General features: G+C 43.1%; 4 protein-coding genes across 7 annotated transcripts; 3 read left to right on the plus strand and 1 right to left on the minus strand.

Moving 5' to 3' along the window:
* Nucleotides 1–476: 476 nt before the first annotated feature.
* On the plus strand, nt 477–12561 carry LOC309527283 (vomeronasal type-2 receptor 26-like; the record flags this gene model as incomplete). The annotated part of the gene is made up of 5 exons (XM_082213984.1): nt 477–785; nt 3170–4003; nt 9829–10056; nt 11224–11350; nt 11560–12561. The coding sequence occupies 5 exons, from the start codon at nt 477–479 to the stop codon at nt 12468–12470; spliced, it is 2409 nt and encodes an 802-aa protein (XP_082070110.1). The 3' UTR covers nt 12471–12561.
* An 812-nt stretch (nt 12562–13373) lies between these two features.
* Nucleotides 13374–19399, plus strand: LOC309527363 (vomeronasal type-2 receptor 26-like). Of its 2 annotated transcripts, XM_082214151.1 has the most exons (4): nt 13374–13708; nt 14579–14873; nt 15917–16750; nt 18974–19399. In XM_082214151.1, the coding sequence occupies exons 1-4, from the start codon at nt 13470–13472 to the stop codon at nt 19208–19210; spliced, it is 1605 nt and encodes a 534-aa protein (XP_082070277.1). In that variant the 5' UTR covers nt 13374–13469; the 3' UTR covers nt 19211–19399. The 2 variants fall into 2 exon arrangements, with proteins under 2 accessions (XP_082070277.1, XP_082070278.1); XM_082214152.1 differs by lacking the exon at nt 13374–13708 and having other exon boundaries at nt 14501–14873.
* A 16556-nt stretch (nt 19400–35955) lies between these two features.
* Nucleotides 35956–38323, minus strand: LOC309526235 (transcription factor IIIB 50 kDa subunit-like; the record flags this gene model as incomplete). Its single annotated transcript, XM_082212149.1, has 5 exons — nt 38119–38323; nt 37873–37932; nt 36878–37196; nt 36064–36228; nt 35956–35965 (listed from the first exon to the last, which is right to left on the minus strand). Exons 1-5 carry the CDS (start codon nt 38270–38272, stop codon nt 35956–35958), a joined length of 708 nt encoding a protein of 235 aa, XP_082068275.1. The 5' UTR covers nt 38273–38323.
* A 2673-nt stretch (nt 38324–40996) lies between these two features.
* On the plus strand, nt 40997–51824 carry LOC309527306 (vomeronasal type-2 receptor 26-like). 3 transcript variants are annotated; one of them, XM_082214044.1, is made up of 6 exons: nt 40997–41708; nt 42193–42444; nt 44350–44532; nt 46653–46880; nt 49855–49981; nt 50394–51824. In XM_082214044.1, exons 3-6 carry the CDS (start codon nt 44473–44475, stop codon nt 51308–51310), a joined length of 1332 nt encoding a protein of 443 aa, XP_082070170.1. In that variant the 5' UTR covers nt 40997–41708; nt 42193–42444; nt 44350–44472; the 3' UTR covers nt 51311–51824. The 3 variants fall into 3 exon arrangements, with proteins under 3 accessions (XP_082070170.1, XP_082070169.1, XP_082070171.1); XM_082214043.1 differs by lacking the exons at nt 40997–41708; nt 42193–42444 and adding an exon at nt 43072–43724 and having other exon boundaries at nt 43844–44555; XM_082214045.1 differs by lacking the exons at nt 40997–41708; nt 42193–42444 and adding an exon at nt 43632–43724.
* Nucleotides 51825–71029: the final 19205 nt, after the last annotated feature.

Below are 71029 nucleotides of genomic sequence, written 5' to 3' on the forward strand. Positions count from 1 at the left end.
CCAAGCCTGTAATGCTTTTATGCCAGGGATATGTTGTGCTTTCTAGATCTTGCCCATTGAAGACACAAAATGCATGTGCATTGATTCCCTCCCTTCTTTTTCCATTGGAAAGAAACAAATTGATGGTGAATCATGAAGAGCCAGAGATCATCTGCATCCCAACTTCTTAACTTGGGACATGTAAAGATGGCCTGATCTGCACTCCTCTGAAAGGAGCAGGACTATAGCTATTACCGTAAATTGTCGCAATGTATTTATAAAGTTAACATATAATCACGTTGAATTGAGTCTAGAAATCAACTGGCAGCCAATACAGTTCACCTGCCCTGGGACATTAGGGTGCAAGGTAGGTACTAAATAGGATAAGAACAGCAATAACAATTAGAAGCAGGAATTATATGACTTGTAAAGATCTCTATTTTACTCTTCCTTTTTTAAAAATAAGGAAACAAACAAACAAACTGACATTAGGCTTCATGCTTTGTTGCAGGGCAGCAGATATGGTAGCATACTGGTATCTCCTGTCCTTCATGATTGCCATCCATGAGATTAATCAGGACCCCAGGATCTTACCCAACATCACCCTGGGCTATGACATCTATGACAATTATTTCAATGCAAGGATGACCTATGACGCCACACTAGATCTTCTGTCTCCTGGGAGGGCCAATGTCCCAAACTACCACTGCGGAAGAGAGAAGAAGCCCTTGGTTTTCATTGAAGGGGTCAACTCTGACACCTCACTCCAGATTTCAAATATGCTGGGAACCTACAAAATCCCCCAGGTATGAATACACTTGCTGGGAATCATATGAGGCACATAGCTGTCAACTTTTTCCTTTTTTTAAAGGGAAATTCCCTTATTCCGAATAGGATTCCTCACAATAAAAGGGTGAAGTTGACAGCTATGATGAGGCAGGAGTGCTTTCGTGCTGGTTTCCTACAATCATCTGGCCGGCCACTGTGTGAACGGGATGCTGGGCTAGATGGGGCGTAGGCCTTATCCAGGAGCCTCTTCCTTATGTTGAAGGATTTGTCCTGCTGGGTGAAGATTTTTTCCAGAAAGAGAGTCACCATCAGAGCAGTCTAAGGGGGGAACAAACCTTTCGGAAATACAAACACATCTCAGACGCTACAACAGGAGGTTCACAGGAGCTGCTAAGTACTTTACACTTACAAAGGGGAAACAGGCTTTTTTCCCAGCCGGCACCTTCTAAGAGGAAAAGAAAGGTGTTCATGCTGAGTTCCCGCACCTCTTTTTTTTAAAAAAAATATATGAATAGGAAAACAGCAATTTACACGGGGCAGGAATTGTATCTTGGTGGTTCAGAAATGCAGCCTCTAGAAGCCATCTCAGGGATGGCTTTACACGAGCCTATTTTTGTAACCTGCTCTGGGACTTTAAGATGGAGGATAAATAAATATTGGGCAGAAAAACAAAACTCATGTGAAATTAACACTCAAGTGAGCTAAAACTCAATCAGTGGCGTAGCAAGGTCAGATGGTACCCGGTGCGGACATGTTTTTTGTCCCCCCCCCCATTGAAATTATTAAAAGAAGCAAAAATAAGATACACTTGCAAATGTTATTTTCTGGTTTATTTACCTTGTGAGCATAAGTACTTAAATCTTTATTTTCCTAACTTTCCTAGGGGCCTCTATCTAGGCACCTTCTGTCCCTCCCCTTGCTCAGTGGATGCCATCTTTGCATCCAGGGGCGTCCAGGTAGGGCAGCGTCGGACTCCTCATTGGTCCTTGAAGGTGTGTGGGTGGCAGTGGGTGGGCAAGCATAAGCTAGGAAACATCTGGCTTGGAGAGCCGCCTTCTCCCCCCAGGAATTGCTGGTCGCTGCAAGAGCAGCAGCGGCAGCAGCAGCAGAGTCTCTTAGGTGCTGTAAATATGGTTGGGTGAACTTTGGTAGTCCCGTTGCCCCACGCTCCCGGGTGGGGGAGGCAGTCCACCCCCACTGGCCCCCTTTCTCTGCCAATGTGGAAGGGACCCAGGGGGTCATCTAGTCCAACCCCCCGCAATACAGGAATCTCAACTAAAGCATCCATGGCAGATGACCATCCAACCCCTGCTTAAAAACATCCAAGGAAAGAGAGTCCATCACCTCCCAAAGATGTCTGTTCCACTGTTGAACAACTTTCTGGACATATGAGGTCCCTCTGCTCTGACCCAATCACCCAAATCTCTGACTCATTCTCTGAAAATCACTGGTTTAAGTAGCTTCTCTACCTATATCAGCAGTAGCCCATGTGGTGCCCTACAACTCCCTGACCCATGTGCTCCCATTGGCTCATGGGAGTTGGAGTTGAATATCATCTGGAGGGCATCACTTTGGGAACCCCTGGCCTATATGGTAAAGGAATGTTTCCTCTCAAAGAGCAAACACCTTTGTGAAATGGGTGGGAATTTTAAATCTGGAAAACAGTATAGGAAAAATGGGACAGATTCCCACACTACTAGTCACTGGTTGAGTATTGCCCTAAAACTTCTTAATCCCAGAACAGCCCCAACTGTCAGATGGCAAGGGTGGCTGCTCACGAGTAACCAGGCAGGACTCAGACCTGTCTTTTACAGGTTTTCTTTAGATGCAAACTTTTTACAGTGCAGAACCCCAAAGTTCATGTCTGCTTCAATCGCTAGCAGAATCCGGGAGTGCCTGTTTCCTGGACCTTCTCCAGCATAAAAGCCTCGTTACGCCCAGCCTCTTCCTCCCCTCTTTGCGCCTTAGACTTCTGCGCAGGGTGGGCGACAGGAGTGGTGCTGAGGCTCCCACCAGCACCCTCTGGTCCTTTCACCTCTTCCCCACTGGAGGTGGGGTTTTACTCATCACCGGAAAAGGAACTGCTTCGCAATATTTTCAGAGGCTCCCTGTAACACAACTGCCCCTCTGTTTCCCGCCCCTGTTCTGATGGCTCTTCCCTGACACCAACAAAAGCCATCTCTCTTAAAACAGATTCTGCTGTTTTTCATTACTTGTTCTTATGAATGTGGGTTGTTGCTGTTCTAATTGTGCAACTTTAAAAGGACAGCAGATAAGATCTAGGGTCTAAATCTAGCAATGTTGCTCCATGTTTTCTTAAAGAGTTGTGGAGGAAGCAGGACATCACACCACAATTTCCAGTTGACCAAGAAAACCCTCTATATGTTCCTTTTCTTCCTAGGTCAGTTATGCTCCTGTTCATCATGCCCTTGACAAAAAACAACCTCCTTTGCTCTACCGAATGACCCCAAATGAAGATCCCCCAGCCTCAGGGATTGTCAGGCTACTCCTGCATTTCAGGTGGACTTGGATTGGGCTCATAGCTCCTGACTCTGACAATGGAGAACGGTTTCTGAGCACCCTGGCACCTGCGCTTGCTAAGGGCGGTGTCTGCCTTGCTTTCTCACAAACCATTCCTCGAGACATTCTGTATAAAGGAGATGAGTACACAAAGCTGATGAAGAAGATTTCACTTTCCATGGACAGGAGAATCAATGTGTTTCTTTACTATGGGGACTCTCAGTCCCCCTCAGAAGCTGCAAATACAATAGAAATAGTGAGTGAAACCCTGGAACCCATTACTGGGAAAGTTTGGATCACAATAGCTTTCTCATATGTCAGCTCCAACATGTCTCCCAAAAGTCTTGAGAACAAGCACATTCATGGATATCTATCTTTATTTATCCAGACCAAAAAAAGATCAAAACATGATGGTAATCTGCCAGTTTCCTCCACCTACAGTAATTACCATCCATTTTGGCCTCGGGGCTATAATTGCTCATATTCAAAGCATGTGTTTTCTGTGAAAGGCCAGAAGCAATGCAAAGTAAAGAAGAACCTTTCAGGGTTCCCTCAGGACATCCTTGAAAGGAGCCTGTTTCAGGACACCTACAACATTTACAACACGGTCCGAGCTCTGGCCCATGCCTTAAATGCTGCGTACTCCTCTAGACCCAAGAGGGTGGTGATGATGGGTCAGAACAGGTTGGAAGATGAAAAGGTCCAAGCATCACAGGTATTCATTTTCCTTCTCTAATTATCTGGATGGATTTTGTTCCATTTTAAATAACGGCCGGTTCAATGACAGATTTGTAGGTCCATTACCTTTAATTGACAGAAATTAACCAAGCATTTAAAAAAGGAGATAAATGAGGTTATAAAATACTGTACATCAAAATGATTTAAAAAATAAAAGAATTGTCCAGTAGCACCTTAGAGACCAACTAAGTTTGTTCTTGGTATGAGCTTTGTGTGCATGCACATGGTATCTGAAGAAGTGTGCATGCACACAAAGCTCATACCTACCAAGGTGCAACTAGAGAATATATATATATATATATATATATATTTGCTTTCGTAGATTTTCACGGGTACAGGAATGCAGGTTTTGGTGTCTTCGGGTGTCTTCCCGTGTAAGAGTCGGGGTGTCTGTGCGACGTTTCGACGAGGTCTCACTCGTCATCTTCAGGCTGGTGCTTTCGGCTTCTTGTTACTGGAACAGAGCAGAATCTGGTGTTTGAGTTCCTATAAATACGTTTCGACGAGGTCTCACTCGTCATCTTCAGGCTGGTGCTTTCGGCTTCTTGTTACTGGAACAGAGCAGAATCTGGTGTTTGAGTTCCTATAAATACTGTTGAGGGGTGTGGTGTATGGCCTCCAACGTTCTGGGCAGAGAGGAAGTTCCTAGATTAGTGTGCCTCTTCTTCTTTTGTTCCTTAATTACTTGAGGGATATCTTGAGTGATTTCATGAGTGATATTCTGAATACCACTGGGTGGGTCATTAAGTGTAGATTAGTTGCTAAAGCTTTTGTGTCTTGACCTCTTGAGCTTGTGAAGAGTTTTTCTGAGAAGATGGCTGTGCTGCATTTAGTTGTGCTCTGGCTTGGCTTCGTGTATAGGGGCGAGCTGTGGTTTTGTGCCTTGTGCCAGCTAGATCTGTGTAGGGATTGCAGGGGGGTGCAGCATCCGGAGGTGCCACTATAGTTTGGCTACTGGATGGAGTCTGTAATATGTCTGTGGAGAGGGTCTGGGTTTGGGTCTGGTGTGGTTGATTGGTGACGGCGTTCTGTGTGCCTCTGGTTCTGGTGTCGGTTTTTGTGGGGAGGGCTAATTTCCAGATGTCTGGCAGGCGGGACGTGTCGTCACGCTTGTTCATGTTGTGAGGGTGTTTCTCTATCTCGATGGCTTCCATGATTATTCTCTTGTGGTGATGTTCCATGTTAAAGAGCAATTTGGAATCTGCAAAATTAATTTCGTGTCCTGTTTCTTTCATGTGTTGGAAAAGAGAGGAAGTTTTTTCTTCTTTTTTGACGGCATTCTTGTGTTCTGCGATACGTGCATTTATTCGTCTGTTTGTTTGTCCAATGTACGTGGCTGGGCAGACTTTGCAGGGTATTTCATAGACTCCTTGGTTTTGAGGATATTGGCTATTTTTTGGTTGGTGCAGAAGGCTGTTTTGATATTGTGTTTATGGAGGATTTTGCTGATTTTGTCTGTAGTGCCCTTGATATAAGGAAGGAGGGCCATGCCATTGTTTTCTTCTGTGTCTTGGTTTTTTGGGGGTGTTTCTTTTTGGATTAGCTTCGTAACTCTGTTTTTCTGGTATCCATTGGCGATTAACACATTTGAGAGATTCTGTAACTCAGTTGTCAAGTGGTCTTTGTCAGCCAGGCGTTTGGTTCTGGAGATGAGAGTCTTGGCTACGGAGTTTATTTGTGCAGGGTGGTGGTGTGATTGTGCATGTAAGTAGCGGTTGGTGTGTGTTTTTTTCTGGTAGATAGTGTGTCCTAGGGAGCCATCAGGTTTTTTGTAGATTAGGACGTCAAGAGAGGGGAGTTGGTTGTTGTCTTCTATTTCCATAGTGAATTGTATTTTGGGGTGTAGGCTGTTGAGATGTGTGAGGAAGCTATCTAGTTTTTCTTTCCCGTGTGGCCAAATTACAAAGGTGTCGTCAACATATCTGAGCCAAAGTTTGGGTTTGTGTTCTGACTTGTCTAAAGCATTGGTTTCAAAGTGTTCCATGTACAAATTTGCGATGACCGGTGAGAGGGGTGATCCCATAGGTGCTCCTTCTATCTGTTTGTATCTTTGTCCATTGTGGATGAAGTACGTGTTGGTTAGGCAGTGGTTGGTCAGGTCCAGGATGTATTTGGGGGGGTTGTATTTGTTTTGAATGGCTGTCAAGGCTTCATTAATGGGCACCTGAGTGAAGAGAGATACAACATCGAAGCTCACAAGTAGGTCATCGGGATGTAGGTATTGCTTCTTTATTGTTTCTATGAACTGGAAGGAGTTAGTAACGTGTGAAGCGATGGATTCTGCATAGGGCTGAAGTTGCTTAGCGAGAAATTTAGCGAGATTTTGTAGAGGTGAGCCTATGGAGCTGACTATTGGTCTGAGTGGTGTTCCTTCTTTGTGTATCTTGGGGAGACCGTAGAGTTTGGGGCATCTGGAAGATTTTTCTCTGGGGATGATTCTTAGCTGGATTTCTTCACTGATAGGAGAGGCTTTTATTTTGGATTTGGTGGTTTTTTCCAGATAGGTGGTGGGATCTGTTTTTATAGGTTGGTAGGTAGGGTCTTGGAGTAGATTTGATAGTTTTGCTTGGTAGTCCGATGTGTTCATCACAACAGTGGCGTTGCCTTTGTCTGCTGGGAGAATGATTATGTTGTTGTCTTTCCTCAGGTTGGTGAGTGCTTTCTGTTCTTCTTTGTGTAAATTGCTTCTGGGTGGTTTGCTGGAGCAAAGGATGTTGGTGACTTCAAGTCTGATTTTATTGGCTTCATCTGGGTCGATTTTGGTCAGGCTAGCTTCGACTCCGCATATGATGTTTTCCGTGGGGATGCGTCTGGGGGCGACTGCAAAGTTGAAACCTTTGGAGAGTACTTTGGTTTCAGTTGGGGTGAGGATCCTGTCTGATATGTTATGTACTGTTTGTTTCATGGGTTGTTGTGGAGGGTGGCTGGGTTTCTGGCGTTTCTCTAGTTTGTAGAGTTTGTTGGTGTGTCTGTCTGTCTTATGTGAGGTCTCAGTTTCAGCTCTCCAGACGGCTAGTTGTTTGCATTTGTCCCAGAGTGCAGGGTGGATTTTGTTACATAGTTTGAGGTGAAGAGTGAGCAGATCTTTGTTGGTTTGGTTTAGTAGGTATCTTTTCTTATGTATTTCGTTTCTGATTAGGGATAGTTCAGTTCGTTTCAGGATCCTTTCGGTAGCTGGGGTTTTAGAGTGGAATTTAAGTTGGAAGCATGTGGGAGTTAAGTTGTTGTCTCGGCAGTTGCGTAGGAACAGGAGATCACATAAGATGGTGGCTCTTCGGATTTCTAGTTTCTCGTAGGTTCTTGTCAGCTGGAAGGTTTCCTCCCCGTAGAGGTGAGATATTTGCTTTCGTAGATTTTCACGGGTACAGGAATGCAGGTTTTGGTGTCTTCGGGTGTCTTCCCGTGTAAGAGTCGGGGTGTCTGTGCGACGTTTCGACGAGGTCTCACTCGTCATCTTCAGGCTGGTGCTTTCGGCTTCTTGTTACTGGAACAGAGCAGAATCTGGTGTTTGAGTTCCTATAAATACTGTTGAGGGTGTCTTCGGGTGTCTTCCTGTGTAAGAGTCGGGGTGTCTGTGCGACGTTTCGACGAGGTCTCACTCGTCATCTTCAGGCTGGTGCTTTCGGCTTCTTGTTACTGGAACAGAGCTTGTTACTGGAACACAGCTCGCCCCTATACACGAAGCCAAGCCAGAGCACAACTAAATGCAGCACAGCCATCTTCTCAGAAAAACTCTTCACAAGCTCAAGAGGTCAAGACACGAAAGCTTTAGCAACTAATCTACACTTAATGACCCACCCAGTGGTATTCAGAATATCACTCATGAAATCACTCAAGATATCCCTCAAGTAATTAAGGAACAAAAGAAGAAAAGGCACACTAATCTAGGAACTTCCTCTCTGCCCAGAACGTTGGAGGCTATACACCACACCCCTCAACAGTATTTATAGGAACTCAAACACCAGATTCTGCTCTGTTCCAGTAACAAGAAGCCGAAAGCACCAGCCTGAAGATGACGAGTGAGACCTCGTCGAAACGTCGCACAGACACCCCGACTCTTACACGGGAAGACACCCGAAGACACCAAAACCTGCATATATATATATATATATATATAAAATCTACTACGCCAGACCAACACAGCAACCTACCTGAGTCAAAATGATTGATACAGAATTAATAGACCCTTCAATAGTTACCTTGATCTGCAAGACTATGGACTGCTAGCAATGATCATGTGTCCCTTTCAAAGAGAAGACCAAAGATTCCTTAAAAGGAAATGACATTCATATTACATCTCCATTCATATACATTCCTAGGTATGCCATCATAACAGCAAGATAGCATTCTACTGCATGTAAGAAGTTCAATAAAGTGTATTTCCAAAGTTTCTCCACAAACCCATTCCAAGGCCAAATGGTTCCCTGGTCTAGGAGATGGTGTCTCTAAAGACAAGAGCAACACACCTGCCTTGACCCCCTAGTCTAGCCTGGAGCAGTATCATAAACTCAGGTGGGCAGAGCTAGGTAAGGTGAGACACACCCAGTTTGTTCACCCAAATTATGGACTCAAGGAATTGTAGAATTGGAAGGAACCCTGAAAGTCATCTAGTCCCACATACTGCAATGCAGGAATCTCGAGTAAATCATTCTTGACAGATGGCCATCCAACCTCTGTTGACAAACCTCCAATGAAGGAGAGTCCACTTGAGGTCTTTCAGGATGGGTTCTGTCTGTCTGTCTGTCAAACAGCTCTTAGCATCAGAAGGTTCTTGGTAATGCAAGCCAAATCAGTCCACTCATGTTCAGTCAAATCTTGAAAGAAACCTATTTCTTAGGCTGCTCAACTGATGGAAGAACCCATCCTGAAAGACCTCAAGTTTATTGGGGAAATGATATACCAACGGTACTTAACTACATTAAAATTGGCAAAAAATTATAAATCAAAATCAAATACCTGTTGGAGATGCAAGAAAGAAATAGGAACAATGTTTCACATGTGGTGGGAATGCCGACCTATTCAACAATTTTGGAATGAAATATATGAAGAAATCAAAAAGATGTTAAAATATATTTTGGTAATAAACGGGAGGCATTCCTTTTAGATATAATTACAAAAGACATTCCTGGCAATCAAAGGAAAGTATTCCTTTATGCAGCAACAGCTGCCAGGATTATCATAGCAAAAAACTGGAAAGGGGAAAAAATCCCATCAATAAAACAATGGCAAATTAAACTTTGTGATTTTATAAATTCGGCAAGATTCACAGCATTCTTAAGGGGACAATCGGACCAAAAATTAGCAAAGGAATGGGATTGTGTTAAAGAATATATGAAAAAATATTGTTCTGGAGTAAGTATATCGGTATGTAGCAAATGAAGCATTGCAGGGTTAAAGAAACCGAAAAGCGGTGTGAAATGTGTAAAGACAGAGGTAATTTACATTAGACACAACAATTCAAAAATATTAAAATGTTTGAGGTCTGAAAACAGAGAAAGGAAGTCAATATGTATATATGTACGTAAAGATTAGTATGATGGCGGGGTATGGTTTTTTTAGGTGTGGGTTTTTTCTTTTTTGGTTTCTGTTTGCTTTGATTTGTTTTTGTTGGTTTGTTCATTTTTTAGGATTTTATCTTTGTAATTTTTTTGGTAACTTTGCATTGAAAATATTTTTTTAAAAAAAGAACTATATTGGGAACATTAAATAGAAAAACCCTCCATGGCCACTACGTGCCTAGATAATATGTGAACGACCTGGGCTGAAACAGCCAACTTTCTTAAATCTTCTCTGTCATTCTAGTTTCACCGTTTCCTGAGTGATTTTCAGTTCTACAATGCTTCTATGGGTGGAGCATATTTAGATGACAATGGGGACCTGATAGCTGAATTTGACGTGGTGAACATTGTGATGCTTGCCAATGACTCCCTTCACGTAGGGAAAGTTGGGAGTATGGAGAGAGAGGGATCCGCAGGCGTAAAAGTCACCATTGATCAGGATGCCATCGTGTGGCCCCTTTGGTTTAATAAGGTGGGTTAAATCATTCAGATACATTTGACTATGATCCAAAAAGAAAAAGAAAACAGAGGATATTGGATTGAAAGGGGCTTTTAGTTTTGTAGGAACAGTCACTCCCACTTCAATTCCCAGGTGCATATTTATGAAAGTAATATTTTTTGCCTCAACCTGCATCACTTCACACTTATTTGCTTTGAAATACATTTCCCAATTTATTGCTTAATCCGTCTACAGATTGACTATTGTTTTTTAATATTTTATTGGCAGCCACCCAGTGTGGCTGGGGAAACCCAGGTGGGTGCGGTATAAATAATGAATTATTATTATTATTATTATTATTATTATTATTATTATTATTATTATTATCATTATCATTATTATCATTATTATTATTATTATTCACTCAATTTTGGAGAGGTTCTGTTGGAGGTCTTCACAATCTATTTTTGTTTAAAATTCCCTGAACAATTTAGTAAATGTAAAGTTCAATCCAGTTCAATCCAGTCAAATACAAAACGGGGTGTGGCACTCATCTCTGCTTTCAGCCCAAGGGAGCTGGCATTTGTCTGTAGACAGATTTTCTGGCTCATTTGGCCAGACTGACTAAACCGCTTCTGGCGCAATAGGACACCAGAGCGTACGGAAATGCCGTTTACCTTCGCACAGCAGCAGTATCTATTTATCTACTTGAACTAGTATGCTTTCAAACTGCTAGGTGACAGGAGCTGGGAGTATTGGCTCCAGTATTATTGCAGAGATAGACATACCTGTGGGAAGGATTACTTTAGCAGAGTTAAACAATGCCCAATTATAAGTTTATGCAGTGATCAGCTTGTTGCTGACTTGTCTGAGTTCTACTAATAAAGGAATACACACACGAATCTGATTCATGTAATATAAAACCTTTTTACTCTCAGATTCATTCAGGTTTACAGAAGTGTACCTGAAGGCAGGCTTAGGTTACATAACAATCAAATGAACTACACCAGAGGGAAGTTGGTCCTAAGGTGACTGCAACTCAGCAGTCATCTTTCAAAACTACCAGCAACCGACAAACTGGTTGTCACAGCAACCGGTTAGAACCTGGAGGCCGTTAGTCCTCTGTCGGAAGGTTGCACTTGACTGCACCTTTACATCCCACAAAACCACTAACTCCTGACCATCTTTCTTTACGGGCAGACTATCCCTCAATCCAGATGTGCTGAGAGCTGTCATATTGGGGATGTCAAGGTCATCCGGGAAGGAGAGCCACTTTGCTGCTATGATTGTGCTCCCTGTGAAAAAGGGACCATCTCCACTGTGGAAGGCAAGTGAGAGAAGGAATAGGGCAACTTTTGTAATCTTGTCCAAAACAGTATCATTTTATCCCCCCCCTCAATAAAACCTTTACCCAAGGTTGTGGCATCTGCTTTGCATGCAACAGATTGCCGATTCAAGTCACAGTATCTCCCGCTGGGGCTGGGAATGTCCCTTGCTTGAGACCCTGGGTACTGAAGTCACTCATCTTACTTTCAGATGCAGACCACTGCACCAAATGTCCGGAAGATCAGCACTCAAACAAGGACCGAGATCAATGTGTTCCCAAGATTATCACTTTCCTTTCCTATGAAGACTATTTGGGGATTCTCTTGTCTTTCTTTACCTTGTTATTCTCCTTAATCACAGGCTTGGTGTTAGGAATTTTCATCAAATATTCAAGAACTCCCATAGTCAAAGCCAACAACAGGGACCTTTCCTACATCCTCCTTGTATCCCTCTTGCTCTCCTTTTTGTCCTCCTTGCTCTTCATTGGCCAGCCAAGAAAAGCCACCTGTCTGCTCCAACAAATTGCATTTGTCCTAATCTTCTCAGTTGCTGTCTCTTCTTTGTTGGCCAAAACCATTACCGTTGTGCTGGCTTTTCTGGCCACAAAGCCAGGGAACAGGGTGAAGAAATGGCTGGGGAAGACTCTGGCCAATGCTGTTGTCCTTTCATGTTCCAGTGTCCAAGTTGTCATCTGCACAACCTGGCTGGGGACTTCTCCCCCATTCCGAGACTCCGACATGCACTCCCAACCTGCAGAGATTATCCTGCAATGTAATGTAGGGTCTGCTACCATGTTTTATGGTGCCCTTGGCTACATGGGTTTCCTGGCTGCCATCTGCTTCGTGGTGGCTTTCCTAGCCAGGAAGCTGCCTGGGGCCTTCAATGAAGCCAAGCTGATCACCTTCAGCATGTTGGTCTTCTGCAGTGTTTGGGTGTCCTTTGTTCCCACTTACCTGAGCACCAAGGGGAAATACATGGTAGCCGTGCAGGTCTTCTCTATGTTGGCCTCCAGTGCTGGGCTTCTGGGCTACATCTTCATGCCCAAGTGCTACATTATTTTACTCAGGCCTGGACTGAATACAAAGGAGCATCTGGCGACAAAAAGTAAAGATGCCATCTGATTCTTTGTACATTCTTTTCAATTGTAGGGATCTGTGAACAGAAAGGCAATAACAAAATCCAGCCACTTGCTGTTCTAAAATGAAATATTCAAATGTCAAAAAACTTGGTCAGGAGAGGGTATGAGGTGATGGGGAGAGATACAAATACTCTGAAATAAAATATTTGACTGGCACAGGAGGCTTCAAGTGCATAAAAAAAGTCCATCAGGCAGCAGAGGTTCATCATATCAGGCCCCAAAATGTCTTGAAAAAAAAGTTTGATTCTGGCTTATCTGGTGAACATAGAATCATAGAATTATGGAAGTGTGGAGTTTGAAGAAGGATCCCAAGGGGCATATATTTCAACCCTCTGCAATGCAGGAATCTCAACCAAGCATTCATGACAGATGGTCATCCCTTGTGGTCTCTTCCAACTCTATGATTCTATGATTCTATGATTCTATGATTCTATGATTCTATGATTCTATGATTCTATGATTAAAAACCTCCAAGGAAGGAAAGTCCACAATCTCCCAAGGGGGACTATTCAAACGGCTCTTGTTGTCAGAAACGTTTTCCTGAAGTTTAGTTAGTCTTCTTTCTTTTAACTTGAAGCCATTGGCCCTACCCTCTAGAGCATCAGAAAACAGATTGTGATGTTTTCTTCTAGCTCTGCAGCTGCTGCTCAAGCTCCACAGTGATTCCAGAGATGTATATTCCCTGCATAATTAGCATAATCATAGTGATTTATTCCTTGGCAAAACTCACAAATGTACCCACTTTTGACACAAAGAACAGATATTTCAGAAATGAAAGCTTGAAATGCCTGCTGCGTTTTTAAAGACGTCTTGTACCATCAAGGGCTTTGACTTATCTTCCAGGCAGGCAGGGATTCTGCCAGTGTGAAAGCTTTGTATCCTCCCTTTCCTCACATTTTCTCTGGGGCTTCGGTCTTGTTGGAGACTTTGGGCTTCATCTAATTCGCTTCTTGCTAAGTTGAGAGCAGTGACAACAGATGTAATGACAGGAGGCAGACCCAGAGTGAGGCTCTTATGGATGTTGTTGTTGCTGCTGCCGCTTCCCTGTGCAGCTTCTAGGATGCGGAAAGCAAAATGCCCATTGAACTTGAGAAGGGACCATCCAGATGCAACGAATTATTATGAGCCAGGAGACCACCTCATAAGTGGGGTCATATCTACATTACAGACCGTTCATCCTGAACACGATTTCCTTATCCCCCCTTGCAATTACATTGTAAGGTAAGCTGTACTTTCCCCTTGTAATTTCAGCATAGCAGATAAGATTGTGATTAATGGGTAGGCATCTACATTGGACCTTGTCTAATAGTATTATGCTCAGCTGTGATTGCCCAGGCCTCTAATGCTTATCTGCCAGGGACAAGTCCTGCTTTCTAGAGTTTGCCCATTGAAGACATAAAATGCATAGGCATTGCTTCCCTCCTTACTTTTTTCCACTGGAAAAAAACCAAATTGATGGTGAATCATGAAGAGCCAGAGATCATCTGCGTCCCAACTTCTTGACTTGGGAAATGTGAAGATGGCCTGATGTGCACTCCTCTGAAAGAAGCAGGACTATAGCTATTAAACTGTCACAATGTATTTTTAAAGTTAACATATAATCACGTTGAATTGAGTCTAGATATCAACTTGCAGCCAGTACAGTTCACCTGCCCTGGGACCTTAGGGTGAAAGTTTGGTACTAAATAGGATAGGAACAGCAATAACAATTAGAAGCAGGAATTATATGACTTGTAAAGGTGTCTATTTTACATCTCCTCTACCTTTTTTATAAATAAGGAAGCAAACTCTTATAACCTACCACTCCCCTTGAACTAGTGCTCTGTCCTTTTACAAACTTTTGCTCAATATATTTGAGGGTGGTATTCACTCCCTGCTTCCAGCACTTAAGTGTTCAAATATGCTTCTATCTCTCCTTAACTGGCAAGCAGCCGTTCACCTTCCAACAAACTCACAGATGGCTGATTATGTGATGTGGAAGTTCTATTTTGCTTCATTCTTGTGGCTGCAATTTCTTCCAGGACTTAGAAAGCAGTGACTTGACACTTTTCACTGAACGGAGACTGACATTAGGCTTCATGTTTATTACAGGGAAAGAGGGACAAGAGCATACTGGAATCTCCTGTCCTTCATGATCGCCATCCATGAGATTAACCAGGACCCTGGGATCTTACCCAACATCACCCTGGGCTATGACATCCATGAGAATCATTTCAATGCAAGGATGACCTATGATGCCACGCTAGATCTGCTTTCTCCTGGAAGGGCCAATGTCCCAAACTACCACTGCGGAAAACAGAAGAAGCCCTTGGTTTTCATTGAAGGGGTCAACTCTGACACCTCACTCCAGATTTCAACGATGCTAGGAACCTACAAAATCCCCCAGGTATGAATACACTAGCATGGGCAACATGCAGAGAACAGCCATTTCTTTGAATAGGAAGCAAATTATGAAACTCACTCCCAGAGGAGGCAGTGAAGCTTCTAAGAGAGGATTAAACCAATTTATGAAGGCAAGGGCTATTGATGAATGCTAGGCATGATGACTGTGATCTACCTTCCTAGTTGGAGGCACCAATGCTTCTGGGTGCCAGTTGCTGGTTTCTTACAAGCATCTTGTTGGCCACTGTGAGAACAGGACTAGATGGGCCATTGGCCTGAATCCAGGAGGCTCTTCTTATGTTGAAGGATATGTACTGCTGGGTGAAGAATGCTTGCGAAAGAGAATCACCATCAGAGCTGACTAAGGGGGGGGGGGACATGCCTTTTGGAAAGAGAGATGCCTCTCAGAAGCTACAACAGGAAGCTCACAAAATGTGTACTGTGAGCTACTAAGTACTTTATACTTACAAGGGGGAAACAGACTCTTTGTTCAGCCGGCACCTAATAAGAGGACAAGGGTTCATGGTGAGTTTTGGCACCTCTTTTTCTAGGAAAATAGCAATTTACATGGAGCATGAATCATACTTTGGAGGGACAGAAATGCAGCCTCCAGAAGACATCTCTGGGATGGCTTCACACAAGCCTATTTTGGTAACCTGCCAGGGGACTTTAAGATGGAGGAATAATAAATACTGGGCAGAAAAACAAATCTAAGGAACGAAACTCATGTGAAACTAACACTCAATTGAACTAAAAATTGACCCCTTTCCCCAAACCAAATGTTAAAAGTAGAAAATGCAACACATCTTAACTCTACATAGCTTCAAACATCGTGGGGGGGCATTCTGGGTTGAAATGATGTTGAAGACATGTTATATTGTTGCCTATAATGAATGAATTGATTTATTTCAGTCACTGACCAGAGTGTATTGTTTCCTATAAGTGTCCTACATCTCCTTTCCAGAGTAGCACTGGAGAATATTGCTCTCCCTGACCACAATTTCCAGTTGACCAATAAAACCCTCTATATCTTCCTTTTCTTCCTAGGTCAGTTATGCTTCTGTTCATCATGCGCTTGACAAAACGCAATCTCCTTTGCTGTACCGTATGACCCCAGATGAAGCACCCCCAAGCTTAGGGATTATCAGACTACTCCTGCATTTCAGGTGGACTTGGATCGGGCTCATAGCTGCTGACACTTACAATGGAAAAAGGTTTCTGAGCACCTTCGCACCTGTGCTTGCTAAGGGCGGTGTCTGTGTTGTATTCTCACAAACCATTTTACGAGGCTTCTTTTTTATAGCCAATGCATACAAAAAGCTCCGGCAGAAGATTTCACTTTCCATGGACAGGCGAATCAATGTGTTTCTTTACTATGGGGACTTTCAGTCCCCCTCAGAAACTGCACATACACTAGAAATAGTGGGTGAAACCCTGAAACCCATTACTGGGAAAGTTTGGATAACAATAGCTTTCTCATATGTCAGCTGCGGCATGTCTCCGGAAATACTTGAGAACAAACACATTCATGGATATTTATCTTTATTTTTCCAGACCAAAAAAAGATCAAAACATGATGGTAATCTGCCAGTTTCTTTCCCATATAGTAATTTCCATCCATGTTGGCCTGAAGGCTATAATTGCTCATATTCAAAGCATGTATTTTCTGTGAAAGGCCAGAGGCGATGCAGAGTGAAGGAGAACCTTTCAGGTTTCCCTCAAGAAGCCCTTGAAAGGAGCCTGTTTCAGGACACCTACAGCATTTACAACACGGTCCGAGCTCTGGCCCATGCCTTAAATGCTGCGTACTCCTCTAGACCCAAGAGGGTGGTGATGATGGATCAGAACAGGTTGGAAGATGTAAAAGTCCAAGCATCACAGGTATTCATGTTTCTTCTCTAATGCTCTGGATGGACATTGTTCCATTTTAAATAACGATTTGTTCAATGACAGATTTGTAGGTCCATTTCCTTTAATTAACAGAAATTAAGCAAGAATTAAGCTGGACCATAAAGAAGGCTGATCGCCGAAGAATTGATGCTTTTGAATTATGGTGCTGGAGGAGACTCTTGAGAGTCCCATGGACTGCAAGAAGATCAAACCTATCCATTCTGAAGGAAATCAGCCCTGAGTGCTCACTGGAAGGGCAGATCGTGAAGCTGAGGCTCCAATACTTTGGCCACCTCATGAGAAGAGAAGAGAAGACTCCCTGGAAAAGACCCTGATGTTGGGAAAGATGGAGGGCACAAGGAGAAGGGGACGGCAGAGGACGAGATGGTTGGACAGTGTTCTCGAAGCTACCAGCATGAGTTTGACCAAACTGTGGGAGGCAGTGGAAGACAGGAGTGCCTGGCGTGCTCTGGTCCATGGGGTCACGAAGAGTCCTAAACGACTAAATGACTAAACAACAACAAAGCAAGAATTAAAAAAGGAGATAAATAAGGTTATAAAATGCTGTAGGTGAAAATTGATTCATATAGAACTGATAGACCCTTCTGTATCACATTCATTTTAAATCTCCATTCATATACTTTCCTAGGTATACCATCATAATTATTTTCATCAAAATAATCATCTCACTCTTTCCTAATTATCAAAGACAAACAAAGCATTCCAAAGTTAAAGCAAGATAGAATTCTACTGCATGTAAGAAGTTCAATGACTTTTATTTCCAAAGTTTCTCCACAAACCCTTTCCAAGGTCAAGAGGCTCCCTGGTCAAGGAGATGGTGTCCCTGTAGACAATAGCAACTGTTGGGATACTGCCAGGGAGATAAAGTCCATCAAGGCCCTCAAGCCGGCTCCCGGACGATCCATCGACCTCCTGTAGACACGCAGTATCAGCAATTAGCGACATGAGCTCCAGAACATTCTAGAGCCGATGCACACTCTTTATCAGCAGATAATGCACAGCCGAAAGTTGCACTCAGGAGAGCATTATTTACAAATTTTATTCTGCATTGATCAGAACAAAGAAAGACATGACTGCCTGTGTCAGTGTCTCCAGAACAGAGAGAAACGAAAACAATAGCAAACATAAACATCCTGTGAACAGGACATGCGCAGACTCTGACTCACAAAGCCCGCTCCCTTTTAAGGTGGAACGGAAATATCCTAACAGCAACTCCCCTGCCTTGACCCCCTAGTCTAGTCTCGGGCAGTATCAAAAATTCAGGTGGGCAGAGCTAAGTAAGGTCAGGCCCACCCACCTCCCTCACCCAAATCATAGAATCATGGAACTGGAGAGTTGGAAGGGACCCTGAAAGTCATCTAGCCCCACATACTGCAATGCAGGAATCTCAAGTAAATCATCCTTTGCAGATGTCCATCCAACCTCTCTTGGAAAACCTCCAATGAAGGAGCGTTCACAAGCTACCGAGGGAGACTGTTCTGCAGATCCACCGTCAAGCGACTATTAGCTTCAAAAAACTCTTGGTAACGCAAGCCAAATCAGCCCACTCATAGGCAATCAAATCATGGAACAGCATGTTTTTAATACGGACTGATCTGACATTCAGTAGTAGCAGCGCCAGACCAGGGGGCTCAGTAGATCTGCTACTAGTAACCTCTGGTGGTGTGAGAGGGTGGAACAAGGAACAGAGACCAAACACCAAGGCCTCCACTCCCGATGGTGGCCAGCCCACCCTCCACTCCAACCATGCTCTCCCCTTCCCACCTAGCTACTTTCCCCCCACTGCCTCTCATTCAGAGAGGGAACTCCACCAAACCAAGTTCCCTTTCAACCAGCCTCTCACTCTGGTTAAGGGTCACAAGCCTGCCTCGTGAAATGCCTGGTCTGCGAGTCTAAAGCCTGACTGGTAGCTGCCACAACTGCAGCCAGACCCACAGCTGCAGCCACCGCTTGGAGCAGGACTCTGAGAGGAGCTGCCATACTCTCTCCAACCCCAACTCACAGGATCTTGGATGGAACCTATTTCTTAGGCTACTCAGCTGAAGGAAGAGCTCATTTTGAAAGACCTCAAGTATATGGAGAACATTAAATAGAAAAATACTCCATAGCCACTAGGTGCCTAGATTATATGTGAACCAACTGGGCGGAAATAGCCAACTTTCTTAAATGCTGCCATATTCTCTCTAATTACAGTTCCACCGTTTCCTGAGTGATTTTCAGTTCTATAATGCTTCTATGGGTGGAGTATATTTAGATGAGAGTGGGGACCTGATAGCTGAATTTGATGTGGTGAACATTGTGATGCTTGCCAATGACTCCCTTCACGTAGGGAAAGTTGGGAGTATGGAGAGAGAGGGATCCGCAGACGTAAAAGTCACCATTGATCAGGATGCCATCGTGTGGCCCCTTTGGTTTAATAAGGTGGGTTAAATCATTCGGATACATTTGACTATGATGCAAAAAGAAAAAGAAAACAGAGGATATTGGATTGAAAGGGGCTTTTAGTTTTGTAGGAAGAGTCATCCCTACTTCAACTCCCATGAGCATATTTATGAAGGTAATATTTTTTGCCTCAACTTGCATCACTTCATTCTTGTTTCTATTGAATTACATTTCCCAATTTACTGCTCAGTCATTGAGGTTTGGAGAGGTTCTGCTGGAGGTCTTCACAATCTATTTTTGTTTAAAATTCCCTGAACAATTTAGTAAAGGTAATCCAGTCAAAGGTAATCCAGTCAAATCCAACTATGGGGTGTGGTGATCATCTCTGCTTTCAAGCTGAGGGAGCCCGTATTTGTCTGTAGACAGCTTTTTTCGGGTCATGTGGCCAGAATGACTAAACTGCTTCTGGTGCAAGTGGACACTGTGACGAGTGCCAGAATGCATGGAAAAGCTGTTTACCTTCCTACACCTATTTATCTACTTGCACAAGTAAGCTTTAGACCTGCAAGGTTGGCAGGAGCTGGGACTATTGGCTCCACTATTATTGCATGGATAGAAAGACCGTTAACTCCTGACCATCTTTCTTTATGGGCAGACCGTTCCTCATTCCAGATGTGCTGAGAGCTGTCATATTGGGGATGTCAAGGTCATCCGGGAAGTAGAGCCACTTTGCTGCTATGATTGTGCTCCCTGTGTAAATGGGACAGTCTCCACTGTGGAAGGCAAGTGAGAGAAGTACGGCTTTGAAGGAATAGGGAAACTTCAGTGGGTGTGTTCTAAAAATCATTTTTATTTATTTTCCAATAAAAGCAGCCAATCAACATATCCGCATCATAATCCAATTAAAAACAAGAAACTAAAATAAAAAAGACCAAATTATAGTCCAAATTGTAATTATTAATTTTACCAGGTTCCCCATAGTCTGGACCTCTGAAGCATAACTCCAAATCTTCAGTCCTGCCTCTTCTCATTGTTTTCATATTTCTGCCTTCTGCTTTTAACACTTTAAAGTTCTCCGCCCCTGGCTATGCGATTCTCAGTCATATCAGAAGTCATATGTCCTTTCATTCATCAAATACAGCTTTATTTGTAAAAATATATTTTTTCCAACTGTCTATTTACCAGCGCAGCTTTTCCTGACTTCATTCCAATCTTCCAATCCAGGCTGTTGTCCAAACCTTTCTTTTGAGATTTAGTGATGCAGTGTCTTCCACGTTGTTGAGTTGTTACTATAGATTGTTGGGGAGACTGTTTGCAATATTGCAATGTAAATGAATTGTGTTCCACTGATATAAGTCATTTGGTGATTGATCAGCCTTCTCAGAGACCACACAATCTCCCCACTCTGGGCCCTAGAGGGGAGGGCTGCTAGACATCCATTCGGCCTTCTCTCTCTCTCTCATAGTGAAAAACTTCTGCAAACAGCTGCACTATATGTTATCCCAAATGGTTATTTCAAGATATTACAAAGTCAGCCAGCAAATATTTCCTACTCCCCTCGAAAAAGGGGGGAATTCTCATCTTTCTGTGCTGCATCATATTAACAAACACCATCTTGTTTCTTCTTTTATGTTTATCAAGTCTTTCATGTCTGAGTAAAGCTGCACAGTTGAATACTTAATTATAAATAGAAGCCCATCTGTACTCTTTTTTTAAAAAAATAGGTTTCTTAATGAGGCATAGAAAACCAATTGTAGATGTTAAGAAGAGAAAAAAGACATACCAAATACCTCTGTAATCCAAACGCCATGATGAGAATCTCTTTGAAGCCCGAGCTTAAACACCAGGGACTGTACAGTTCTGCAGGTTTTTTCTTAATCTTCTTCGGTCCAGACTATGTCTGTTTATTGTCCAAATCCAATTATTTTATCAAACAGATATTTCCGGCTATGAGAGTGACATCGGAGAATTCCAGCCGTGTCGTGCTCTGGGACCCAGTGTCCTGCCGCTTGCACCTGGATGCAAACTGACAATCTCGGACAATCTGCGGGTCTACAAGACAGTCCTCCCCCACCCTAGGGAGTCAGCCATGTCTCACCGCCGGAAACAGGAAGCGAGGGACAACTTTTGTGATCCTGTCCAACACAATGCTATTTCTTCATTTTATCCCTGCCCCCCCCATAAAAAATGACCTCTACCCAAGGTTGGCATATCTGATGGGTAGGGTATAAATAAATCATCATCATCATCATCATCATGTGTAGTGATGACAGACTCCCTGTGGTTTGATTTTGAATTGGGTTTTCTCTTAGAATCATTAGAAATAGGACATTAGGACATCTGGTTTCTCTGAAAGTTCTCTTCTGGCGCCCCATGTGGGACCCATGCTTTCCTCCTAGGAAACAGTATGTCTTGGTGCCCACCCCGTTCCACCAGCCTTGCCAGAGGCTTTCCTGGAAAACTTCAGATGTGTCTGCTGGTTGAAAGGCTGTAGTTCAGTAGCACAGAATTTGATTTGCAAGCAAAAGATTGCCAATTCAAGTCATAGTAGCTACGGGTCAGGGCTGGGAATGTCCCTTGCTTGAGACCCTGGGTACTGAAATCACTCATCTTACTTTCAGATGCAAACCATTGCACCGAATGTCCAGAAGATCAGCACTCAAACAAGGACCGAGATCAATGTGTTCCCAAGATTATCACTTTCCTGTCCTATGAAGACTATTTGGGGATTCTCTTGTCTTTCTTTACCTTGTTATTCTTCTTAATCACATGCTTGGTGTTAGGAATTTTCATTAAATACTCAGAAACTCCCATAGTCAAAGCCAACAACAGGGACCTTTCCTACACCCTCCTTGTATCCCTCTTGCTCTCCTTTTTGTCCTCCTTGCTCTTCATTGGCCAGCCAAGAAAAGCCACCTGTCTTCTCCAACAAATTGCATTTGTCCTCATCTTCTCAGTTGTTGTCTCTTCTTTGTTGGCCAAAACCATTACTGTTGTGCTGGCTTTTCTGGCCACAAAGCCAGGGAACAGGGTGAAGAAATGGCTGGGCAAGACTCTGGCCAATGCTGTTGTCCTTTCATGTTCCAGTGTCCAAGTTCTCATCTGCACCACCTGGCTAGGGACCTCTCCCCCATTCCCAGACACTGATATGCACTCCCAACCTGCAGAGATTATCCTGCAATGTAATGTAGGGTCTTCTGCCATGTTTTATGGTGCCCTGGGCTACATGGGCTTCCTGGCTGCCCTCTGCTTCACGGTGGCTTTCCTAGCCAGGAAACTGCCTGGGGGCTTCAATGAGGCCAAGCTGATCACCTTCAGCATGCTGGTCTTCTGCAGTGTTTGGGTGTCCTTTGTGCCCACCTACCAGAGCACCAAGGGGAAATACATGGTAGCCGTGCAGATCTTCTCTATGTTGGCCTCCAGTGCTGGGCTTCTGGGCTGCATCTTCCTTCCCAAGTGCTACATTATTTTACTCAGGCCTGGTCTGAATACAAAGGAGCATCTGACGAGAAAAAGCAAAGATGCCATCTGAATCTTTGTACATTCTTTTCCATTGTAGGGATCTGAGCAGAATGGCAATAATAAAACGCAGCTACTTGCAGGTATAAAATGAAATATTCAAATGTCAAAAAGCTGTGGAGTGATGATGCCCAACATATGAGTCAAGAGAGGATAGGAGGTGACGGGAGAGTTAGTTTAAATCAGTATTGATTTCAAAAGTTTAATACGTCCTGTAAACCACCATAAGACACAGAAGTCAGTTTAGTGCTTAGAAGCTAACCTCCTCTTTCTCAAATGACATTTTATTTTGATAGTGCTATCACGGAACTCCAGCACGATTTGCTCGAACAACCACCATCACTTTCTTAACTATGGATCTTCCTCGCTTCCCAAGGGCAAATGCAGGCAATTTTGCACAATTGGCAGAAAACCTGCACAGCTTAAGCCCTACCCAAGTGAATGAGCTGTTTTCTTAATAATTACTGATTCAGTGGAGCTAGAACAACAGAAATTCCTAATGGACTGGGCTGCTTGTAAGCAACCAGCTTTCAGGTGGAAGTGCTTATTTCCCAGGAACTCAAATCCAAACGAGGTACTTCATAAATATTTATTCATCCAGTATAGCTAATGTAAATATGATTGCTTATATTGGACTAAAACTTAATATCCTAAAAGAGTAAAGAAATCAGGAGTTGAAAAACTACAGAGAAGTGTTCATTTTTTGACTAAACCCTTAAAAATGTGCCCCTTGGAGCTTATTCACAAATAATATCTGGCTCACAACTCCTTCCACAGTCCCATAATTTCAGGCCTTTCACCTGCGGAGCAGCAAAACATGTACAATGTACTAAAAGGTAAAATGTGTTTTTTTAACACTATTGGCTTTGTAGATTATATAAGGCAGTCTCCAAGGTAAGTCAACTCTATCCTTTGTTGTTGTTTAGTCGTTTAGTCGTGTCCGACTCTTCGTGACCCCATGGACCAGAGCAGGCCAGGCACTCCTGTCTTCCACTGCCTCCCACAGTTTGGTCAAACTCATGTTAGTAGCTTTGAGAACACTGTCCCACCATCTCGTCCTCTGCCGTCCCCTTCTCCTTGTGCCCTCCATCTTTCCCAACATCAGGGTCTTTTCCAGGGAGTCTTCTCTTTTCATGAGGTGGCCAAAGTATTGGAGCCTCAGCTTCAGGATCTGTCCTTCCAGTGAGCACTCAGGGCTGATTTCCTTAAGAATGGAGAGGTTTGATCTTCTTGCAGTCCATGGGACTCTCAAGAGTCTCCTCCAGCACCATAATTCAAAAGCATCAATTCTTTGGCGATCAGCCTTCTTTATGGTCCAGCTCTCGCTTCCATGCTCTATTCTAAGACAAGTAAAAATCTCTTTCGGTACAAGCAGCTTTTCCACATTCACTACTTCCAAAGTTTGAGTAAGGAAGCCACTGATTAGGTTAAATTGGTTCCTTCACATCTTTCCAGCTTTCTTATTCACATGAGCTTGAGCTCGAAGAATGTTAGGGGTTTCCTCCATAACTCTGACAAGCAAGTTATCAAGGTAGTCTTCCATCTCGCGCACCTGCTGATCTCGCTTTGCAATCACATCTTTCTGCTTCAAGACCAGCTGTGTGTCAGCTGACCATAAGCGTAGGCGGGATCTGAAGGATCATATTTCTTTAGGAAGGAAGAATGAACAGGTTAAAGTCATTTTGATATCAAGCACTGATGCAAGGATCAGAAGGAAGGTATAGAAACCTTTGGTTTCTTTTTTTAAAAAAGATATTTATTAAAAGTTTTTAAGATATGACAAGAAAAAAGAAAAATAAACATACAAAATAAAAAACAATTAAAAACACACATTAATTTTCAATAACATAACTTCCATACACTTATTTCCTCGGACCTCCTCATACTTCCCTTCTTTGTATTCCAGTTCGATTTGTTAGTTCAGCAAATCCTTACCATTAAACTTTTACCCATTTGTAAAACCTCTTCCCCCCCCTCTCCATATCTCTTAAAACATTACAGCTGGAAACCGCTTAGTTTCTATCCAACATCCTTCTAACATTCATTAATTTTACAATGTTTCTGTAAGTAGTCTTTGAATTTCTTCCAGTCTTCTTTCACCGACTCTTCTCCCTGATCTCGAATTCTGCCAGTCATTTCTGCCAATTCCATGTAGTCAATCACCTTCACCTGCCATTCTTCCAGGGTGGGTAGATCTTGTGTCTTCCAATACTTTGCAATAAGTATTCTTGCTGCTGTTGTTGCATACATAAAAAAAGTTCTATCCTTCTTTGGTACCAATTGGCCAACAATGCCCAGGAGAAAGGCCTCTGGTTTCTTCAGGAAGGTTTTTTCTGTTTTTTTCAGTTCATTATATATCATTTCCCAGAAAGCCTTAATCTTTGGGCACGTCCACCAAAAGTGAAAGAATGTACCTTCCGTTTCTTTACATTTCCAACATTTGTTATCGGGCAAATGATAGATTTTTGCGAGCTTGACTGGGGTCATGTACCACCTGTATATCATTTTCATAATATTCTCTCTTAAGGCATTACTAAACTTCATACCTGTGGTCCATAACTGTTCTCAGTCAGCAAACATAATATTATGTCCAACATCCTGTGCCCATTTAATCATAACAGATTTCACTGTTTCATCCTGAGTATTCCATTTCAACAGCAAATTATACATTCTTGACAAATTCTTAGTTTTGTGTTCTAACAGTTCTGTTTCTAATTTTGACTTTTCCACCTGGAAGCCAATTTTCTTATCCAAATTATATTTTAACAATGTATTTGGTTGGCATGCATACTTATGGTATGATAAGGTCAAAGCTCATAAAGCATTTAAAAATCATATTGTCAGGAAAGCTTTGTTTAATGTTTGGATAAGATATAAGGATTTGTTGGAATATAAAACCGCAAGGTGGCTGTCACCAATGGAAGCAAAAGCTTTGAAAAAGCTCAATATGGAGGCTAAATGGCCGACATATTGGGAAATTTTGGAACAAGACAGAGATAGATTGAAATTGCAGAGTTTTGAGAAATTAAAAAACAAAGTGAGAGACTGGCTTCATTATTATCAGATAATGGAGACATAGAAACCTTTGGTTTCAGGGATTACTGGGGAATCCCAGGAATGATGTCAGAGCAAAGCATCTTAAAAGCTACTGAAGATTCACAAAAAAACTAGAATTTCAGGATTTGCCAGTAAGTACTTTTATGGCATGCAGACAAATGTGCACACAAGGTTTCTGTACACCTGCCTTCAACTATTTCTTCCCAGTAATAAACATGGAAAAGTGAAGATAAGACCCTCCTCATAACATGCGAAAAATACTAAATAAATACAAAGCAGCAGCAGTAGTGGTTGTTTCAGTTAAGTGATAATAATTCAGGTTCTGTGCTCAAACTCCAAACAGATCATTTGCAATATTAGTTGGAGGCACTAAATCACTAAACCTTGCTTATCTGAAAACAAAAATCCCTTTCAGGCCAAAGTCCTTTGGTGAAGATAGCAAGTTTTGAGCCTGGGGAATTCATACCCACTCACAGATCTAAACTTGTGTCAGTAAAAGGCTCAGAAAATTGCCCAGATCGGTAGGATAGCAGGGGCAGGGGGAATTGTACACCTAGAAAACTTGAACACATTTCTGTCTCCAAACGACTATACCCCTTTGCAGTTTGTATAATCCCGCCAATAAATTTACAAGCTTCCTAACTCAAGGCACAGACCACCCAATTAGGTTTTAAAATATAGTATGTCTTAAATTACCTTTATATCGGCTTCATTTTGGTTATCCAAGATCTTTGATGTTATGCTCTGTTTTTTGCAGATGATTTGCTTGTTGTAGTATGCATTGGTTTCACAGGATGAAGTCTGAAAGAAGCACACACAATTAGTTCAGGCAATCCTATAGTACTTTGTACCTGAACAATTTTGTGCAGTTCTCCTTTTGGTCTGAAGGGACGTGGGTGGCACTGTGGGTTAAACCACAGAGCCTAGGACTTTCCGATCAGAAGGTCGGCGGTTCAAATCCCCGCGACGGGGTGAGCTCCCGTTGCTCGGTCCCTGCTCCTGCCAACCTAGCAGTTCGAAAGCACACAGTGTAAGTAGATAAATAGGTACCGCTCCAGCAGGAAGGTAAACGGCGTTTCCGTGTGCTGCTCTGGTTTCACCAGACCTGGAAGCTGTACGCCGGCTCCCTTGACCAATAAAGTGAGATGAGCGCAGCAATCCCAGAGTCGGCCACAACTGGACCTAACAGCCGGGGTCCCTTTACCTTTAGCTTTACTTTTGGGCTTGCATGAAGCACCGCATGCACACATATTTCTGCTTTGGCTTCTAAAAAGAATAAAGTACATTTTCCGCTCCTATGTACCTCTACTAGTGCAAGTTTAGATTTTATATTTACTGTTAAAACAGAAGATTTATTCTGCCCTCTTCTCTACACTTCAAGACTGATTTAGAAGCTCTCAAATGAAAAGTTTTACTTACCTATTTATTTATATCCCTTCAAGGACCCTGAATACACCCCCCCCCATTTTCCTCACTACCACCCTGTGAAGTAGGTTAGACATAGAGATAAGAGACTGGCCCATCACTGAGTGGAATCCTAGTGTGACACTCTTGATGGTTCAAAACATCTGTTCCTCCCCCCACCATAAAATAGGGTTGGTTGCTTGGATATTTGTGTAGTTACCCAGATGTTTAGCAAGTGTAAAAAATAGAGTTTTCAACAAAGTTTATTGCAAAAGTTTGCCTTGATTTCTTTTTTAGTTAAATTACACCCGTGGAACACTTCAGAAATCTAGGTAACACAAAACCTGTGCCACAGTAAACTGCACTGCACTCATGATCACAACTAACACCGCTTTTTAAAAAAGTTAAGCATTTATCCAACTGCTGCTTTCACTTATTTTGGCAGAACATGAAAAATATATTTAGTATTTTAACAGGACAGTGGGTTTAAAAAATAAAGTAAAATTAGAGGTAAAATATGAAGTGCTGGTTCCAGTTTATGATACCTTTATTGTCATGTCACAGCAATGTGAAAATAGAGTCTGATTACTGCCTAAGCAAAACAAACCTTTGCTCAATTTTATTCCTTCATTGACATTGCTACAAGAAATAGATACAGATCAACAGGGAAAGATTTTCACCTGTCCGTAGGAAACAAAATCCCTTACTGCGTTAAAAAGGGGAGGGAAGAATAAAAGCCATGCACAGTATAGCACTTGAGCCTTTATCTTTGCTCCTCGCCCCACCCCCCGCAATTCCTCTCACTGAGCTTAGCAGGATAAGTTCCGTCACTCTGAAGATTCTGATTGGGATGTGTTTCAGAAGGTGAAACCCATGCACGGAGCAGCAGCTTCTTGCCAGAGGGATCCACTTTGGTACCCAAGCCCTCTGCTGTAGCTTTTTTCGTAGGCTCTGCTCTATTACAGCCAGAAGCATCAGATTGGAAAGAACTAATAGAGTGAGAAGAACTGGGCAGAGGGGAAAGATGAACAGGCTTGTTAGGAAACCCAAGCCTTATCAGGAGAAACTGGCCACTCTCCAGGCACCTGGCTTGAATCCCGGTTGACCTCCCTGTCTGCATTCTCCGGCAGGATACAGGCTAGGTCACTCCTCCCTGCTCCCTGCTCCCCCCAGGGAGGGGAAAGAGATAGACAGAAATGTATTTACATGTCTTTATTTCTGTCTTTGCAGCAGTACAGAGAAACGTGTCTGCACTCATCAGACTCCAACAGTAGAGAGAAAAACTCCACCCCTGTACTTCCAGTACAGGTCAGATGACACCCTGAGCTGACATCCGGTGCTCAGCACAGTGAATAGACTGCCCCTTTGTTTCCCTGGTACAGTCCCAAACATTCACATCCTGTTTTGCTTTCCAGCCACCTGCAGCTCGCTCCCTCATTGCTGCTTTTCCGTAACACTCAGGACTATCACCCTGTCTATTTTCTTTTAAGCTGTCAGCATTCTTCTGCTCCAATCCCTTTACCTCATGGCTTGCATTTTCAAGGGCTAGTGCTGAAGGTGCAACCAATGGTTTGTTTAGTTCAAATCCATCATCAGGAGCACTTGTCTTCATGAGAAGCGATACAGTCTGCCTCTCACCGGTCGCCTTTTTATTTGCTGTCAGCTCTCCCCCCTCAATGGAGGACCATAACTCTGAGGAACCATCTCCACTCCTGGACAAATCTCCAGAAACTGCAATCTTTTCAGTTGTTGTTTGTTGTTGTTGTTTAGTCGTTTGGTCGTGTCCGACTCTTCGTGACCCCATGGACCAGAGCATGCCAGGCACTCCTGTCTTCCACTGCCTCCCGCAGTTTGGTCAGACTCATGTTTGTAGCTTCTTTTCAGTACCCTGGGGATAATTACTCAGCTGCTCATCATCCAATCCCACTTCTGGAATAACAGAAAAGGTGGTGGGTTTTTACATTCAGATCTCCAGGGATCAAATTGCCAGGATCTATCTGATTAGTTAAACCTTCCTTTTGGGGCACAACATGAACGTGCTTGGAATCATCACGGTTCCCTGCTAAGGAGGAAGTAGAGAAAGATGCTGGAGGACTGTTAAAACTTTCAGAGCCCTCTCCCACTTTATTTTTTTTTAATAAATATTTTTATTCAATTTTCAGACATAAAAAAGAAAATCACCAACCATATACCAAACATATACAATCCCTTCACCAAACAAATAACAACTAACAAACAAAAAAAACCCCATATACTTACACCAACATACATTACAAAAAAGAAAAAAGATAACTATTTATAACTCTTTTTATATAACTAATTGAACTTCCTCACATCTCCCTTCCCTGCGTTCTCTGTAGTAAAACTAAAAACAGCAATTTGTTACCTTATTTCAAATCTTATTTTATACCTCTCAAAAATTATGTCACTAGACTTCAAATAATTCTTATCAACTAGTTATAACTTAAATTTAAACATAATATTACTTTAGGTTTCAACCTTTTCTTACACATCACTTAGTTTCCCATATCTTTCCACTAAATTGCTGGAACCATGTTTTTTCCAATCGTGCAATTTCTTAACATTCATACAGTTTGTACTGTTTTTGTAAATAGTCCTTAAACTTTTTCCAGTCCTCTTCCATTGTTTCTTCTCCCAAGTCACGGATTCTGCCAGTCATTTCGGCCAGCTCCATATAATCCATCAGTTGCGTCTGCCACTCTTCCAGTGTGGGCAAATCTTGTGTCTTCCAATACTTTGCGATAAGTATTCTTGCTGCTGTAACTGCATACATAAAAAAAGTTCTGTCCTTCTTTAACACTTTCTGGCCAACAATGCCCAAAAGAAAGGCCTCTGGTTTCTTAGTGAAGGTATACTTAAATACCTTTTTTAACTCATTGTAGATCATTTCCCAGAAGGCCTTCACTCTTGGACAGGTCCACCAGAGGTGAAAGAATGTTCCTTCAGCCTCCTTACATTTCCAACATTTATTATCAGACAGATGATATATTTTTGCAAGCTTGACTGGGGTCATGTACCACCTATATATCATTTTCATAATATTTTCCTTCAAGGCATTACATGCCGTAAACTTCATACCGGTGATCCATAACCTTTCCCAGTCCTCAAACATAATGTTTACCCAATATCTTGAGCCCATTTTATCATGGCTGATTTAACTGTCTCATCCTGAGTGTTCCATTTAAGCAGCAAGTTATACATTCTTGAAAGTACCTTAGTCTTTGGTTCTAACAATTCTGTTTCTAATTTCGATTTTTCCACCTGAAATCCTATCTTTTTGTCCGAATTAAAAACCTCTTTAATTTGAGCATAGTGTAGCCAGTCTCGCACCTTATCCTTTAGTTTCTCCAAGCTCTGCAACCTCCAAGTATCTCCAATTTTTTCTATTATTTCCCAATACTTCGGCCATATGGCCTCCATATTGAGTCTTTTCCGGGCCTTAGCCTCCATTGGTGATAACCATCTTGGGGTCTTATTTTCTAATAAGTCTTTGTACTTTGTCCAGACATTAAATATTGCTTTCCTGACAATATGGTTCTTGAACACTTTGTGAACCTTTACCTTGTCGTACCACAAGTATGCATGCCATCCAAAAGCATTATTAAACCCTTCCAGATCTAGGACATCAGTGTTCTCTAAAAGTAACCAATCTTTCATCCAGCAGAAAGCTGCAGTTTCATAATATAACCTTAAGTCCGGCAGGGCAAATCCCCCTCTTTCCTTTGCATCAGTTAGTATTTTAAACTTTATTCTGGGCTTTTTGCCCTGCCAGACAAACTTGGAAATGTCTCTCTGCCACTTTCCAAAACATTCCACTCTGTCCACAATTTGTAGGGTTTGAAACAAAAACAACATCTTTGGCAACACATTCATCTTTATAGCAGCAATTCGACCCAACAAGGAAAGTTTGAATCTTGACCAAATTTCTAAATCCTTTTTAATTTCTAACCAACATTTTTCATAATTATCTTTAAATAAATTCAGATTTTTAGCAGTCAAGTTAACCCCTAGGTATTTCACTTTTTTACAGAGCCCTCTCCCACTTTAGACACGGGAGGATTATCAATATCAGAAAGCTGAAAAGCAGTTGTCGATAAACAACTACCTGACATTCAGGAGACATCTTAAGGCAGCCCTGTTCAGGGAAGTTTTTAACGTGTGATATTTTACTGTATTTTTGGTTTTTATGGAAGCCGCCCAGAGTGGCTGGGGAGGCCCAGCCAGATGGGCGGGGTATAAATAATAAATTATTATTATTATTATTATTATAGAAGGCTCCAACTGAAGAATAGACGTTGCAGGAACAGGCAGGGGAGACTTAGCAGAGTTTGAAGAATCCTCTATCTGGGATTCTTGTTCCCTTTTAGGAGCAAATGGTTTATTTTCATTCCCCGAAGCAGAAGAGGTAGCAACAGCTATAAAGCATTCAGTATCTTGCTTGGATTTCTGCCCCATTTTGTAGTGAACGGATTGTTGTCACTAGCAAACCTATCAGTGTCCCGAGGTTGCTCTTCTGGATCAAATTTAGAGACAAAAGGGTTGTTTTTATTAGAGTGATAGGGAGGAGAGAAAAGAGAAGCAGAAGGAGGTGCAGAAATAGCAGAAGTGGCTTTGGTTTCATCCTCTGAAGATGCGCCCAGTCTGTAAAAAGGGACAAAATAAAACCTGAAAGTCAGTTGCAGATGCAACGTAAGACAGGCAGAAACATTTTGAAGACAAGTTTAACAAGGCTGCTGCATGTTAAGTGAATAGGAAAGGTGTGGGGTTTTAGCAAATGTTACGGAAATTACGGGGGGGCACATCTTTAAAGTTAAATATTACAAATATTATGCCTGAATGTATCCTTTCAACTGGACAGCTCAGGGAAGTCACCTAGCTTTAAAAATAATATTAAATCATCTCCTTTCCCAGTTTCCTCCATTCCAAAGCTATTTTCCCCTTGAAAAAGGACTCCAGGAAGTTCTCAGAGGTGACAATTGCTGGGCTCATTGTTAGCCAAAGGAAGCTAAATCTCATCACCTGACTTGCCTCAGGCTCCAGACATGCAAAGGAACTTCTATTCTACTTTTGGGTGGTGGGTACTTAAGACATATTTGTCTATGCCAATCTTAGGTCTTGCCCTGCCATGTCTGCTTACGCTAATCTTGTACCAAGGACTTGTCTGGACATGTTTGCCAAGGTTGAACTAGTGTAACTAGTCTACCCCTCCCCTTTTGTGACATGTCAGTGATGTAGCAATGATGCTGTACGAACTGTATTCTGGGATGTGGTGGGAAAGTTTTAAAAGTCTTTGTCACCCCATCCTCGGGGTTCAAATTTGCTCTTTGAACCTATTGTGCAATAAACTTTGGTCTACAGCTATTTGCTCTGGTTGGCTGGACTCCTTCCTTTATTCTGCAGGGACCCGCGGGCTCTGCCGGACGAGCTGGGTGACCGAGGAGCCTCACTCCTAGATTTTTCCATAACAGCAAACCACCCCCTTTCATATTATAATTTACCTTTTAACAGCAGCAAATGCTTATAAAAGAAAACAACACGTTGCCTGAATGAAAGAATTTTGTACATTTAAAAAAATCTATCAGTAACATCTCTTTTCAATAGAACACCTTTTTAATCCCAATTACATTATAGTATTGTCATAGTATTAGTAGTACAGTGAAATATACAAAGCACCAAGCATACGGGAGTCAGGCAGGAAAAAAAGGTGGGGCCTCTGTCACACACAGCTTCCATGCAAAAGCAACGTTTTATCCAAAGGTTGCATTCCACCAAGCCATAAAAATCGCATTTTAGATTGCGAACGTTTTTCGCCCCCCACAGCCAGAAAGATTCCTGCTCCAGTTTGTCTATCTCCTCCTTAAAATGCAGCAACTGGAACTGAACCCAACTAATCCTACATTGACACAACACTCTGGCACATTTCCTCTCTCTCCTTCGAAGTTAAAGCATACCCTTATCCGCATTCCTTCAGAAGTCCTGCTATGACTCCCTAAATAAAGAAGAAGCGAAAATTAGATGCAACGGGTCATATTTAGGAGGCCTCTCTAGGCAGCGCCTGGCTCCAGCCCCCTCTCCCTCCCTCCCTCCCTCCGCGCACGTGCCCCACGCCCCAGCAAGCAGACTGCCCCTGGCAGCGGGAGCTCCACGGGAGGCCCCCGCTCGCTCGCCCTCCCCTCACCGTGTACATGTAGGGACAAAAATTAACTAAGCAGCTCCATTAATCAGAGTGACTGACTCACCACCTATCTTGTGACACGGGTATGATGTTCAGGAACCACCATACCATGTTCTATAAAGAGATGCTTGCAAAGCCACAACTTTTTCTTCTGGATCTAGGTTTAAAGCAAGCATGTCTGAAACAACCTACAATTAGATTTTCACAGTTCTCTTCCACTCTCTCATGCCTAACTATGAGGACCATAAGTAGACCAGACAAACATTCATTCAAGTCAAACGCCAACTCAAAGAGGTATTTGTTGCTCAGGCTGGCTGACTGCCTCCACCCAACCCTTCTGTGGAGTTGGGAACTGACAGGGTTAAAACTCCATGGTGTCCTGTATCTGGGAGGAGCTTAACGCAGAGAAGTGCGTCACAGTCTGTGTCACTGTTCAGACTTGCTTTCGCTTCTGCCTAAGACGCAGCTCAGCTCAGAGGCTGCGTGTGTGCTTTTGGAGCACAGAGAATGTCGGAGGTTTCTGATGGATTTACTGCTTTGTAAATAAACGCTTCTAGAGATAAGAACCAAACTGTCTCCTGACTTGATTTATCCCTCATCTCACACGGACGCAGGACCGCTGCTACTCTGCTCCCCTGCCAGGTCAGCTCCCCAGCAGAGCCATGCAGGGAAGCCTGACTGGACGCAGGATTATTTACCCAAACCTTCAAGAGTGGATACTACTTCTCACCCAGAGATACGCCAATCTTTACACCAAACATTGTCCTAAACAGCATGCAAACCACTGCAATGTGGCCACTTCCTATACCTCTTGTCAGAGTTGAAGGAAAATAATCAGACAACCTCGCCAACTGGTTACTAGTGGTCCCCACCAGTAACCAAAGTTATCCAGGCCACCCAAACCTGTCTTTAATTATTACCACAGTAGGGTGGAAGGAGCCATGCCTGAAGGATGCGGGAGATTCTTAGTGGGACAGGAGAGCTGGGGGAGCGGGGGGCAGGAATTACATCTGGCAACCAATGAATCCCTTTGCTTCAGACAATACATAGGTAGACAAGTCTAAAAAGCCCAGGACACAGATTTTCACAATCCTCTAGTGGTTATGATGGCTCATTTACCAGAAGTAATGTATTTAGCATTAACTTTGGAAGTGTATACTCAATTCTTACCAAACTAAGCCACCTAGAGCAAAATATGTATCAGAAGGCTATTGCTTGCAAAGCCTGTCTGAATCACTTGCAGAGACTCTCCTCCTGAAGAGAGGGGAGTGGTTGTGGGTGGGAGCCCGAGCCCTGCCTCCCACTCACCCGGCTGGCGCCCACGCCCATCGGCAGGCACCCAACCAGGTGCCTCCGAGGGGCGTGTACAGCAGCCTTAATACTGCTGCGCCAGCCCCTCCTCAGCCTCACTCTTCGTCGTCCCATCGCGATTCACCCACCCTCCACTCCCATTGAGCTCAGGGCTTAGTTTCCCTTGGCATTGCTATGGACCTTAGGTTGGTCGCCCTGGTTGTCCGGGGGGCCTGGTAGGAATTTTTCTTTTCTTTTTTTTATAATAATTTTTATTGCATTTTTTCCAAATTACAGAAAGAACAAAAGAATGAACAGAATAGAGGAAAAAAAAAAGGAAAAAAAGAACAGAAAATCACGACCATTTCAGGAACTTATTTCAAATTTCCATTGGACTTCCCCACATCTCCCGCATAATGCATTCTTGATAATAAAGTTATCAGCAAATTATACCCTTATTTCATGTGTTTCTTTATATTTTCAGTTGCAATTTAAGTTTAAATCTCTTATTCTCCATTTACTCTAGAAATATAACATAATGTCATTTTTACCCATTTAAACTTTGATTCTTTCATAAATGTTGTCCAATTTCATAGATAATTAAATTTCGTTGCTGGGGCTAACGTTCCAAATCATACGGCATCTTATGATTCATACAACTTATAATACTTTTGCAGATAGTCTTTAAATTTTTTCCAGTCCTCCTCCATTGCCTCTTCTCCCAGGTCTCGGATCCTTGCAGTCATCTCGGCTAGTTCCATGTAGTTCATCAATTGCGTCTGCCAATCTTCCAGTGTGGGCAAATCTTGGGTCTTCCAATGCTTGGCGATAAGAATTCTTGCTGCTGTTGTAGCATACATAAAAAAAGTTCTATCCTTTTTTAACACCTTCTGGCCGACAATGCCCAGAAGGAAGGCCTCTGGTTTCTTGGGAAAGGTGTACTTAAACACCTTTTTTAACTCGTTATAGATCATTTCCCAGAAGGCCTTCAATCTTGGACAATCTGGTAGGAATTTTTCCATTTGGCATTAGGCTTTTTGGTTTTTTCGCCTACCTCGTAGCAATCGTCACAACTTTTGTGGTATTGGTGGGTAGGTTAGGCATTGGAATAATGTGTTGTGGTGTGTGGAAGGGCTAGGTGTGGCCATCACCTATGCCTTCAATTTTTGGGTATTCCGTTAAAGGAATCTGGTGGTTGTGTATTCTGTCCGATGCCTGCTTGGTGGGAGGCCTTGGCATGACCCTCGGTGACATCAGGGGAGAGCTTATAGTTGGATTAGCATCAACAGGCTCCACCTACTGGCGAATAACCCCCCTTGTTTCAGACTCACCCCTCTCTGAGGGGGTGGAGTCAGCTGACGTAATCCCATGCCTAAGCCAATGCCTTTTCACTTGCTGTAATCAATAAAGTTGTGGCCTTTTCTTGCCCATTAACCTTATATCACGTGTCCTTGTATATTCATTCCACTTTGGGGGGGATCGGGTCACCAGCCACGTGTCGCTGGCAAGTTCCACCATCTGGATAGTCCTTGCCACCAGCTGCTCCTTCTCTTCCACAAACTTGGTCAGGACGCCGAGTGAATTCTGGAAAATCTTGAAGCTGGAAAGATGAAACAAGCCATTTAGATAGACTTACTTGGGTTGGGAGATGTGGCAGGATGGAGAAGACAAATAGGTGAAAGAGGGACATGAGCTAAATAAAGCATTCTGTGAAAGGGCAAAGGGCAGAAGGCCCTGCATTTTCCAAGGACACCAAAAAGGAAAGCATCTTCCATTAACCAGCACTATATGGACAGGGCTGAATTTACACTATTCCTAACTTGTGTTCAACAGAATTCTGTTTGTTGGCTTCTTGCCCTTAATAATAATAGGAAGGATTTCCAAGCAATTACGGGATTGGTAGCAGGAGCAGAATTCACAATTCTGAGAATTATTTGTTTAAAAAAGGAAGTTTGCTGCTAAAGAGAAAAGCCTGGAACTGCCTGAAGTGCCTCAAATGAAATCTCAGAAATCAGGGAGTTGGAGTATACATGCACATATGAAAATACCCATTTCTTCCATGATGGAAGCTCACAGCACTGTGAGCACTGACCCTGCTGAACTTTAAGAAGCTTGCTGTTTCATCGGCCTTCCAATCAATATACCACACAGTCCGTATGATACTTGTAAATTCTGTCTCTGAACGATGGAAACTGTACACCAGCTTTGAGAAGTATTCTCAAGGAAAGGGCATAAGAACTTCAACATACCTGTTGAGGTGGGTTTTCACCATATCCATCAAGCTGAGAGTAGGCACATCCAGTGCCAGTTCCTTCAGGAAGCGTAAATAGGTCTTTGCAAACAATCCCTTGTCTCCATAGAGTAGCAGGCAGACTGTGCCCATGGTCAGGGGCCAGTTGTGCTGGCGGCAGGTCACAAAGACGCAACAGCCCACAAGTATCTCCTTCTTCTCCAAGCTGACTAAACTGAAGCAGGGACGTTTGATTGCCTGCTGGTAATAGGACACGGCTGTATCTTCAAAGATAGAAGGAAGCCGCAGAACTTTGCAGAGATCCCGAACACATTTGACTCATGTGGGGGGAAATACCACAGCAGTACTTAAGAAATGTTTCCACATACACATTTATCAGTGACAAATCTAACTGCAGGGTAGGTCTTTGCCTGAATGAAGCTGCCCATATACTAAGATAATCTGTGGAGGCTCTGTTTCACATGCTCCCACTTTCAGAGGTTAGATGGGTGGCAATCATGGGTAACATATTTTCAATTGTGGTTGTGTAACTGGAGTGTCCAAACCATGGGGCTTTTTTTGGATATTACGGATAACTTTTTTAAATGAAAGTCTTTGGGGGCTCTAATTGAGAATGGCTGTTAGTATTGCTGTTTCAACTTCATATTTGATTTATATTTGGCTTTTAGTTATGTATTGAATTTTATTTTTTGCAGCTGTACACACAATTATAATGGCCATTTAATGATAATGGAAACAGACTGGTCCATGGTTAACCAGTCTGTCAATGATTCAGCTGAGATTTGATCAGGCAATCAAACTGAACTCTGGACTCTATGCACCTCTAAAACTCTAAAATGGGTTGTTTTGATGTTGGTCCTACAGCAAATGGGTAAGACTGTTTTAAAAATGCAAATTTCTCTTTGCTTTTAGAAAGTGAAACAATGCATCTCTTGTGGATGACAGGCACATTAATTTCCACAAAGCATCAAAAGAGTAATGCGGAATATGTACCTCGCTGTACACAACGGCTCGTTTGCTCATTCTGACCAGTACTCCGTGAATATGTGACTTCTATGAGATAAAGACACAGATATCAGCCAAACTTTGGTCCAAGCTCTCAAACATGCACCCATTTTTAAACTGTTGAATGGTGTAGGGCCTGTCTATATTTGAGAACTGCTTGCAAGTTGTATCTCAAATCCTATGTCTTTGTAAGATACAAAGAGTTTTGAGCTATTTTGCTATCCTTAGCCTCACCTTGTAAATGTTCTTCATCAGCATATGTGGTTGTGAGAAGCCCTTCAGTCAGAATGAAGCCACAGTCTGCGCACACCAGCTGGTTCTGAGCATAATGAGAGTCCTCTACAATTTCCAAGGAGCCACAGTCTGGACACTTCTTTTGGCTCGACATCTTAGCAGCCTGAAAGCATAAATCAGGTCCACAGTTGGTCACTGATATTTTGGTATTATTTAATTACTTCCATGTATTACATTTACCTTATATCCCACCTGTCCTTTGAAGAGCTCAAGGTGGTATAATGGTTCTTTCCCCACTCAATTTTTATTCTCACAACAATTCTGTGAAATTAGTTGGTTGTATTACTACTACTGGGCCGCGGATGGTGCTGTGCGGTAAACCACATAGCCTAGGACTTGCGAATCAGAAGGTCGGTGGTTCGAATCCCCGCGCCGGGGTGAGCTCCTGTTGCTCGGTCCCTGCTCCTGCCTACCTAGCAGTTCGAAAGCACGTCAAAGTGCAAGTAGATAAATAGGTACCTCTCCGGCAGGAAGGTAAACGGCGTTTCTGTGCACTGCTCTGGTTCGCCAGAGGCGGCGTAGTCATGCTGGCCACATGACCCAGAAGCTGAACACCGGCTCCCTCGGCCAGTAAAGCAAGATGAGCACCGCAACCCCAGAGTCGGTCACGACTGAACCTAATGGCCAGTGGTCCCTTTACCTTTATTATTACTACTACTACTACTACTATTATTAATTGAGTTTATATACCATCCTATACCCAGGGCTTTCAGGGCGGTTCAAAGAATAGTATTAACCTAACCAGTTGGAAATACCCACAGAATTGTTGATTTTTTTTATCATTTACTAAGTATTAAAGTATATCAAATTCTATTCGAAAACCACAGTCACTGCCGGGATGTTAGAAGACATACCGTATTTTTCGCCCTATAGGACGCACTTTTCCCCCTCCAAAAATGAAGGGGAAATGTGTGTGCGTCTTATGGGGCGAATGCACCGACCCCTCTCGCTCTCCAGGCTTCAGGAAGCTATCCGCTAGCTGTGGGAGACCCAGCTCTCCCACGGCTAGCGGAGGGCTTGCCTGCACCCAGAAGCTTGGGGCGCGCTGAGCTCCGCACGCCCCAAGCTTCGGGATTAGCGCAGTGCTCCGCTAGCCCTGGGAGAGCCGCGCGGCTCTCCCAGGGCTAGTGGACTGCTTGCGCGCACCCAGAAGCTTGGGGCGCGCTGAACTCAGCACGCCCCAAGCTTCTGGTGTAGCGCAGCGATCCGCTAGCCCTGGGAGTGCCCCGCGGCTCTCCCAAGGCTAGCGGACTGCTTGCGCGCACGCAGAAGCTTGGAGCACGCTGAGCTCCGCACGCCCCAAGCTTCGGGATTAGCGCAGCGGTCCGCTAGCCCTGGGAGAGCCGCGCGGCTCTCCCAGGGCTAGCCTACTGCTTGCGCGCACCCAGAAGCTTGGGGCGCGCTGAGCTCCGCACGCCCCAAGCTTCGGGATTAGCGCAGCGGACCGCTAGCCCTGGGAGAGCCGCGCGGCTCTCCCAGGGCTAGCGGACTGCTTGCGCGCACCCAGAAGCTTGGGGCGCGCTGAACTCTGCACGCCCCAAGCTTCTGGTGTAGCGCAGCGATCCGCTAGCCCTGGGAGCGCCCCACGGCTCTCCCAGGGCTAGCGGACTGCTTGCTGGCAACCAGAAGCTTGGGGCGCGCTGAGCTCAGCACACCCCAAGCTTCTGGATTAGCGCAGCACACCTGGGGGGGAAATAAAAATTTTTTTTCCTTTATTTCCCCCCAAAAAAACTAGGTGCGTCTTATGGGCCGGTGCGTCTTATGGGGCGAAAAATACGGTAATAGGACAAACAGTATGGAGAAGACAGAAAAACAAAGTCTTTTTATTTCCCTCAAAATCAAGGTGTCTCCTAGCTTGAAGGCCTACCATACTCTCACATTTGAAAAGTATCATCATAAAATCAGTCTGAGGATTCTACAATACAGCGTTACATTTCTGAAAAGAGCTACAAAGCCTACCAGAGATTTGTCTTCAGTTCTGCTATGCAGAATGCAGCTTTGATTAGGAGGGGAAGGAAACATTCTCAAAGTACTCAGCTCAAATTACATAGGGCCTGATCCTGTCTTGTCATTGGAAACTACTGTATTTAAAGACTATTGGTAGGGGTGGGGTGTCACAGTTTGTCCAAAATTGGAGGGAGCCAGGATGTGGGGCTTACGGTTTTTCCTCTCGCATTTGAAGCATCACCAGCATTTCCAATAGAGTTTGGTGCTAAGAAAACACCTAGCACCACGGACACTTTTCTGGTGGCCTGGCAAGACTTGCCCCACAGCCATTCGCTAAACAAGTGCTTCGTAATCATTCTCTTGCTTTATTATATAAGGGGCAGCACAAGATATAATGCATAAGGTCCTCTAACTTCAGGACATCCTCTAATGCAAATAAGTTCATTTATTGGTATGCCTCTGTGTCTCCCATTTCTATAAGCAGAGTTTATTGTATTTAATCGTAACTATGTAAAAGCTTTCCAAAGTTGTGCAAAAGTCAATTCATTAAAATAAGGTGTATGTTCATAGACCTCTCTAAGTTTAAAATATAATGGGGCGCATGTAGATGTGTACATAGAGAATAGCTCGTTTTTAGTTGCCACTGCCCTTATGATTCGTTTACATATATTTTTCTGGGAATATAAGGGACAAGCTCTAATGTTCATCTTTCACCTAATGAAATAAGCATCATGTGGTAGCAAGTTGTGGGGTGGGGGATGTTCCACAGAACAGTTTCTTTGGTTTGCAAAGGTGCCTATGAATTCAAAAGTGGTGGTGACACCTATCCAAAAAGAATAGCTTGATCCCAGCCTATCAGACAGCTGTTCTCAAATAAAGGGCCACTCTCCAGGGTCAATTTCCCCCTCCCTGAACTTTCTCAGAAGATGCAGTGACATCAGTGAGATCCTGCAAACATGTTTTCCTTCTGCACCTGTTCCTCCAGCCCCACCAAGAGAGTCCTTGACAGGGCAGAGGCGATGCTTCCCCTTGCAATTATCAGAATCACAGTGATTTAGTCCTCTTTCCCCTGCAAATACCCAAGGGATCAGCCAGCCAAACGTCACCTTTGAGACCAATAACAGACATCTCAGAGTGGAGAGCAGCATGAGGCAACTTCAAGCAACAAGTTTGTATTTAAGTCTCTCGTGTGTCACTGGGGGCTTTTGTGGCAGGCAGGGATTCTGCCAATGTGGAGGTCCCATATCGTCCCTCTGTTTTGAAATGCCACTGGAGTCTTCCTGGAGACTTTGGGCTTCTTCTCATTAGCTGCTTATGAAGTTAAGAGCAGTGACAATAGCGGCCACGACAGCCGTCAGACCCAGAGTGATGCTCTTTCTGCTGTTGCTGTTCCTTCAGCTGCTACCCAGTGCTGCCTCTGGGATGCTGAAGGCAAAATGCTCGTTGAACCTGAGGAGGGACTATCCAGATGCGCTGAACTATTACAAGCCAGGAGACCACATCATAAGCGGGCTCATATCTACAGTGCAATCTATGCTGTCAACGTACAATTTTAGCATGCCCCCACAAAATGTGGTTATACGGTAAGCACTTGAAAAGGAATCAGAATAAGGCTGTTAAACTCAGCTATGATTTTGTCCAATGCCCCATCATTCCACAAACATTTCCTTAACATGTTTGAATATTGCGTACTCCCTCTTTACAGTGCTCAAGTGCCCAAATGTATTGGCCATCTGTCATGGATGCTTTAGTTCAGATTTCTGCACTTTAGGGGGATGGAGTCCTTTCCATCTCTACAATTTGATGATTTTTTTCTGTCTCTGCTTCGGTGGCAAGCAGCTGTTTACCTTGTATCAAGCACACTTATGGCAGATTACGTGATGGCGATTTGCTTCATGCTTAGATCTGTGCGAAAGCTGTGGTGTCATTCTTTGAGTAAAATCCAGAGGCTGAAGATTAAGAAAGCAGGGATTCGATATGATTTCAGCGAATGGAGAATGACATGAGAATAATACATTGTTTTATGGTAGGACTGATGTCTCCTACTGGTATCTCCTGTCCTTGCAGATTGCTGTTCATGAGATAAATCAGGATCCTGGGATCTTGCCCAATGTCACCCTGGGCTACGACCTCTATGAGAACTATTTCAATTCAAGAGTGACTTACGACGTGATGATAGATCTGCTCTCTCCTGGCAGGGCAAATGTTCCAAACTACAATTGCGGAAGACAGAGCAAGCCCCTGGTTTTCATTGAAGGGCTTGATTCGGATACCTCTGCCCAAATTTCAAGTTCGCTGGGAATTTACAAAATCCCCCAGGTATGAAAACAAAAGCATAGGCAGCCTGCAGGAAACCACTGCTTTGTTGGAGAAAATGCCAGGAATTGTTCAGAGAAGTAAGGGCTGCCCTTTCCACCAGAGGAATCACACAGCCCCTTGTTCCAGTTAATAGTAGGCATGTGCTTAGAGAAGCTCTCCCACCCTTAGTGAAGGGTTTGTCCAGCTGTGAGAAGAAAAGTCCCACAAAGAGAGTTCACCAGAACACCCTTGTAAGAAGGGAAACAATCCTAGCGGTGCAGCAGCAACATTGCTAGCACATTTACAAAGCTAAGCAGGGCCCAGTATGGTTTCAAATTGGATGGGAGACCGTGCGTTGAGATTTCTGCATTGCATGAGGGTTGGACTAGATGACCCTTGGAGTCCCTTACAATTCTATGTTTCTATAAACAGAACACTCATGAGAACTACACTGCTTAGTAGCTTAGTGGGGAAGTACAAGGGGAAATGGGGCATGATAAAAAGACACCTTTTAGGGGTCTGCCTGGCACCAATAATTTTGGAGTAGATCTTCTGAGAAGAGTTCTTCAGATCCATTAAGGTTATATCTTTACTACCTTCTTCCAGCTGCATCTATTCCTTTCCTTTTTCCTTTCCTTTCCTTTCCTTTCCTTTCCTTTCCTTTCCTTTCCTTTCCTTTCCTTTTTCGTTTCCTTTTTCTTTTCCTTTCCTTTCCTTTTTCCTCCCCTTTCCTCTCCTCTCCTCTCCTCTCCTCTCCTCTCCTCTCCTCTCCTCTCCTCTCCTCTCTTCCTTCCTTCCTTCCTTTTTGATTTGGCAGAAGTAGAGGGATGGCACATTTACACTTTCCCCTTTCAAAATCACCTATCAGTGTTGCGATCCCTGCTTCATAGCTGCTCCAAATACCCAGAAAAGTGTGGTGCTTTCTCACATTGCCAGTGGAGCCCTTTTCCACTGAGAGCACCAACTGCTCTGTGAGATATCATCACAGTTCAAAATGGCATATATAAATGTAATGCACTGGGTAGCTTCTCCGCAGTGCTCAGGTGAGAAGCAGAAAGTGAATTGAGTTCAGGCGGTAGGACCTTATGCTGAAGGTTGATAAATATAGGGCAGGAAAAGAAATCTATAGAACTGACCTCACACGGAAAATGTGAAATATCTATTAAACAGCTGCTTAGGAGCACCACACAGAGAAATGCACAGGACATGACCCTTCCTGAGCAGAATTCCAAGTTAATTGATAATATCAGCGCTTGCCCTGAAAGCAAAAGAAACTCTTCAATCTTTCCTTTCCTTACTAGGTAAGTTACATTTCCGTTAATCATGCTCTTGGCAAAGCACAGTTCCCTTTCATCTACCGGGTGATCCCAAATGAAGAACCCCCAAGCCAAGGGATTGTTCGTCTACTTCTGCATTTCAGGTGGACGTGGATCGGGCTCATTGCTCCTGACACGGACAATGGAGAAAGGTTTCTGAGCACCTTGACTCCCGTTCTCATTAGGAGCAGTGTCTGTGTTGCCTTCTCACAAAAAATCTCACGAGAGGATTTCATTGTGCCCGATTTGCTGGACAAGATCCTGCACAAGATTTTGTTTTCCATGGACAGGAGAATCAATGTATTTCTGTACTATGGGGAGTCTCTGTCTTTGGTAGACGTATTAACAACAGTTGACGTGGTGGGTGCAACCCTGACTCCAATTACAGGGAAAATTTGGATCACAATAGCTTTGTCATACTTCAACTCCAACCTATCTCCCACAATGCTTATGAACAAGCACATCTATGGTTATTTATCATTATTTATCCAGACCAAAAAAAAACCGAAGCATAACCTGCCAGTTATATATCATGGTAATATTGATATGAATACAATCTGGGAAAATGGATATCATTGCTTATATTCAAAGCATGTGTTATCTGTGAAAGGCCAGAACCGATGCATTGCGAAGGAAAACCTGAAGAGCTACCCTCAAGATGTCCTGGAAAGAAGCCTTTTTCAAGACACTTACAGCATTTACAACACTGTCCGATCTCTGGCACGTGCCTTAAATGCTGCAGACTCATGCAGAGCCAAGTGGGTGGAGATGGTGGGCAGAAAGAGATCGGAAGGTGAAAGAATCCAGTCATCACAGGTATTCCTTTTTATTCTAGTGACATGGCTGTATATGGTTCCACTTGAACTGACAATCAGTTCCACTCTGCAATTGTTATTTTACTTATATAACAGGTCCAGTCCTTGGGGTCTCCAAGAACAATGTTGTTGTTCAACGTCTTAAGAAACGACTTGCATGAAGGAATTGAGGGGGTGCTCATCCAATTTGCTGATGATACCAAACTGGGAGGGGTAGCTAATGCCACAGAAGTCAGAATCAGAAATCAAAATGCCCTTAACAGATTGGAGAACTGGGCCCAAGCTAACAAAATGAATTTATATAGGGACAAATGTAAGGTTCTGCACTTAGGCACGAAGAACCAGATGAACAAATATAAGATTGGGGGCATGGGGCTTATTAGCAGTAGAGGAATTCTTGAAGAAACTGGGTATGTTTAGCCTGGAAAAGAGGAGACTGAGATGAGATATGAGAGCCATCTTCAACTATCTTAAGGGCTGTCATATGGAAGAAGGAACAAGCTCATTTTCTCCTGTTCTGAAGGGTAGGACTCAAACCAATGTCTACAAGTTTTAAGAAAAGAGATTCCTTATGTATAAGGCAGCTTACTATCTTGGAGCCAGTCTCTGAGGTGCTTTCAGAATTAGAGGAGAACTGAGGCAACATTTTACCTATTCTGAAGTCACATTGACTCCGACTCCTCCTCGGCTGCAACATGTGAGCTTCTACTGGTGCCTATTTATCATAGAAACCTAGAATCATAGAATTGTAGTGCTAGAAGGGACCCCTGGGAGTCATCTTCCTACATTTCCCTGTAATGCAGGAATCTCAACTAAAGCATCTATGACAGATGACTATCCAACCTCTGTTTAAAAACATCCAAGGAAGGAGACTCCACCACTTTCCAAAGGAGTCCGTTCCACTGCTTGAAAGAGGGCCCCATTTTCCAAGACCTCAAGTAAATTGGGGCCACTAAAACAAACAAACAAAAAAAAACCTTGTGTGGCCACTATGGTGCTGACAACACCAAGGTTGCAGGTTCAATCCCTGTAAGGAACAGCTGCATATACCTATATTTCAGAGGGCTAGTTCCATATGATCTTCAGGGTCTTCCAGCTCTATGATTCTATGACCCTAAGCCATGTGCAACAGCCATGAGTCTTATTTTTTTAAAAAAATATATATTATTCATTTTTCTTTTTCATTCATTACACACATCTCATATTCATAACATTTGCTATGCATTCCTTCCTCCCACCCTTCCTAGGCTTCCCCCAACTTCCGCTTCTGGTTTGGTTCTCCTTTCACCCACTTTGCTGCCTCCTAAAAGAAAAAGTTACTAATAACATATTTATACAATAATATCAAACCTAAAAACATAAAAATAACAATGAATACACCATATTATTTCTCTATCTTTTACACATTTTCTAATACTAACAATGTGAATGTTTATTTAAATCCTGCCACCAAGTCTATCGGCTTTCTTTGTTTCTGCAAGTATAATATAAATGGTTCCCATTCTTTTTCAAAGTCACTGTTGCCTTTTTCTCTTAATCTGTCTGTCATTTTTGCCAGTTCTGCATAGTTCATCAACTTCTCTTGCTGTTGTTCTTTAGTTGGTATTTCTCCAGTCTTCCAGTTTTGTGCAATCAACATTCTTGCTTCTGTAGTGGCATACATAAATAAAGGCCTTGCTGCTGTAATGGCATACATGAAAATAGTCCTCTTTTCTTTCGGTATATCTTGGCTTAAAATACCTAATAAAAAGGCTTCTGGATTTTTTACAAAAGTTATTTTCAACAACAGCCATGAGTCTTAGAGCATGAGTCTATTTTAATCCTTTTTCTTTCTATCCTACCTCTTTCTCTTTCTTTCTTTCTTTCTTTCTTTCTTTCTTTCTTTCTTTCTTTCTTTCTTTCTTTCTTTCTTTCTCCCCCCCCTCTCCTTTTTGTCTGGATCTGTCTTTTTAGCTACATTAACATTTTAGTTTGGATCAAGTGATATTTGATAATAATCTTTGTATCTCTCTTTAAAATTCTAATAAAGTTTATTCAAACAAAAAAGAAAGAAAAGAAAATACTTCGATAAATGCCAGGATTTTCTCTGTCCTTCTAGCTTCACTCTTACCTGAGAAACGTCAGATTTTATAATACTTCTGTGGACGGAGTTTATTTGGATGAGAATGGGCAACTGGCCGCTGACTTTGATATTGTGAACTTTGTGATTCTTCCCAATAACTCCCTTCATGAAGGGAAAGTTGGGCGTGTGGAGAAACAGGGATCCCAAGGCGTACAAGTCACCATCGACCAGGATGCCATTGTGTGGCCTCCTTGGTTTAACAAGGTGGGTTGAGCCATTCAATTAATGTTATTCTATTGATCATCCGTTAAGTTCTAACAATACTTCTGGTATTGTTGATTAGACCTCAAAAAAACAGAGCTATCATTGCTTTGAAAATACTCAGGAAAGGTTCTTCCATATTCACTCATTCTCCAAAAAGCATGGCAATTCCAAATCAGAGCTCCTCTGTTTTGAGCTACATGTTAAACCATGGGCAGGCAACCATTTTTTCTCCCAAGGGTCACATTCCCTCAGAAGGAAATGAAAGACGAATCTCTCAGGGAGCTGCAGGCAGGGCTGAGGGTGGAATTGGTCTTGAAGGTGGGCAGAGCAAAACATGAAAGAATTCTGGATCAACAAATCTGGAATAAAAATTGCCTGACTTCATTTTTTTACCATGGTTACATCAGAGTAGATTTCCCTATGCAGGTCTGTTCAGAAGTAAGCCCACTGGTTTTGATGGCAGCCCCGTACAGTGGTACCTCTGGTTACAAACTTAATTAATTCTGGAGGTCCGTTCTTAACCTGAAACTGTTCTTAACTAGAGGCGTTCTTTCACTAATGGGGCCTCTTGCTGCTGCTGCGCCTCCGGCACACAATTTCCGTTCTCATCCTGGGGTAAAGTTCTCCACTCAAGGTAACTCTTCCAGGTTGGCAGAGTTTGTAACCTGAAGCGTTTGTAACCTGATGCGGTTGTAAGTAGAGGTTCTACTGTATAGGGAAGTTTTTTAATGTTTAATGTTTAGTGTTTTATTATGTTTTTACATATGCTGGAAGCTGCCTAGAGTGGCTGGGGCAACCCAGTTAGATGGGCAAGGTACAAATAATAAATTATTCTTATTATTAAATAAGTATACAATAGACCGGGGGTCGGCAACCTGCGGCTCCAGAGCCGCATGCGGCTCTTTAAAGCCTTTGCTGCGGCTCCGGGGCGGTGGCGAGGGGAGGAGGCGAGGGGCGGAGGCGAGGGGCGGAGGTGACCAGCCTGCCGCCCGGCGGGCGGGGCGCCGTAAAGCAGAGCGCCCCCCTCGCCAGGCAGACATCCGCAGCGTGGGAAGCCTTGCCGGAGGTCCCGGCAAGGCTCCCCACGCTGCGGATAGCAGCCTGCCGCCCGGTGGGCGGGGCGCCCTAAAGCAGAGCGCCCCCCTTGCCAGGCAGACATCCACAGCGTGGGGAGCCTTGCCGGACTTCCCGGCAAGGCTCCCCACGCTGCGGATAGCAGCCTGCCGCCCCGCAGGCATCGGCCAGCCCCACAAGCTCGGGGGACAGCAGGGAGGCGCAGCGCCGCCATCCCGCTGTTCCTCGACCTGGTTCGGTTTCCCCGACCTGCTTTTGGGGGGGAAATAAAGGGAATTTTTTCCTCTTTATTTCCCCCCAAAAAAACTAGGTGCGTCCTATGGGACGGAGCGTCCTATGGGGCGAAAAATACGGTATTTTTATAATGACGAATGCCTCATTATTAATTATTATTTACATCCGGCACTGATTATGATTTATGGTACACTGGGGCCCTGATTAATTTTCTATGGCATTTTGGGGCATTGATTATTGGGCATAGCAAGTCGCGGTCGCGTGGAATTTGTGCTTTGTGACCGTTTGAAGTGGGGTTTTTTTCTTGGGAGGCTGGGCGGCACGAAGAGAGGGATTATTTTTATAATGACGAGGATGACATTGGGCCCTCATTATTAATTATTATTTACATCAGGCACTGATTATGATTTATGGTTCACTGGGGCCCTGGTTAATTTTCTTTGGCATTTTGTGGCATTGATTATGCAGTCGCGGTCGCGTGGAATTCCACGTGGAGTTAGTTGCCTGAAGCCCCTTTTTAGTTGCTTGAAGCCCCTTTTTAAACTTAAGCAGGTGAAAGTTTGGTGAATTGCTGCCAAGGAGTGTGGTGGAGTCTCCTTCTTTGGAGGTCTTTAAGCAGAGGCTTGACAACCATATGTCAGGAGTGCTCTGATGGTGTTTCCTGCTTGGCAGGGGGTTGGACTCGATGGCCCTTGTGGTCTCTTCCACATATGTATGTGAGCAGGTCTTCTCCAACATGAACTATATTAAAAACAAGCACCGATCACGCCTCACAGATGACAGCTTGCAAGCCTGTGTGAAAATGAAGGTGACGTCTTACAGCCCTGGATGTGCAGACACTGAGCACTGAGGTTCAGGAGCAAAAGTCCCACTAACCTGGTTACCTGGTTGTAAATTAAATATTTTAATTAGCTATTAATTTGTCCTTTTTTCTTGAGATTGACAGCTGACTGCACGATCCTGTATATATAGCATTAAGGCCAGAAACAATATATGTAGTGTTATATTTGTTTTAAATGTTGCAATGTTTTTGCGGCTCCCAGTTGTTGTTGTTTTTTCGGAAACGGGTCCAAGTGGCTCTTTTTGTCTTAAAGGTTGCAGACCCCTGCAATAGACCAATAAAGGTAATGCTCATGAAGGAACCTGATCGTAAGTTCTTTGTTGACAGTTAATCTGCTTCAGTTTAGAAGACAGGTTGGATTTCATTCCTGGAGAGAAACAGGGTCTCGCGGATACCCCTTTGAAGGTCACCCTCTAGCTTTGCAAAAGTGTGGTTTCCATATCAGCGACATGGATTTTTCAGATATCTTCTAATACCTTAAGTTTTACTTAAGGTTTCTAACAGACTTGAAGGAAATAACAAATACAGAGATGAGGCAGGGATCAAGTTAGATCTGCATTCATAGTGGATCCATGAGGTCAGCAGATTCAGAATACCATGGGGCAGGTTAGGTTGAGAACAGCAAACTGAATGAACCAGCCTCTGGCAGAGAAGTCATTAAACTGCATTTTTTATACATATAATTGGCCAAAATCAAGGTCTAAACTGCTTATGATATCCTGTTGAAAATACCTCCCATAATCCCCTTACTTTCCCTTCCTATTACTTCCTGTGACTTTGCATGATAGAAATAGCCCTCACTATTGATCCTTTGTCTATGAGTAGATGGTGCCTCATTCCAGATGTAGCAAGAACTGTCAGCCTGGGTATGTCAAGGTGATCCGGGAAGGAGAGCAGCTTTGCTGCTATGATTGCGCTCCCTGCAAGGAAGGGACAATCTCTACCCAAGAAGGTAAGTGTCTCCAGAGGAAAGGGCAGCCTTTAAGGAATGGGTAAATTATATTTAGATATTTTTGGATGAATTAGACCTTTGTGGAGTTGAAAGAAATGGCCTTATGTGTAGACTGGTGGGTGTTTAAGGATCCAGAAATCCCAGGCACCATAATGTCATTTCTTTGTATCATCTCCATTACCAATGCCCCAAGTGTTTTACATGTGATTGGTTGCCATTTTGATGTATCCGCTAGCCCTTTGCAATTCAATTAACACATTAATCTGCATTACAGTGACTGGAACAGGCTATTAGTCTAGTTTTCAAATGTAGTTGGAATGTAAATTTTCACAACAAAACATGTCTTTTGTGGAATGTGACAGACTAATTGCGCACATATGAATGATGCTGAAGTCATTGTTCTTCTTTTCAGATGCAAAGCATTGCACCAAATGTCCAGAAGACCAGCATCCAAACAAGAATCAAGATAAATGTGTTCCTAAAATTATCAACTTCCTGGCCTATGAAAAACCCTTGGGAATAATCCTGACTTCCTCTGCCCTATTCTTGTGCTTAACCACCATCTTTGTGTTAGGAGTTTTCATTAAATACAAGGAAACTCCCATAGTCAAAGCCAACAACCGGGACCTCTCCTACATCCTCCTTGTCTCTCTCCTTCTCTCCTATTTAACCTCCTTCCTCTTCATCGGCCGGCCAAAGAAAGAGACCTGCCTCTTTCAACAAATGGCCTTCAGCATCATCTTCTCTGTTGCCATCTCTTCTGTCTTGGCAAAAACCATCACTGTGGTTCTGGCCTTCCTGGCCACAAAGCCAGGGAACAGAGTGAGGAGATGGCTGGGGAAGAGTTTGGCCAACTCTATTGTCATTTCCTGTTCCAGTGTCCAAGTTCTTATCTGCATCATCTGGCTGGGGTTCTTTCCCCCATTCCCAGATTCTGACATGAACTCTCAGCCTGGAGAGATCATCTTGCAATGCAATGAAGGGTCTGTTGCCATGTTTTATACTGCCCTTGGCTATATGGGTTTCCTGGCTGCCATCTGCTTCACGGTGGCTTTCCTGGCTAGGAAACTTCCTGGGGCCTTCAATGAAGCCAAGCTGATCACCTTCAGCATGCTAGTCTTCTGCAATGTTTGGGTGTCCTTTGTGCCTACTTACCTGAGCACCAAGGGGAAATACATGGTAGCCGTGCAAGTCTTCTCTATGCTGGCCTCCAGTGCTGGGCTCCTGGGCTGCATCTTCATTCCTAAGTGCTACATTATTATTCTCAGGCCTAACTTGAATATAAAGAATAATCTGACAACAAAACTAAAGATGGCATCTGATTCTTAGTAGATTCCCCCCCATCTTACACACCTGTGTTCAGCAAAGAAGTAAAAAAAAAAAAGCTATTTCACTTGTGAGTGATTATTGTGTGTTGCTATTTTAAATATTTTCTCTTCCCTTTACTAATGTCCCAAAGGCTATAGGTCATGGCCAATGAAGATGAGGCTATGGTGACCATGGAATGCCCACAAGTTCTATTGATTTAATATTTTGTAGGTATCAAATATGCAAAAAACTGTGTGGTATGTTGCAGATCTCTCGCTTGTCTAAGTAGACATTCATAGTTGGCCTCTGATAAAGAAGTAAAATGTTAATGTAGAAACTATGTCACAAAATGCAATTCTTTCCAGAAATGAGGGCATGATGAGGATTGGTGTAAAGAGGGGTGGCCAATTCCCAAGAGACTGCAATCTACTTACAGAATTAAAAACTGGCAGTGATCTACCCCCGTTTTTGTGGGGTTCAGGTCAAAGTTGTTGACCTTTTTTTAGGGAGGAGGAAAGTCCTGTTTTTAAGGTTTTTTGGGGAGAAACTCCATATCCCGTTCTGCATATCCGTGGAGGGCAGGACGAGGGGACTGGGACGGATTCAATTTTAGCAACGCCAAGGAAAGTGACCCAGTGATCGAACGTAATCTACCAAAACCTCCCGGGGATCTACCAGTAGATCGCGATCGACCTGTTGGACATCCCTGGTGTTAAGGAAAGCAGTGTACTGTGTGATACAGGTTCATCACAAAGGAGAAAAAGCACCTCTGCTACATAGCCCCTATTGGGAAACCAATGGTATCTGTAAGAGACATGTTTTATGACTTTGCATGTCAACAGTTGTGGTATTCGTACAGTCTTCTCACAGACCATTGACCCGTACACCACTAATCCGCTGCCACCAACCAGGTTCTCTCCAGTAAATCACTTAGACTCAGTCAGGTTCTTAAGTTAACAAAGAAGAGTGTAGTTTATTGCAAACACAAATATTGGGCCATTATAAAGAGATTTAGTGGTTCTTAGTTGATCGGTGATGTGGTAGCGTTATATTGTATTATTTATGCAAATTGATTTTCTCTGGAGTTAAAGATCTGACTGAGACAAACCTTGTTATGCTGAGCTCGTATTTTGCACAATTTGTATATGGTGTTTGTTTGATAATGTGTGGTTTGCTATGCCTAATAAAGGACTGACTTTTTAAAGCAAACACAAATAAACTTTAACTGCATTCAAAACGTTGTTACTCTTTACCTTCTTAGTCTTATTTTAGTCTAACTCTTCTACCTCCCCTCACAAAAGAACCAACTGCACTAACTGTCTCTCTGTTTCCAACTGCCTGCCAACTGCTTTCCCAACTGCCTTTCTCAACCAACCAACTAACTCAATCTCGGACTAAGCCCTTTTATAAACAGGTAGGCTCCGCCTCTGACTTTTCTATTGGTCTACCTATTAACCCTTTCTCTCCCCTGTACAGACATTTCCAAAAGAACGGGCAAACGCCACAACAGTCAATTGGTATTTAGGTACCAAGTCATTGTTTTGTGTAAGCGTTTGCTGAGGCCCCCCAAAAAAATTCAAGGAGGGGACCAGGACACCCCCAAAATCCACAGCGGATGTGTGCACATGCCATGAGACATGCTCACCTTAACTGAGCAGCCCATGTGGCATTCGGGTGGCATGTCAGCATGTTGGACGACATGTGCTCACAGCAAGAGCAGATTGTGCAATGTAAGCTTGATCCTTGTGTATGTTGTGCGGCGGCGCCCCCCTTAATCATGGCGGCAAGGTGGCGCTCTTGAGACTGAGGGAGGGAGGATAGTGGGAAGTCAGGCAGGTGGGTGGGTGATGGGGGAAAAATATTGAAGGGACTGACCCCCTAGAAGAAATTTATTAGGGGGCAAGGGACCACGGACTCCTACAGTTGGCACCTATGCTAATTTTCTCTGCTCTGCCTCCATGGTCTTAGACAGACAGCAGGAGGCAAGGGTGGTTTTGGGCTCAGTGCCTGCTTCCCACAGGTGTTGAGGCATCAGGCATAAGCCTGCATTTTATTAATGTTTGATCAGGACTTGTATATTAAAGAGAGCTTAAAGATTTTCAAAAGTTTCAAGCCAGAAGACCAGCAGTTTACAACCTTGGTAATGTTTATTCTTCTAGACAAGGGCCCCTTTGATTGATAGCAGAAAACAATTCTCAAAGTCGTAAAAGCTGAAATTACAGGAAACTGACCCTACATGTTACAGAAGATAAAAAAGGCAGAGATAAACATAATTAATAGTTGGTAAATAGTAAAATAATATCAATGTGCCTCCCAGTAAATGACCCAGATCTTCTTTCTAAGGTTAAAAGGCCAAGACCAAATGGGGAAGCATCTAGCTAGCAAGTCTTTTTGTCTAATGGGAAAAGCAGCTGGCTGAAGGAGGGGTTGTAAACTGGAGAGGCTTCTTTTGAAGCTGTTTTTTTACTGAGTTCCTTTTTACTTTACAAAGGCCTTATTCCTTTTAAAAGGCTACCTATGTTATGTATTAAATATATTGTCTTAAATGTAATTATGCAAAGGATTTAAGAAATGCTAGATTTCATATAGTTCTAAGAGTTGTATTTTGAAATTAAGTCAGCCACCAGTCTTGCCCCCCCTTGCTAGACAAGAGACGCCGTCCTGAGCAGTCCTGATTTATTAGTTGTCAAACATTTGTTTAGAAACCTTCAAATGAAGGAGATCTTTCAATGTTGATGTGAAACTCAAGATCCTTGACATATGTTTAAGATAAAAATTTAAGATTAACCATTTGTTTTAGAAGGCAAAAGGGCAAGGAGGGCAAGAGGTGAGCTGGTAATTAAGATTCCTTGTTGAGACACATGTAAGATATATTACTACTTATTTGTCATTTATAGATGTAACAATATATAGCTGTTTGTGTTCCATATAAGGACAGGAGGATGTGGGTGTATCTTTTAGGATTGGGTATAGCAATCAGCCAATAGGAAATCCAACTAGGCTGATTGGACAGAGGCAGCCACAGGAGGAGCAAAGGGGGCTGGATTAAGGGAATATAAGGGCTGGCCATAATGGCAGGAGCCAGGCCAGAGCTTGGTAACCATATACCACTGTGCCTCTCATTTATTTGTCTGACAAATAAATAATTATTTTAATTTCTCTATTGCTGCGTTGAATATTTCATTCCAGCTAAGCGTTAACCACAAGCAGGGTGCTACATTTTATGGTGCCGTGACTCGGATAAGTGGTCTGCTGGAACGCAGCCCCTTCGCCCTACTGGGCAGGGTACAAGAGAGAGGATCTCTAAACTGCTTACCCAGCGCGCACTGGAAAGTTTTTTTCCAGGGGAACGCAGAAGTCTCATCTGTCTGATACCCTGCTCACTGGCGGCGACGGACCGGGGGGAAACGGAACCAACCAAGGGTAAGTGCACAAAGGGATTTTTGGCCCTCCAATTAATTGGGAGGAAGAGAAGTCTTGATCAAACTTCTGCGTCTCAGTAAGTGGGAACTGAGTACGCTAGGTGGTTGGGTATATCAGATGGTGGTCTGGTGGGGGAAAAGGGAAGAATGGGAGGTAGTGTGTGGTGAAGTATCTAGCGCATTGTATGTGTGAGAAAGTACAGAGCAATCTGTAGCTGACCTGAGTGTGGAGTGGGTAGTACTTCGGTTCTCAGTAAGGCGACTTCACTGAGCAAGGAAACTCACGAAGTGTGTGTGTGAGTGACTGAGTGGATACTTCACAGGGCCATACAATGGGAGTTGGGGGTTCAAAGGGGGGAAATACACCTCTTGAATGCATGTTAAGTAATTTTAAGAAAGCCTTCTCAGGGGCATATGGAGTCAAAATGACGCCAGAGCGCCTGAGAACGTTATGTGAATTAGAGTGGCCGAAGCAAAATACTGAATGGCCATCTCAAGGAACCTTTGATATAAATTTAGTAAGCAAACTTTGGTCTAACATCGCCAAAGAAACTGGAGGATGCCCAGAACAATTTTCATATATAGATTCCTGGCTGAGCACATTAAATAAAAATCCTCCATGGATAAGGGAATGCAAAGTCCAACGATGCAAATTATTGGCTGTAAAAGCCGAAGCCAGGAAAGGAATCTTGCCAAATAAACTCAAACCCATTTTTGAGGGACCAGAGGAAGAGCTGCTTCCACCTCCACCCTATGCTCCACATCGAAGGGAGCCTAATCCAAACACTCCACCAGTTGTAACCCCAAGGCAAGAAAGTGGAATGAATAATGGGGCTGGAGCCACAGAACTTGATTCCTTGATAGATTATGATAAATATCTTCAGGAGGCATTGGAGGCCTATAATAAAGCCCAAGCAGAAGTGGTTATTCCATCTGTGAGTCCCAGTAGAACTCCATCTACAGTCTCTTTTAGTGGAACAACTGATTGCCTACCCCAAACCCCTGTACATCCAAGTCCTAGAGAATTATTACAGAAGTTACAGGGAGACCTTAATCGGTCAGCAAGCAATACAGCCAGGCGTATAAGGCTGCTAAAAGAACGCCTTGGGACAAATACCATCCCCTATGATTTGAGGCCCCTAGAGCAAAGCGAAGAGAAAGATCACGTACTAGCCCCTCTCAGAAGAGTATTTGATGCACTTGAGGAGCCTGTGCTGGTTAACGGGCAACCCGGACGACGGCCACCTCGAACTTCGACCCTTCAGTACATTCCATTCACAACTACGGATCTGATGAATTGGAAAACACACACCCCATCTTTCGCAGAAAAACCTCAGGCTATGATGGACTTGGTGACTTCAATAATAAATACTCATAGTCCTACTTGGACAGATTGCCGCCAGCTCCTGAATACTCTGTTCACCACTGAGGAAAGGAGAGACATAATTGAAAAGGCACAGATATATTTGCGTGAGCAGGCCAGAGTGGGAAATGTTTTTAATATTGACCGTCATCTCCAAGACAACTTTCCCTTGGAAGATCCTAATTGGGATCCAAACAATGCAATTCATCTGGCCAGGCTTACCACCTACCGCCAGACGCTTGTGCAAGGTATCCGCAGGGCATGCCAGAAGCCCACTAATATGTCTAAAGTCTCAGAAGTAGAACAGAAATCAAATGAGAGTCCAGGAGACTTTTTAGAGAGGCTGCAGGAAGCCTATCGTATATGGACTCCTTTTGACCCTGAAGCCCCTGAAAACAGCAGAATGATTACTGCTACATTTGTGGCCCAGTGCGCTTCCGACATTCGTAAGAAAATTCAGAAATCAGAAGGATGGGAAGGGATGCTGATGAGCCAAATTATGGCCATTGCACGCCGAGTTTATCGGAATAGGGATGAGGCTGAGAAGCAAGAGAAGAAGAAGTGGCAGAAGGAAAAGATGGTAATGCTGGCCACAGCAGTGAAGCAAGACTACCGCCCCTTAAATGGAGGAAGAGGGCGGGGAAGGAATCCACCACTGGGAAGGAATCAATGTGCAAATTGCAAGAAGGAGGGTCATTGGAAGCGGGAGTGTCCTGAACCCCTGAGGTTGGAAGAAGTACGCCCAGGCCCAGGCCCAGGCCCAGGCTCCGGCCCAAGAAACCAGGGACGGGGACGGGGAATGATCCGAGATGGAAGATATCAGAGACCTGGACAAGGACAGAGTAGAGACAATTTCATTGGACTGGCAGAGGAGGATTTTACCCAAGACTAGGAACGACCGGACTCCATAAAGTTAGGCTTCCAGGAGCCCACGGTCACGATTCAATTAGGAAGCCATTTAATAGACTTTATGATTGATACTGGGGCTGAATACTCAGTACTCCCAGAACTATTGCAGAAAAAGGCATCCAAAAGTGTAGTCATTAAAAGTGCCACTGGTCAGTCAGCTAAGAGGTCTTTCCTCCAACCTTTGGAATGCCAGATTGGGGGGCATCGTTTAACCCATCAGTTTTTGTATATACCTGAGTGTCCAATACCTCTCTTAGGTAGAGATATGCTGTCCAAATTGCAGGCCCAAATCACCTTCACTCCTCGAGGTCCAGAAATGAAACTGCCATCAAAGGCAGCAGGAATAATTTCCCTCTCAGTACCTAAGGAACAATCATGGCGCCTAATGTCAGCCCTGCAAGTCCAACCCACATTGGAAACAGAGTTAAACAAGCTCCTCCGAACCCTACAGGTGCCACCAGGAGTATGGGCCGAAAATAGCCCACCAGGAATGGCCAAGAATATAGCTCCAATTGTAGTAACCTTAAAACCTATGGCTACCCCTGTATCTGTAAAGCAATATCCTTTACCCCGGCGAGCAGCAGAGGGCATCCAAAAACATTTGGACCGCCTATTAAAATATGGTCTGCTTAAACCCTGCCAATCAGAATGGAACACACCCCTTTTGCCTGTTCGAAAACCTGGGACAGATGAATACAGGCCAGTGCAGGACTTGAGGCTCGTAAACCAGGCTATCGAGACCTTGCACCCAAATGTACCAAACCCATACACCCTGCTGAGTTTGATCCCACCAGAAGCAACATTTTTTACTGTATTGGACTTGAAAGATGCATTCTTCTGTTGCCGGCTGGCACCACAGAGCCAACCTATATTTGCCTTCCAGTGGGAAGACCCTTTGACAGGAACAAAAGGCCAGCTAACCTGGACGAGATTGCCCCAGGGATTCAAAAATTCCCCAACTTTATTTGGCACTGCCTTGGCGAAGGATCTAACAAGTTACCCCTCAATACCTGGAGAAAAGGTGGTTCTGCAATATGTAGATGACCTTATACTAGCAGCAAAGGATTTTGATACCTGTAAAGAAGGTACAGAGGAACTGCTCCACTTGCTCTGGCAAGCTGGCTATCGAGTTTCCCAGAAAAAGGCACAGTTATGTTTAGAAAAGGTCAAATATTTGGGCTTTGACATCTCACACCAACAACGAGCACTGAGACCAGAGAGGAAAGAAGCTATTTGCCTTATCAAGGAACCTACCACAAGGAAACAACTCAGAGGATTCTTGGGAACAGCAGGGTTTTGTAGACTATGGATACCTGATTTCAGCAGTCTGGCCAAGCCCTTACATGAAAGCACTCGAGGTGCAGAAAAGGACCCATTCGTATGGGGACCTGAGCAGCAACAAGCTTTTTTAGTTATCAAACAACGACTTATGGAGGCCCCAGCCCTTGGACTGCCTAATTCAGAAAAACCCTTTCAGCTGTATGTACATGAACAGAATGGGATTGCAGCGGCAGTCCTGACCCAGAGATTAGGAAGTTGGAACCGTCCAGTAGCTTATTTGTCAAAACAATTGGACTCAGTAGCAAAAGGATGGCCTCCATGCCTAAGGGCAGTAGCGGCCACTGCCAGCCTTGTCAAAGAAGCTGATAAATTTACCTTCGGCCAGACGATGTATGTGAATGTACCTCATGCTGTTCTGACACTCATGGAATATAAGGGTAGTTATTGGCTAACGAACCCAAGGATGGCTAGGTACCAAGGCCTATTGTGTGAAAATCCCAGGATTCATCTACGAGTAGTGAATATGCTCAATCCAGCGACTTTGCTGCCCCTACCAGAGGTAGATGATGAAGAATCACATGATTGTCTCCAAATAATGGATGAAGTTTATTCCAGTAGACCTGATCTGAAAGATGAACCATTGAAAAATCCAGATGTTGTATATTATACTGATGGTAGCAGTTACCTGCATGAAGGTGCCAGACGAGCAGGATATGCTGTGGTCACCAATGAGGAAGTTGTGGAAGCTGAAGCTTTGCCTGCTGGCACCTCGGCACAAAAAGCTGAACTTATAGGTTTAACTAGAGCTCTGCAATTGGCAGCCGGATGTAAGGCAAACATCTATACTGATTCTAAATATGCCTTCTTAACCCTGCATGCACATGGTGCTCTATGGAAAGAAAGAGGTCTAATAGGAGCCCACGGGAAGGCCTTGAAATATGGACCTGAAGTAGAAATCCTGTTAGAAGCAGTATGGGCTCCAGAACAGATTGCTGTAATGCACTGCAAAGGTCATGGACGAGGAAGGGATCCAATAACCAGAGGAAATCATGCTGCTGACAAAGCAGCCCGAGAGGCAGCCCAAAAGCCTGTGGGAGGATTTATAGCAGCCCTCATACCAGAGGTAGTTCCAGAAGAAGTTAAACCTCACTATACCCCAGAAGAGAGGAAGTGGGCTGAACAGGAAGGAGCGGTTGTGAAGGACGGTTGGATGATCCTGCCGGACAATAGGATTTATGTACCTCATCACCTAGCAGGCACAATTGTAAGAAATTATCATGAATCTACTCACCTTGGCGGTACTGCAACCAGAGAGAGTCTCAGTCGGAAGTTGTATATTATTAATCTATCACAATTAGCAACTTGCATTTCACAGAAATGTGTTCTTTGTGCTAAAAACAATCCCAGGCAGGGACCGGTACAACCTCCTGGAATCCAACATGTGGGATATGTCCCCATGGAAAGCCTAATTGTGGACTTCACAGAGCTGGTCCCTTCTAAGGGATTCAAGTATCTCCTTGTGTTTGTGGATACTCTTACCGGATGGGTTGAAGCTTTTCCCACCCGAACTGAAAAGGCACGAGAGGTAACTAAGAGACTCCTCACTGAATTGATCCCGAGATTTGGGTTACCTAGATGCATTGGAAGTGACAATGGGCCAGCGTTCATTGATCAAGTAGTACAAGAAGTATGTCGAGTCCTACAAGTGAAATGGAGACTGCATGCAGCCTATAGACCTCAGAGTTCAGGGAAAACTGAAAGAATGAATCGGACTTTGAAAACCCAATTGGCAAAATTAACCCAGGAAACGGGATTGGGATGGGTAGATGTGTTACCCATAACACTGTTTCGTGTTCGGTGTGCACCCACAAAAAGACTTAAGTTGTCACCTTTTGAGCTCCTGTATGGGAGACCGCCCTCCTTTGTTCAGGATATTTCAGTTGACCTTAAACAAATAGGAGACCATGTGACACAGGGACAAGTGCAATCTCTCTCCCGTGTTTTTGTTTCTCTTAACAGGTGGGCCCTCGAGCGCACGCCGTGCAGCATTGCCGAGCCGATTCATCAGTTCCAGGCTGGCGATAGCGTATGGGTGAAAGAGTGGAAACGTGATCCACTTGCACCTAAGTGGCGTGGACCTTACACCGTCTTGCTCTCTACTCCAACAGCGGTGAAGGTAGCTGAGGTGACCCCCTGGATTCATCACTCCCGTTTGAAGAAGTCCGAAGGCAGTTGGACGTGCAAAGGTGACCCCTCTAATCCTCTTAAACTGACTCTCTCCAAAAACCCCTGTATCTAGCCCTACCGGGAACGGGCTAGGTCACGGGCAACATTAGACGACCGGCCTGCTGCAGCCACAACCTGGAAGCTGGCTGACCTGCGCACGCCTGAAGCTTGAGGAGCATCTGAACCAGCGATTGTGAAAGGAAAGATTCTCTTATACAATTGATTGACTGCCCCCCCCTTGTGGAACAATTATCAGAGATATTACTCATTGGGGATCCTCGGGATATATGTTTTGGTCTTGGTGGTTCCCCATTCCTGTCACTGGGGGAATTATATTGGGACTAATATTTATTTGCTATCACTATAAGGTAATCTTTTGTGGAAGGAATGCATATGCTAGACATCAACATGATTCTATTATTAATCCTGATCCCTTGGGAAGGGGAAGGGTCCTTGAATCTGGCCAAATTGACTAAATATGGATTCCACCATGACCACAATATGTGGGTAGGTTTAGCTGAAATGGTAGCCAATGTTGCAAATAGGACCAATTGCCTTGTTTGCTCTCTCGGGCCAGATGATTCAGAGGGAGGTATGCCCTTATTACCGATACCATTAGATGCCATTGGTATGGTAAGCGAAATACCACACCAAACAGAAGTACAGAATTTCCCCGGATGGAACTCAACTAAACCATTACGAGTTATACCTGTACAAGGGGAATTCTGTGTACATAAATCATCAGATGCAGCTGATTCTACCATGATAGGCTCTTCTCATTGTCACTATACTTGGGATAATATTAAGAATACCTGGGCACACGATACTACCTATCGAACTCGGGATGCCTTGCCCTGTGCACCTCCTTTTATTCATGCATGGAAAGTGGTATGGAACATAACTGTGACAGAAAAAGGCAATCTAACATACTGCACTGTGAACTCTCTACCTCTTTTGCTATTTCGCCTTCTGTACTCCACGTACCAAAGACCTCAGACACGATGGTTGTGGTGGATATGTGGAGAATGGGCATACAAGAAACTCCCCTCCAAATGGAGTGGGACTTGTTTCCTGGGATGGGTATTGCCACCAATGTGGATTATGCCCACTAATTTGGCCAAGCGAACACGAAGAAACGCTGATATTTCTCATATAGCAGGAGGAAGTACCCAAAGTTGGAGCGGTACTGATGATTGGCCACCAGAGCGCATTATAGCCTATTATGATCCTGCCTCCTGGAATCCTGGTGAGCTCATACAAGGGGCACGGGATCCTATTTATAATCTAAACAGAATAATTCGATTGCAAGCAGTAGTGGAACTTGTAACCAATGCAACGGCCCGGAGTTTGAGACTTATTGCACAACAGTTGGATGAAAGTAGAGCCGCCATTTTGCAGCTGAAAATGGGAATGGATTATGTACTTGCCAAGCAGGGAGGCCTATGTGGAGTCTTGAACTTGACAGGGAATGCCTGTTGCTTTAACATTTCAGATAATGGTGAGGCAATCCGTGTGTTGGCCACAAAGATGGAGAATATAGCACATGTCCCAGTACAAACATGGGAAGGATGGGATATGGGATGGCTCACCAATTGGTTACCTAATGTCACAGGACTCAAAGGGATACTATTGTCTTGCTTGTTTTTCTTGACAGTAGTGGTAATGGTTTTATGTATGATGCCATGTATCATTTCATGTTTTAGAAGTACAATTAGCAAGATGGTTTCAAATGAAACTCTACCTCATATCATGGCCCTATACAGAGCTTTACCTCAGGAATATGATGAAGGTCAAGCTATCAAGGACACTTGGGACGAAGGTCCTTGAGCTTGAAAGGGGGGAATGAGGCATCAGGCATAAGCCTGCATTTTATTAATGTTTGATCAGGACTTGTATATTAAAGAGAGCTTAAAGATTTTCAAAAGTTTCAAGCCAGAAGACCAGCAGTTTACAACCTTGGTAATGTTTATTCTTCTAGACAAGGGCCCCTTTGATTGATAGCAGAAAACAATTCTCAAAGTCGTAAAAGCTGAAATTACAGGAAACTGACCCTACATGTTACAGAAGATAAAAAAGGCAGAGATAAACATAATTAATAGTTGGTAAATAGTAAAATAATATCAATGTGCCTCCCAGTAAATGACCCAGATCTTCTTTCTAAGGTTAAAAGGCCAAGACCAAATGGGGAAGCATCTAGCTAGCAAGTCTTTTTGTCTAATGGGAAAAGCAGCTGGCTGAAGGAGGGGTTGTAAACTGGAGAGGCTTCTTTTGAAGCTGTTTTTTTACTGAGTTCCTTTTTACTTTACAAAGGCCTTATTCCTTTTAAAAGGCTACCTATGTTATGTATTAAATATATTGTCTTAAATGTAATTATGCAAAGGATTTAAGAAATGCTAGATTTCATATAGTTCTAAGAGTTGTATTTTGAAATTAAGTCAGCCACCAGTCTTGCCCCCCCTTGCTAGACAAGAGACGCCGTCCTGAGCAGTCCTGATTTATTAGTTGTCAAACATTTGTTTAGAAACCTTCAAATGAAGGAGATCTTTCAATGTTGATGTGAAACTCAAGATCCTTGACATATGTTTAAGATAAAAATTTAAGATTAACCATTTGTTTTAGAAGGCAAAAGGGCAAGGAGGGCAAGAGGTGAGCTGGTAATTAAGATTCCTTGTTGAGACACATGTAAGATATATTACTACTTATTTGTCATTTATAGATGTAACAATATATAGCTGTTTGTGTTCCATATAAGGACAGGAGGATGTGGGTGTATCTTTTAGGATTGGGTATAGCAATCAGCCAATAGGAAATCCAACTAGGCTGATTGGACAGAGGCAGCCACAGGAGGAGCAAAGGGGGCTGGATTAAGGGAATATAAGGGCTGGCCATAATGGCAGGAGCCAGGCCAGAGCTTGGTAACCATATACCACTGTGCCTCTCATTTATTTGTCTGACAAATAAATAATTATTTTAATTTCTCTATTGCTGCGTTGAATATTTCATTCCAGCTAAGCGTTAACCACAAGCAGGGTGCTACAGTGTGGGAACAGAATACTCAATGATATTTATGTATGTATGTATGTATATATGTATGTATGTATACCCCACCCTTCCTTGCCAGTGCAGGGCTCAGGGCAGCTAACACTGGTAAAATTACAATAAAAACATAATGGGGGGGGACCAATTTAAAATACAGGTTAAAATGCAATTTATAATGCAGCCTCATTTTAAAAGTAGCTGATAAATCAAGACCATAAGGGGAGGTAAACATAAGGGCCAGACTGAGTCCAAACCGAAGGCCAGGCAGAAAAGCTCTGTCTCACAGGCCCTGCGGAAAGATGTCAAGTCCCGCAGGGCCCTCGTCTCTTGTGACAGAGCATCCCACCAAGTCGGGGCCAGTACTGAAAAGGCCCTGGCCCTAGTTGAGACCAATCTAACCACCTTGTGACCTGGGACCTCCAAAATGTTGTCATTTGTGGACCTTAAGGTCCTCCACAGGGCATACCAGGAGAGGTCCCGTAGGTACATGGGTCCTAGGCCGCATAGGGCTTTAAAGGTCAAAACCAGACTTCCGGTTTGGATCGCCTGCAGCATGGGTGCGCGGAGAAGTTGCTGAACAGCCTTTTCCGAACTGCATAGGGTTCAGAGGGGGCAACGCATAGGCACTGCGACCCCCGAAACCTCAAAGGGGGCCCCCTTGAGGGAAACGCAACCGGCAGCGTCAGAGGGACCCGAAGCCCTGTGAGTCTTTTTCTATTTTGGGAAAGCCCAGGAGCGACGGACCGAGAGGCGCAAAATGGTAAGCCCTGCGAACCCCGTGCAGTAATGCCTCGAGCACCAGCTGGAACTGGCGGCAAATCTCCGTAACTTTAAGAACAACCGCTGTGGGGCTATCTAACAAATGTCGGAATTGAAAATTTGGAGTATAGAGCCCGTGGCGTGTTGGAGATAACTTAATTAAACTAAGGAGCCCGATCTGCATTTCGGAGTTAAGATGGCGCTGGGGCGCTAATCGGGAGAGCGAAACAAAGAAACTCTTACCTACCCGCTGTAGAAACGAAGAAGAGAAAGTCCCCGCTGGGAGTTTCACGGGGCAAAAGTATCCAAGACAGACAGTATTTACACAGAAAAGAGACGTTCGAGACTTTGTATCAAATAGATCGATACAGATAAGTTGGGGAGAGAGAGACTAAACCGAACACTAAGAAGAGTGAAAGGAGGCGAAGGCGAGAGGAGGAGACGGAGGGGGAGAGAAAAGCCAAGTTTGAGAGACAGAAGAGACGAACTTTGCCCCCCCCCAATATTTTAAACAGTCCCGCAGGCTTTTGACAGCAGCGACAAACAAATAACTTCTGTCGATCTTGAACCTCCGTCCCCCCCCCTTTTTCCTTATTTTTTATATCTTTTTCGTTCTCTGTTCTCTCTCCGCCCCTTTTTCAGTTCTCCCGGCTTCCGCTGCTTTTGCAGCTGAGCGGCCACGGGAGGAAAACTCTGTGTGAGCCTGAGCACGTACGCCAGCCCCTACTTCCACCGGGCTGTAACTAAGTTGAAATTGGGAAACCTAATTTGGAAATCTAGCGCAACCTTGATTTTTGGCCAGACTTTGATGGACTTAACTACATTCCAGGACTTAACATTAAATAGAAATACAAGAATTACGATTCTCCTTGGTCTTGTTTAATTTGAAGAATATCCCCTTTTGGAAGGTGGCAGAAACTTTGTTTTGTACCTCATCTCAGTTGGACGTAAGAGCTGAAACCTAGCCACCCATCCGCTTTTTTGATTGTAGAACACATAAACCCTACAGAAAGACCTGAAAACTTAAAGGACCTTAAGCGGTGCATCATCCTTTGCTCATCTTCTCCCCCCCCTTTTCCCTTCTTTCCCCCTTTCCACGTGTGCACCCCCCGCCCCGCCTTCTCTATTTCCCACCCTTGTTCTGTTGCTCTAGTTGTCACCAATCTGAACTTGAAAAAACCACTACCTGAACTAAACTTGAACATCGGGCTGCTGTTGGAGCCAGAACTTTGGATTAGGCCAAACAAGCGGCTGAAACCAACCTAGAAGAAAGAATTTTAAACCTCTTCTCACTGCTTTTGGACTTTTTTCATTCCTTACTTGCCCCTTGTCTCCCTCCCCTCGCCAGCCCCCCCTGCCCCCCCACTCATCTGTGTAGCCCCCCTCCCCCCAACGGAATCTCCTTCCAGATTGTACGCCCCTCTGGGGTCAGCAGAAAGAAATATAAGGTTGGTTATTTTCTAGGATTGGGGAGGAGAGAGGGAACAGACTGGGTGGATGGCGGGAAGAGACGGGAAAAAGTCGGTGGGAACACCCATAGAGAGGAAAGCATCAAGGCAAGAGGAAATAAGGGACCTAGATGCCTTATGGCTGAAAATAAAAGAAGAATTTAGACAGAATGAAATCCACATGGAAAAAAAGCTAGGAGAGATGCAGGATTCCTTTGATAAAAAAATAGAGGTTGTGGTGGGGGAATTTTCAAATAAAATTAAAGACCTAGCGGTCCGAACGAAGTCTCTAGAGGACTCAAATAGGAAAATACAGAAAGAAACGAAAGATCAACGAAGAGAAGTAGAAAAAATCAAGGAGAATTTTGAAGAATTAAATAAAAGCCAGGATCAGGTGTTAGACAATTTAGCCATGATGGAAATGAAGCAAAAGCAGTTAAATTTGAAATTTAGAGGAATAGGAGAGGCAAGGGAGGAAGATATAAAAGAAAAAATGATAAAAGAATTGGCGAGGTGGCTAGCACTGAAAGAAGAAGAAGTTGCGCAAACCATAGAAAATGCTTTTAGAATAAAAATAAGACTGAAACAAAACAAACAGAAAAGGACCCCAGGAGACTGCTTAGTGATCTTTAGATCGATAGAGATGAGAAACATAATTCTGAGAGAAAGCTATCAAAGGAAATTAATGATTGATGGAAAACCAATTATTATTTTTAAGGAAATACCAATCAGGCTTCTTCGTAAGAGAGAGGGCTACAAACAGATAGTCAATATTTTGAAAAAGAACGGCATACAACACAGATGGGAGTTCCCTGAAGGGATCTCTTTTTTCTACAAAGGGAAAAGATTCAAGATAACAGAGATTCAGGAAGTCAGTAAATTCCTTCGCAGATATGAAAAAGAATTAGGGGGGATGCCGGTGAGATATGGAGAGAGAGGTGGAGAGGGGGAGGGGAGGGGAGGAGCGAGGGGAGGGGCGGAGGGAGGGGGCGAAGAGGAGGAGGGTGGGGGGGAGGAGGAGGAGGAGGTGAGGGAGGAGGAGGAAGGGGAGGAACAGGAGGAAACAGAGAATCAAAACACCCGAATTTAAATTAGTCAAAACTCAAAACCTAAACAGACAAATTACTGACTTCTTAATTAGAAAAAAGTAATAATGAATCTTAAAATTTTAACGTGGAATGTAAATGGATTGAACGAAAAGACAAAAAGGAATAAAATTGCAAATGTGTTGAAGAAGAAAAAAGCGGATGTAATCTGTTTACAAGAAACTCATGTAGCCAATAAGCATAAGCATGTATTGGTAAATAAGAACCTGGGAATAGAATTTATAAACTCGGGGAGAGAGAAAAAAAGGGGAGTGGCAACATACGTCGATGAAAAATGGGAACCTAAATTGACCTACAAAGACGAAGAAGGGAGAATTTTGGGAGTACAAATAAGCTTTCAAGGAGAAAAGATTGACGTGGTAAACATCTACGCTCCAAATTCAAATAGGTCTGAGTTCTATAAAAAATTGGAAGAAGTGTTAGTAGAACTAGGAAACAATAAGCTGATATTAATGGGAGACTTTAATGCAGTGCCTACATTAGAACTGGACAGGCAAACAGAAAAGAGAAAACGAAAACAAGGAAAGTTACCGGAATCATTCCAAGACCTGAAGGAAAATATGGACTTAACGGATGTGTGGAGACACAAGCATCCAACAGAAAAACAATTTACTTTCTTTTCAGAAGTACATAAAAGCTGGGGAAGAATAGACCAAATTTGGACCTCAAGAGAAATTACCCTAAGAGTGACAAAATGTGAAATACAACCGAAAACCCTATCCGACCATAACTCAATAACTCTGGAACTAAAAGGAAAATCAAACGGAGGTTTTAGATGGAGACTGAATGACTTTCTGTTAGATAATGATGAGGTGATCGAAAAAGCCAAAACCACATTAAAAGAGTATTGGGACTTGAATCTCAACACAGGGATAAACATAGAAACAGTGTGGGACGCCAGCAAGGCGGTCTTAAGAGGTTTCTTTATCCAGCAAAACAACCACAAGAAAAAAATAAGGCAGCAAAAAACAGATGAAATACTTAAACAGCTGAGGGAGTATGAAAAGAAATTAATAGAACATCCGAAAGACGAGCAAAGTCTACAATCAATAAAAATATTACAAAGACAATACTCAATACTAACGAACCAAGAAGTAGAATGGAAAATTAAGATAATGAAGCAAAGATACTTCGAATCAGCGAACAAAACAGGGAAATTTCTAGCCTGGCAACTGAGGAAAAGACAGAAGCAGAATGTGATAAATAAAATAATGGTGGAAGAAGAATTAATAACCGACCCAAAAAAAATACAAAAAAACTTCCTTAAATTTTATGAGGAATTATATAAAAAAGGAGAAGAAGACACAGCCCAAATAGAAAAATATTTAGAGAATTGTATAGGAAAAACGGTTACAGAAGAAGAAAGAACCCAATTAAATAGACCAATAAATTTGGAGGAGATTGAAAATGCGATAAAAAAACTGAAATTGGGGAAGGCACCAGGGCCGGATGGGTTATCGGCCAAATATTATAAAGTGTTGGGAAGTCATTTAGCACAAGTACTCTGCGACACCATGAACAATATCTTAAGAGGAGGGAAAATTCCTGAGACGTGGAGAGAAGCCTTTGTAACATTAATTCCTAAACCAGATACGGACAAATCGAACATGAAAAATTACAGGCCAATATCGTTATTAAATAACGACTACAAAATATATGCGGACATTATGGCGAACAGATTGAAGAAATGCTTAATAAGGATAATTCATAAAGACCAAGCGGGTTTCCTCCCAAACAGATTCATGAAAGATAATGTGAGGCACGTCATTAACCTAATTGAATATCTGGAGATTAATAATAATATTCCGGCGTCCCTGATTTTTATAGACGCAGAAAAGGCGTTCGACAACGTTTCTTGGCGGTTCTTACTAAAATCGATAGAAAAGGCAGGGATTGAAGGTGAATTCCTAAAAGGAATACAGGCAATATATTCTAACCAGCATGCTAAATTGATAATAAACAACAATATCACAAATAAATTTAAAATAGAGAAAGGAACAAGGCAAGGATGCCCCCTCTCCCCGCTCCTATTTATTTTGGCCTTGGAAGTCCTGGCGAACAAAATCAGGTCCAAAACAGAGATAAAAGGGATCAAAATAGGATTTAAAGAGTTCAAATTAAAAGCTTACGCTGATGATCTGATGCTATCCTTAGAGGAACCGCAGGAAAGCGTGGGCAGAGTATTGGAGATTATGGAGGAGTACGGTAAACTATCGGGCTTCAAGTTGAATAAAAACAAAACAAAAATGTTAACAAAGAACATGAGAAATGAAGCGACGGAAAGATTAGAGAGACAATTTGGAATCAAGGTGGTCAAGAAAATAAAATATTTAGGGATTTGGCTTACACCCAAAAATATAAATTTAATCGAGGATAATTACACACCAACATGGAATAAAGTGAAAAAGGACTTGGATGTTTGGAACAGGGTGAACCTCTCGTGGATGGGCAGGATGGAAGCAATAAAAATGAACATACTCCCTAGGATGCTGTTCCTATTTCAAAATATACCTGTCATCAGAGGGTCTAAAATATTTAAGGATTGGCAGAAGACACTTTCAAGATTCATATGGCAGGGAAGAAGGCCAAGGATAAGATTTAAACTGTTAACAGATCGTAAGGAGAGAGGAGGACTGGCAGTACCTGACCTAAAATTATATTACGAAGCGGCTTGTCTTTGCTGGGTCAAAGATTGGATAACTTTAGAAGATACGGACTTATTAGATCTGGAAGGAGCCGATAATAAATTTAGTTGGCATGCCTACCTCTGGTTAAATAAAGAAAAAGTACATAGAGGGTTTTCGAGCCATATTATAAGAGGACCCCTGTATGAAGTCTGGGAAAAAAATAAGAAATTGCTGGAGAGAAGAACACCCTGGTGGCTGTCCCCAACAGATTTGCTGTCAATCAAAAAGACAAACATGGAAGTACAAACATTGACATATGAAGGCCTACTAGTGAGATGCCAAGATAGCTGGAAACTAAGACCATATGAAGAACTAAAGGAGAGGTTGACGGGTTGGATACAGTATCATCAAGTAAACGCGATTTGGACAGAAGATAAAAAATTGGGAATGAATGAAAAGAAGTCCAAATTTCAGATCGAAGTAGTCGAAAGTAAATCGAAGATACTATCCAAGATGTATAATATACTACTGGAATGGGAAACTAAAGATGAAAAAATCAAACAAGTTATGATCAAATGGGCAAAAGACCTGGGACATGACATAGAATATGAAAAATGGACAAAATTATGGAGTGAGGGATTAAAATTCACGGCAAGCGCTGCAATCAGGGAAAACCTAGAAAAAATGGTATTTAGATGGTACCTAACACCAGAAAAATTGAATAGAATGTATAGGACCGCAGACAAGGCGTGTTGGAAATGTAGGTCAAAAGAAGGTAATTTCATACATATGTGGTGGACGTGTGAGGAAATTAAAAAATTTTGGGACCAGATATATAATGAGTTAAAAAAAATACTTAGATATACATTTCCCAAGAGTCCAGAGGCCTTTCTGTTAGGAATGGTCGGGAAAGATATCCAAGAAAAAGATAAAACTCTATTCCAATACTCAACAGCAGCGGCCAGAATGCTAATCGCTCAAAACTGGAAATGCACAAATCTTCCAACGGTGAGGGACTGGCAAATAAAACTACATGACTTTATTGAATTAGCAAGATTGACACAAAAAATTAGAAATCACAAAAATACAAAGCTAAAAGAAGATTGGAGTAAGTTTATGGTTTATTTTGAAGGTAATTTTAAAAACCTACCAAATACAGCAGGTCTGTTGTAAAACTCCCGATGCGCAAATCAGAAACAAATACCAGCTGTAAAAAGATAACTATTGAAAGCAAAACCCGAAATCAGTAGGGAAGGAAGTCGACAGTTTTATGTATTTATGTTGTAGTTTTTCTATTTTTGTTTTCTTGTCTGATTTTCTGTTTTTCTTTTATTTCTCTTATCTCTTCTTCTTTTATAGCACTTAAGTGTGGCAATTTTTTGTTGTATGTATTGTTTATTCTTTTTGTGTGCAAAAAAAAGAAATCCAATAAAAATTATTCAAAAAAAAAAAAAAAAAAAAGGTCAAAACCAGCACCTTAAACCTTAAGCTGCCGGCCAAACCCAGCAGGCTCTTCTTGTGTTCTTGCATCAGCCCGTATCCCCAGCCCCATCGAATAAC

Source organism: Podarcis vaucheri, assembly GCF_965113315.1.
Source record: "Podarcis vaucheri genome assembly, chromosome: 2".
Taxonomy (NCBI): Eukaryota; Metazoa; Chordata; class Lepidosauria; order Squamata; family Lacertidae; genus Podarcis; species Podarcis vaucheri.

Excerpts from the sequence above, each read along its gene's own strand:
- LOC309527363 (XM_082214151.1), top strand. The coding sequence starts at position 13,470 with ATGACAGGAGGCAGACCCAGAGTGAGGCTCTTATGGATGTTGTTGTTG. Across the intron at positions 14,874-15,916 it reads GAACCTACAAAATCCCCCAG|GTCAGTTATGCTTCTGTTCA; the intron begins GTATGAATACAC and ends TTTTCTTCCTAG. Across the intron at positions 16,751-18,973 it reads TAAAAGTCCAAGCATCACAG|TTCCACCGTTTCCTGAGTGA; the intron begins GTATTCATGTTT and ends CTCTAATTACAG.
- LOC309527306 (XM_082214043.1), top strand. The coding sequence starts at position 43,630 with ATGACCCTTCCTGAGCAGAATTCCAAGTTAATTGATAATATCAGCGCT. Across the intron at positions 43,725-43,843 it reads ATCTTTCCTTTCCTTACTAG|GTGGACGTGGATCGGGCTCA; the intron begins GTAAGTTACATT and ends TCTGCATTTCAG. Across the intron at positions 46,881-49,854 it reads GGCCTCCTTGGTTTAACAAG|ATGGTGCCTCATTCCAGATG; the intron begins GTGGGTTGAGCC and ends GTCTATGAGTAG.